The sequence below is a fragment of the Vigna unguiculata genome, chromosome 8 (assembly GCF_037176805.1).
Source record: "Vigna unguiculata cultivar grain cowpea cultivar isolate G323 ecotype 2 chromosome 8, ASM3717680v1, whole genome shotgun sequence".
NCBI classification, from domain to species: domain Eukaryota; kingdom Viridiplantae; phylum Streptophyta; class Magnoliopsida; order Fabales; family Fabaceae; genus Vigna; species Vigna unguiculata.
This window is the reverse complement of record NC_140799.1, coordinates 30,338,168-30,410,256: the sequence shown is the minus strand read 5'-3', so window position 1 is coordinate 30,410,256 and position 72,089 is coordinate 30,338,168. Positions and strand designations below refer to the sequence as shown.

The 72,089-nt window shown below is 33.4% G+C and overlaps 6 protein-coding genes across 6 annotated transcripts; 1 reads left to right on the top strand and 5 right to left on the bottom strand.

Annotated features, from left to right (window-relative positions):
* Positions 1–7,470: 7,470 nt before the first annotated feature.
* Positions 7,471–9,284, bottom strand: LOC114193861 (purine permease 1-like). Its single transcript, XM_028083823.2, has 2 exons — positions 8,484–9,284; positions 7,471–7,940 (listed from the first exon to the last, which is right to left on the bottom strand). The coding sequence occupies exons 1-2, from the start codon at positions 9,165–9,167 to the stop codon at positions 7,590–7,592; spliced, it is 1,035 nt and encodes a 344-aa protein (XP_027939624.1). The 5' UTR covers positions 9,168–9,284; the 3' UTR covers positions 7,471–7,589.
* A 14,957-nt stretch (positions 9,285–24,241) lies between these two features.
* On the bottom strand, positions 24,242–25,760 carry LOC114193770 (putative clathrin assembly protein At4g40080). Its single transcript, XM_028083702.2, has one exon. The coding sequence runs from the start codon at positions 25,650–25,652 to the stop codon at positions 24,609–24,611; it is 1,044 nt and encodes a 347-aa protein (XP_027939503.1). The 5' UTR covers positions 25,653–25,760; the 3' UTR covers positions 24,242–24,608.
* Positions 25,761–29,578: 3,818 nt separating this feature from the next.
* LOC146884384 (uncharacterized) lies at positions 29,579–30,547 on the bottom strand. Its single transcript, XM_085665963.1, has one exon. It carries the CDS (start codon positions 30,530–30,532, stop codon positions 29,579–29,581), a length of 954 nt encoding a protein of 317 aa, XP_085522089.1. The 5' UTR covers positions 30,533–30,547.
* Positions 30,548–40,555: 10,008 nt separating this feature from the next.
* On the bottom strand, positions 40,556–43,769 carry LOC114193656 (2-oxoglutarate-dependent dioxygenase 19-like). The gene is made up of 4 exons (XM_028083540.2): positions 43,466–43,769; positions 43,095–43,330; positions 42,075–42,402; positions 40,556–41,079 (listed from the first exon to the last, which is right to left on the bottom strand). The coding sequence occupies exons 1-4, from the start codon at positions 43,676–43,678 to the stop codon at positions 40,837–40,839; spliced, it is 1,020 nt and encodes a 339-aa protein (XP_027939341.2). The 5' UTR covers positions 43,679–43,769; the 3' UTR covers positions 40,556–40,836.
* A 15,403-nt stretch (positions 43,770–59,172) lies between these two features.
* Positions 59,173–62,748, top strand: LOC146884383 (uncharacterized). The gene is made up of 2 exons (XM_085665962.1): positions 59,173–59,522; positions 62,553–62,748. Exons 1-2 carry the CDS (start codon positions 59,173–59,175, stop codon positions 62,746–62,748), a joined length of 546 nt encoding a protein of 181 aa, XP_085522088.1.
* Positions 62,749–66,450: 3,702 nt separating this feature from the next.
* Positions 66,451–71,512, bottom strand: LOC114193483 (2-oxoglutarate-dependent dioxygenase 19-like). The gene is made up of 4 exons (XM_028083308.2): positions 71,184–71,512; positions 70,258–70,493; positions 67,131–67,458; positions 66,451–66,888 (listed from the first exon to the last, which is right to left on the bottom strand). The coding sequence occupies exons 1-4, from the start codon at positions 71,397–71,399 to the stop codon at positions 66,646–66,648; spliced, it is 1,023 nt and encodes a 340-aa protein (XP_027939109.1). The 5' UTR covers positions 71,400–71,512; the 3' UTR covers positions 66,451–66,645.
* Positions 71,513–72,089: the final 577 nt, after the last annotated feature.

Below are 72,089 nucleotides of genomic sequence, written 5' to 3'. Positions count from 1 at the left end.
CGGAGAAAGAGGCGGCCTATGTAATGAATGAGGTCCACAACGACGTCTGCGGGATGCATACTGGCCGTAGGACGATGAAGGCTCGGATACTCCGAGCGGGGTACTATTGGCCGACCATGGAGCAAGATTGCGAAACGATGATATGCAAATGCGAGGATTGTCAAGCACACGGGAATGACGTCAGAAGAGCCCCCACTGAGCTGCACAACCTAACGGCCCCTTGGCCATTCGCACAATGGGGTATGGATATCGTCGATCCATTCCCTATCGGCAGGGCACAAAAAAAATTTATATTAGTCGTCGTGGACTATTTCACCAAGTGGGTCGAGGTAGAGGCCCTGGCCAACATCACCGCTCGACAGGTCCATACCTTTGTCTGGCAGAACATCGTCTGTTGGTTTGGCCTACCCCATACCATCATCACTGACAACGGTCGATAATTCATCGACAAAAAGCTAAGGGACTTCTACAAGCAGGTAGGAATACGTCACCTCACCAGCTCGATCGAACATCCTCAAACCAACGGCCAAGCCGAAGCCATAAATAAGGTCATAATAGCCGAGCTAAAGAAAAGGCTAGGAGAAGCCAAAGGAGCTTGGGTGGACGAGCTACCACAGATCCTCTAGGCCTATCAGTGCACCCCGCACGGGACGACCAGGGAATCCCCATTTAATCTAACATACGGGATAGACGCTATGCTGCGAGTGGAAGTGTGAGAACCGATGCTACGATGGGAAATGCAAGACCTTGATGTGAACTGCGAACGTATTCGAGAGGAGCTAGATTGGATGACCGAGCGACGAGAGCGAGCGGCCGTACAAGCTGAAGCATGCAAGAGGATGGTGGCGAGGAGGTATAATGCCAAAGTAAAGCCGAGGAGCTTCGTCAAGGGAGACTTGGTTTGGAGGACGACCAACGACGCTCGCAAGAAATCAGCCCAAGGAAAGCTAGCACCGAACTAGGAAGGGCCGTTCCGCGTGACCGAAAGCTTACACAATGGAGCCTATCGGTTGGAGTACTTGAGCGGAAAGGAAATACCAAACACTTGGAACGCTTCGCATTTAAAAATGTATTACAGTTGATTGCATTACCATCAATAAAATGAGTGTTTCAAACAAATGACTGACTAACCGACGGGGCTCCCTACAGGACCCGAGCATAAGCCTGATCGATCAAAGGGCGAGCTTCCAGAAGGAAACCCCGTTCAAACAGCACTGATCCAAGCAATCGAACTAACCCCACGGGTAAAATTAGTGAAACGTGTTGTCGAACATGAACTATCGATCGTAACTAACGCCATCGGTCTCATTAGAACTGGTTAAAAATAAATCCTGGACAAAAAGGATAAAACCTGATCGTCCGGGCCTAAAGTAAGCCGATTAAGTCGAGCATCAAAGTCCGAGAGACCAACGAGAATAAAAAACGGTTAAAACAAGGAGCAAACGATCAAGTAAAGAAACGAATACAAAAAGTAAAGGCCGATCGCCTGAACGCACAACTAAAGCAAAAGTGGGCCGATCGCCCTAACTATTGTCGAAACAAAAATGGGCTGATTGCCCTGCATATCAACACAAGTATAATCAAAGTAAAATAGGCCAATTGGCCTAAATATTCAACGCAAATACTGTCTAAAGGTAAAAAATGGGCCGATCGCCCCGACATTCATAAGAGGCCGATCTCCCTAAAGCAGATAATGATTAAGTATAATCCGATAGAACAGAAGAGAATATACTTTGCCATACAAGTATAATCGTTCACAAAAAAATGGCCTAATAACCGATCGAGTGCGATCAACCTCGAGGCTGATCGGGCCCGATCGGTTATATCAAAATGTACAACTAAAAGAAACTAAAGAAACAAAAAGTTAAAGTCAAGGATCGGCAGCAGGAGGAGCGGGAGCTGATGTAGGAGCAGGAACCGTCACTTCGTCGAGCGGCTCGAAGACTCTCTCTAGTTTACCCTCAACGACCCCTAGGTGGACATCAAATCGGTCGGTAGGGCAGCGATAGTAGTAGACGGCCTGATCAACGACGTTTTAGAAGCCCGTCTCATATTGAGCATAGCCCTGCTCGTCGGTAATGCGCAGCTCGGTTTCGTATTCCTCAGCCTTTTTCTGCCAATCCTCAGCCGATCAAACGGAAGCCATGTGCTCCAAAGACAAATCATCAAAGCGGCATTGGAGCTTACGCAGTTCGTCGGTCGCCTCCTTGGCCTTCAGCTACTCCGCTCGCTTGCTCCGTTTCGTCGAGCGGCCAGCGGAGGAGCCATCTTTCTTTTTTTTCTTCCCCTTTTCCCCCGCGGTAGCAGGAATGGTGGTGATAGGGGGGATAACAAGTACGGGGGTGGCGGCCTATCCCCAACCCCCGACGCCCTAGTCGGTGCGTCTTTTTCAGGCGTGGGGGCCGCTGAAGGGCCGATTTGGCCGCTCGAGCGGGCAGTGACGTTGTCCGCTGAATCCTCCAGCCTGCATCGAGTCTTAGCCCGAGCCATGAATTCAGCGTTGGAGATCATCGTGCGAGCCATGATATCTACGAACAAACAAAAAATTTAGACAAGTTAATAGTGGCCCCTAAGACGATCAGAAAGATCATAACAACTAACCATAAACTACCCCAGGTAAGTCCGGGGAGCGGAGACATTGGATTAACGGCCTCAGTGGGATCTTGTCAGGTAGAGTCTTGAGCACGACGAGATCGGTCCGCTTGGCAGGGGTCAAACAGTCCTCTGCCCAAGGATCGACAAGCGGGGGCATCTGCGTCCAGTAGAGGGGGAACTTCGGTCGATCCTCCTCATCGAAGATAAATTCTTATCCCGAGCAGGGATCGAGACCTTGAAAAAACTGATCTTGAAGCCCTTATACGAGGCAAGATAGAGGTTGAACAAACTCTTGTTTGCCCCTAGAAACAACACCCAATCCTTGGTTAGAGTGGGTCAGGTCTTGTAGAAATGCAGGAACAGTGGCATGGTGGCGGTCAGATCGGCCGCTCGGCAAAGAACGTCGAAGGCCTGCATCGACGCCTAGGCGTTCGGATGTATCTGGGTGGGAGCACACTTAATCTCCCGCAGCATGGCCATCTGCCAATCGGCGAATGGCACGGTCAGGCCCAAGTCTTGGAAGAAGCAAGCGTAGACATAGACAAAATCTAGCTTCGCTTCCCCCTTGCCGTGGCACACTCTCTCGTTGCCCGTGCAGAGTTTCACTCAAAGGAACCCGTCTTCCACCTCGTCTCTAAAAACCTTGGTCCTCTCCACCAAATCTCCAAGGTCGTTCCCCCATCGGAACCTCGTCTCATGGGTCTGTGGCTCATAGGGCGCCAAGTCGTACCCCGGCACGATAGGCAAATCTGCTTGCTCCCCTTCATCGGCGACATCGATGCTAATCACATCCCCACTCTCTACGGGAGCATGAACCTGCTCCACCGCCATGTCAACCGGCTCCTCGGTCGGACTGCCATTATTGCTATGTACAGGAGAGCTTGCTGTAGACGACCCCCCACCGAGCGACGTCCCTACCTCGGACAAACTGAATGGAGAGGAGACTGATCCACCGCCCCTAGAGACTTCGACCACCCCACTGGAGGATCCGTCTGAGCTCGACCAACTAGAGGAAGCCATTATTACCTATAGAAAGAGAAAGACGATCGGTGATTCGGATGAAAAGAGAGAAGAAAGCGTGAAAATAGCGATAGCCACACACCTCTATTTATAGAAAGGTCGCGAGGACAGGTGGCAACACCAAAACCAAACAATTATGCGACGATCAACGGCCTAAGTGTTGCTACGCTTCGTCTCCCACCTGACAGGCACGACCCACGAAGTGGAATAATTGTCAGAAAGTCCCTTCGGTCCCTCGGCACAACGGTTTTTTCCTAAACCTTCTCGCTTCACCTTCGTCATCGCTCAAGGCTGGGAGGGTTTGTGTATTGTATGGCCCACCGGTCCATCGGCACAGGGAATCTCTTCCTGTATGGCCCACCGGTCCATCGGTTCAGGGAACCCCTTCTTGTATGACCCACCAGTCCATCGGCATAGGGAATCCATAAAACCCTTCTCGTTTCACCTTCGTCATCGTCCATGGCTGGGAGGGCTTGTGTACTGTACAACCCATCGGTGCATCGGCTTACCGAAAAAGACTTGAGCGGACACAGGCTGCTAGCAACAGATAGATCGTGTCGCAAAGCCAAGGACGATCGGCCCATCGGCCACATGGGTGAAACACATTTTTTGTTTAAGGCTACTCACCCATAAAAGATAACTCGCCTAGCCAAGCGACCGTCGGTTGATCGACCAAATGGAAAACTTGGATCAATCAGCCGGGTTAATTAAAATTAAACAAGTCAGTAATCATAATTAAGAGATCATTGGGCTGTGATTAAGGAGCCCTAATTATAGGCCCACACCGGAAACTATAAATAGGGCCCAAAGGTAGGTTGGTGAGGATCTTTAATTTGCATTTATTATAGTAGTTACGATTATCGACCGATCGGCCCTAAAAACTGACTTAAGCATCAGAGCCTTTTAGACAGGTATACCGATCGCCCATTCAACCGATTGGACGAGAAAGAAGATTGTGTGGAGTGGAAGTCTCAGCAGATTACTTGGGAAGGAAGCATCGAGGAGAAAGGAGTATAATTTGAGTGGTATCAGTAGGTGCTTGGTCCCTACACCCAAAACACTAACCTTTTATAATTGGTTAACTATGGTATCGTTATCAGATAGTTGTATTTGTATTGTTGGAATTCAAGTGTGAGTTTAAGTCTCACTTTAGTAAAAGTGAAAAAAATTGAGTATCATATAAGGAAGAAGACTTATAAATTTGTTGTCTTAAAGTTGTGGTTGAATGTGGTGTCAATCCCTTGTGTGTGGGTTGAGCTCATGTGTCATTGTTGTTATATTCCTTGGTGACCATATCTCCAAAGATCCATCAGTGAGACCCATGATTCATCTTCCTGAAGGAGGGTCAGGCAAATATGTCCTGCTAAGATGTAGGACGATAGAAGTAAGGGGTATTTGTGGTTAATTTTAGGGAGAAGTGTCAATATAAAAGGACTCGTATACCTGAAGAGAGAGATTATTAGGAATCCAAGTGAGTCTAAGTTGTGTATTATATAAAAATGAGAAAGTCTTAAAGTTTTGTATTGGAAATAGTATCAATCCCTTATGTAAGAATTAGACTCATGTCTCATTAGAGTTGTATCTTCATTATGATTCTCTCTTAAAAATAATAGGTGTATAACACTTGAATCATCAAGAATATGCTAAGAAATTTTGAGTTAATCTCGGGACTTAAAATAAACTTCGGTAAGATTAGATGTGAGAAAATAGTGTTGGGGATGTTAAATCTAGAGTGACTTATATTTAAATTGCAAGATCCTCTAGGTTCCTTTTGGAAATTAACAAAATCGAGAACGACGGATGGAAGAAAAATAAGAATTTAAATGTCTTTTAAAAACTAATAAAGAGCATAATTATTACGTTATAAAAGCTTAACAATGTTAATGTCGGAATTTTTCTTTTTTTTTCACATTTATTTTTTAATGTTATCTTTTATAAATAATAATTTTTTAAATTAAAATGATTATTTTATCAATTTTATTCTTAAAATATCGTTTTTTTTTAATTTAATCATTTTTTATTTAGTTATTCTGTTAATCTTAATCATTTTATAATTTTTTATTATAAAAAAAGGAAAACGCACTCACATATATTTTCACTGGTTATTTCATAAAAAAAAAAATTGAGGAAGATGAAAATCTTTTAAAATCTAATGAGTATATCTATTATTTTATTAAAAACGAGGGTTTGTTTAACATAACCTCAAAAGATATAAATATAATTTAAAAAAATTAAATAAGACAAAAACATCAATTATATATATATATATATATATATATATATATATATATATATATATATATATATATATAAGCATCATTTTAAACAAATTCTGTCTAAGCTAGGTATTTTATGAATTGTGAAATCCTCGAAATCTTCTTTAACTTTTGTATATTTCAAAAAAAAATTAAACATAAATAAAACATGGAACTAATCTTTTACTCCAAACATTTCTACGTAAATATATTTTTTTTTTCATCATTTGTCTTTATTCTGTATTAACCTTCTAAATGTTCATTTTCTTGTCAAAATATCAAAATTTCACCTTTGAAAAAGCTAACATAGCACCTTACATAATTATTAAAATTCATCAAATATTTAAATATTACTTTTAGACTTGTTTCATATAATAAACCCATCATAAATCTAAAAAAAAAAAACTAAAAATTAAATTTGAATGAAAGATAATTTGACGGTCGAAATTATAAAATAAATATTTATAGAACTGAATGTGAAGGAACATTGATATCCAATTCCCTCAAATAAATGTTTCAAACAAAAATTGAAATAATATATGAATGGATATTTTGATTAGATCAGACAACTTTTTACATAATATTACTATCTAAAAGGACAAATGTAATCTATGTAGTTTCTAATAAGTCACATTTACATTTATTTACGCATTATCCATTTCACTTAATTAGTGATTTAGTCATTTAATTTGTTATTTTGGTTTATTTTTATCCTTTTATTATTTTCTGATTTAATTTAAGTTTTTAATTTTTTAAAAATATTCAATTTGGTTCCTTTATTATTTTTTATTCAATTTAATCTTCTCTTTTTTTAAACAATCTAATTTTATCCTCTTCAATTTGAAACCAAATTAATAGTTAACCTCAATTACAACTTATATACATGTTAAAATAATTTCTTTTTTTTTAATTTAGTCATCAAATCACTCCACCTAAATATTCAAATTATTTAATTTTTTACACTCCACCTAAATACTCAAATTTTCTACATTTTGGTGGAGTGATGATGTATAAACTCTAAAAGATTATTTTAACATGTACATATATAAATTGTAATTAAACTTAATTATTAACTTGGTCTCAAAGTGGAGATGACAAAATTAGATCCTTTAAAAAAATGACTAAATTGAATAAAAAATAATAAGAAAAATTTTGTAATTAAACCTTTTAAAATAAAATTGAAGATCTAAATTAAACCAAAAAATAATAAAATAACAAAAATGAATTAAAACAACAAATTGAAGGACTAAATCAATAATTAAAGTTAGATTTTAAGATGAAACCTATATACAGATTTGTAAGTGATATTTCCAATTACCTTTAGAGTTTCACTTACAAAATGTAAAGTATTTAATAAGATAGATATTAATTAAAAGAAACTCTAAATATGATTGTATATTTACATATGGTTGTTTATATTAGTCTATCTAAATTTTTTTCCGAACCTTTTCTATGCTAAAAATATTTGTTACTAAATATTTCTGTTGTACAAATTACATATTTATAACTAATATTCATATAACCAATCGATAATCACTTATTCATTTCAAATGTTATTATTTATAAACGAATTATCAATTCAATGTATACCGAAAAGAGATTGTCAAATCATTGTATTTTTATTTTTTTTCTACACCCATTTAAGCTAGCCTTCAATATTGACAATTGAACACAAACCAAAACAGTGAAATCAACTGAAGACAACAACTTTACTTCTAATCATGCATTGGGAGGAAGACTTTGAGGTAGTTCTGTTTCTGGGCAACCATTCTTGTTCTTTTCCCTCTCTTCTTTAATTTCACCATAGAAATATGACACAAACCCCCAAAGAGACAGCACCAAAGCAACCCCTTTCTCCGCCTCAAATTTTTCTTTGTATACAATAACACCCAAAACTTCAGTCACCGGAAGAAAAGCAGCAATTATAATTCCTGAAAACAAAGACGAGGAGCAGAAGATAACCCCTATTGCTCCCAAGAAGAAGAACTGCCACATTATTGCACTCCCCACCAGCACAACATAGTACTTGCTTTCCCCAAGTTCATAGTCTTTTGCTTCTCGCGAAATCACCTGAAAAAATAACCACACACTTCATTTTTCAACTAATGAACATTATTATAATACCACTAATATTCACAATTTAAATGTAAGATTTCTTAAAAAGAAAGTGAAATTCAATTGGTTTCATGAGTTTTAATAAGTTTTAATTAATTAAAAGACACATGAAAAGAATTTAACTGAAATGTAAAGTTACAATACACAAATATTTGAGTAAACAGTGAGTATGTTTATTTATACTGTAATTGCACTGATATTTAATAATTTTTATAATAAATATCTTAAAGCTTTATATATTATATTGTTTTTTAGTTTAATGACATGCACAATTATTGTAAAAGCTTTTAACGAGATTGGGCAAATTTTCTTTCTTATATGCAATATAGTATAAAAGATTTACATAGGAACAAAAATCAAGCTTTTTGTATACTCTTATCCAATAATCACATGTTATATAGAAAGAATACATAAAATTAAAGTGTCAAAGAAAATAGTGGGAGAGTTGAGTGATGGATATTTTTTCCAAGCAAAAAGAGAGAAAAAGCTTATCCAAACCTTGAAGTCATTATTGATGAGCATGCCAAGGGTGCAGAACAAGGTAGCAAAGAAGCACATCACAAGCTGAATCTCCATCACCAGAGAGTAAGTAACGCGCTGCTTGCTCCGTTTGTACACCAACTCCATCAACGGCAGGACCAATCCGTACAGCGCCGCAGCAGCCAGAATCATAAGGAAACCGATCACGTACTGCCGCGTGGACTCGCCGCTCGGACGGTCTCCACCGGAACGCAGCGCCAGCACCACCGCCGCGACGGTGAGAAGCATAACGGCGTTGACGGAGTACACCGTGAACCTGTGCCTAACGAGGAGGAAGGCGAAGACGGCGGTGAAGGCGAGATGCGAGGCTTGGATGAGGGAGGAAGTGGAGACGGGTAGGCGCGCTATGCCGCAGGCGTAGAGGTAGTCGTCGAGGCCGGTGAGGATTCCGATGACGGCGGAGGCGAGAAAGAGAGGGAGTTTCATGGAGACGAGGTTAGGTTTTGGTGAATGATGAGAAGAAGAATGAAGGTGAGAGATGGTTAAGGGAATGAGAATGAGAGGAAAAGCGGCGGTTTCGAGGAAGCTAGAGAGCCAGATTCGGTTGCCGCCATGGATGAAGTAGAGACGCATCACGAGGGGGCCACCGGAAGTGCCTAGGGCTAGAAGAACTGAGTTTAACAGTAGGAGCACTCTCTTCATGCTTTTTTTTGCTTTTTCTTCTTCTTCTTCTTTTTCTTCTTATTCTAACATATACATTAGTTCCTTTCTTTCTGTTTGGTATGATATTTCTGTAACAATAATGGATATGTTTTCGGACAGTGATAGCTTGACCAGTATCTAAGACAAGGGGAGTTTATTTATAAATTGCTATAATGTATTTTTTTCAGTTATTATTTTTAAATTTATATAAATTAATTTTAGCTTATGAAGAGGGAAGAAAAATAAATTTATTCCCATAGGTATTGTCTAAATTTATTCATGTTTTGACTCGAAATTCTCACATTAATTGAATATGAATATGGGTATGGAGAATTCCGACTTTTTCAATTTGGTATGGGATGGGTACGAGAATGTACATATTCATCATGTTCTCGTCCTTATACATGTCATAATACTTGTTCTCACCGTACCCCTTTTATGTTTAAATTATTAAAATATTCATAGTCAATTAAGCAACCATACATATATTAGTACATCCTTCTTATTTTTTATTTCTTCTACTTGTTTGGTTTGTTATGAAATTTATTCACATCTCCAATATATTTTCATCTTATCATAACTTTTATGCAATTATGTTTAACTGATGTATGTCAATTAAATATTTTGTATCTCTCACATTTGAATATTTCTATTATTTTTTAATATTTTTATTTATTATACATTTTTCTTTTACACAAGAATGTTTAACAATACTCTCAATTTAAGTGTTCAATAACATTAACTTTTCATTTACTAGGTAATATACAAAATTTATCTTCTTTACCCTATTATTATTAACTTTTGTTTAATTTGAAGAACTCATTTGTGTCGTTAAAACAATTTTCATTATTTTTCAACCATTGACTATGTTGATATTTGAAAAGTTTTCTTAGATCTCCGAAGTATTTTTCATCTTATCATATTCTTAATTATACATTTGTTTTCTTTGTGTGATTTCATTCAATAGTCTCTCAAATTTTTTCTAAGACACACATTTGATAATTTTTTAATATTTTTATTTGTTATTTCTTTTTATCATCTAGAATATTATTTTGATATATTTTATGTAATTATTTTTTATTTTCTAATTCATTATCACACTTTAATTTTGTCACTATAATTGTATAAATAAAATTTATTTACTATAATATAAAAATATAATAATTGTCATGATTTTTTTTTATTACCATCCAACATATATTGAAGTTTAAAAGATATAAGATCTATGTTAATTTTTTATTATTAATAGTTTAATCTTTGTTCTTTGTGTGATTTTGATCAGGTGGTGTATTATAACTTTTATTAATATATAAAAAAGATATTCCTTAGAATTTAAAAAATTGAAGTAAATGGACATTTAAAATATATTTTAATTTGAATATTTGTTTTCCTTTTATATATTTCTTTAAATATGTTTAAATTTTATGAACCATGTTTCATTAATGTTTGTAAATTTAATAAATATTTTGATTCTCATGAAATTTTATTTGGTATTCTAATTTCAAATGTATACAATTATAAATTCTTTCTAAATATTTGATATCGAAGAAACAACATTTCACTTAATATTGAATATTTGATAATATTATATTTCATTGGCCGTAATTTTTTATTATTTTATAAGAATTAATTAATTAATATTGAAACAGTAAGAAAACATGTACGGGTGTAGGTACGAGTATATAACCATTACCCGGTGGGATAAGGATGGGTAAAAAGTTTGATACATGTTGGGTTGTTGGGTTTGGATATGAGGATGTGAATGAATTTTTTCTATGAGGATGAGGATGAGTATGAGAAAACAAAACATGTCTTTGCCCCGTCTCGTTATCATCTCTACTTAGATAAATTTTATTTTTTAATATTTGTTTGGAAATTGTTATTTGGAAACTCCTTTAAATGTGTAATGATTGACATTTTATTTCGATATGGAAATATTTTTTTCAGCCTTTTAATCTCAAGAGTTTGATTGGCAACATTCTTTTTAGGGTTAAATATGTTTTTGGTCCTTTTACTTTAAGTGAAATTGGAAATTAGTCCCTCTTCGAAACTTTGGACCAATTTAGTCCTTCATCTTTTGAAATACGTGGATTTAGTTCTTTTAATCAATTTTTTTTAGTTTATTTGACATTTCAAATGTGTTTGATAATAGTATTTGACTTAACATTGAAGCAAAAATGTGTCAAACAGTATAAACAATTCAAATACAATCCTGAAATGTGTTTGAAACATCAAATAAATTTAACAAAATTTGGTTAAAAGGACTAAATCCACGATTTCTAAAGATGAAGGACTAAATTTGTTCAAAGTTTCGAAGAGGGACTAATTCCAAATTTTACTTAAAGTTAAGGGACCAAAAACATATTTAACCCTTCTTTTTATTTAAGGTTTTTTTAGACAAAAGTTAATTTTTATATGAAGTTGAAAATTAAAAATAAGTTGTTTAGTCTTTAAAAAGTAATTGAACTGAAGTAAATTGATACTAAAATTAAATGGTGGTATAAAATAAAGCTAATAATAGAGAGAATAATAGAAGGAAGAATAGAGAATGGAAGAATAAGGAGCAATTTTTCTTTCTGTGTGTATTATTACTAATGGGAATAGATACAATATGTAACCCATAAAGGATACAAATCAAATAGTTAATACACGTATTTACATAAAGAGTAATGAATCATATGAGTATCAATCATATGAGTAATTGTATCAAATCAATGGACGACCATTAATTCATAACATTCCCCTTGGGTATCCATTGATAAGAGAATGTGTCTCGTTAAAACCTTACATGGAAAAACCCTTTGGGATAAAAAACTAATGAAGGAAAAAGAGTACACCATTATGTATTCTTTAATACAATATTGTTCATCACATATTTTATTTCTCCCCATCATGTAAACTTACATCATTAAGATGACAAACTCCAAAGTTGTGAATCATTTGCTCAAAAGTTATTTTTGATAAAGACTTTATAAATAGACCTAAAACATTTTCACATGAATGAATCTTTTAGATATCTATATCTTTCTTTCAAGTGAACAATACATTATAGTCTTCATATATGGTTGTTGGTTCCATCTTTGTCATAGATAGCCACAAGTTTCTTAACCAAACACATTCACAACTTACCTCATGTAATAATAAAAATTTTGTATGATTAAACGATGTTGTTGCTATGGTTTGTTTCTCAAACCTAACTGGAGCAATATCAGTACCTCACTAGTGGAAAATAAGTTTTTTTATACCGATTAAAAAAGGTTTTTTATATCGGTTCTGAAATTGGTATTGTTGCATACAGTATAGAAAGTTTCAACTTTCTATGTCGGTTCCAAGACAGGTATAAAAAAACATGCTTCTATACCATTTCTAAAACCAGTATAGATGATGCACTTGGAAAGGGAAAGTTGTGTAAGAAAAAAATGACTTACTACACTAGTTATAATTTGTAACATCCCGTCAGGATATTACGAATTTAATAAAATAAAATAAAGTAATTAATTACATTATATTTAATAATACCTCATTTCCCAAAAACACGGGAAATTTAAAACTTTATTAATTCATTAATAAGTCCATAAATACAAAATTGCCAGTATAATCAAAATATTCTATAAGCCTTTATAACCCATTTCAAATAAAATAAAGAAAACATAAAGAAAAAGATCCCATGATCATCCCCTCTCCGCAGCTAAGCCTCACCAGCTCCACCTGCATCATCACCTGCTCACGTGTACCGCATACACGATCATCGCCAAACACAAGCAGATAGGGTGAGCTAAAAGATGAAACACACAAAAATATACCAAACATACATATACATGTATAATCGATAAAAATAATACAATAATAAGACAAACTCTTCCCTTATACCGCATGGCCACAACCATATATAATATCCTTTCATTTCCCACAGAACTTACTCCATTTCCATCACATGGCCACTACCATGTACACCGATGCACCTCGTGAAAGACTCGTTACCTTCCCTCCACATGGCCACCACCATGTATATTAAAGAAGTACATCCGGGAAACTCGTTCCAGTCCTTCCACATGGCCACAACCATGTTAGTAGTGTTCTACATCTGCTATTAAGTATCTCAAGGTGCCTTGCTACCACACCTATCGGCCATAACTGATAGAGCACGTGCGGAAACCATGCTACGGATCACACACCGTAATGCCAGGTGGAGTTCCCAATTACGAACATAGTCCGTAACGTCCCAGGACTACCAAACTCGTTAGCGAATCACTGAGGAGGGCAATCCCTCTGGACCCATCTGTACTGGCCACAACCAGCATACTCACACCGGCAACACTCACCAACCCGAGCCACAACTCAAAGGTTCCTTGTGTTCATCCGCTATCTCGAGCCACAACTCAAGGGAAGTCATTCCGGGCCACAACCCATAGAATGCCACATGCTTAACCCCTATCCTGAGTCATAACTCAAGGAAATGTTCCGGGCCACAACCCATGGAACACCAGCAAACTCACCATCGAGATATCTTAGAAGCCTTATAGATCATGCATCACCATTCAAACTTCAATCAACCCAATATTGAAACATTTGTTGCTAATAAACCTATCCTCCATTCATCCCTGGACTTAAACCTTCATCACTCGCCTAAGCATTCCAGTTCATCTCGCTTAGGCTAGGCTAGGTTACACTCGCCTGGGCGAGATCACGTTTCGCCCAAGAACCTCATCTCTCGCTTGGGCTGCAAGTTAAACCACCATCAGAATGTTCTTAGAAATCTCACTTAGGCAAGAGACTCTCGCCTGAGCGAGACGCACTTTCGCCCAAACAACACACTCGAGACACACACGGATTCTCGCTTGGGCGAGTCACACTCGCCTAAGCGAGATGGTCTGTCGCCCGAGACCAAATCACCTCGCCTGAGCGAAATGGTCGAGTAGAAAGAGGTTTATGAGTCCTTGCATATTTCACATAGGCGAGCCTGGCTCGCCTGAGCGAGACATGCAGATTCTGACACTGTTTCACGCACGCAACAGCAACAATCGCACCCAAAACATACTCCAATTTCATACCATTTCATTGTTGGTCTCTTAGCAAGCGTACCAAAAGTCAACTGTAGTATAATGATTTGAAGTAAGAGTGTTGAACCCACGAGGAACGGATTCAGTTAAAATAATTAATTATCTCGATCAGCATATATATACAGAAATTTTAATTTGATAGATCATTGATGTTTAAACTAATTTGCATAAACAAATACAGTAAAAGTAGAAAATTAGATAAAAATCCAATAAAAGAAACTGGGATTGAATTTCATCTATCTCCCTTATTTGTAATCTGGATGAATATAATACATAACATCTGAAAATACCAATATTAATGCACACTCAAAAATCATTTATACCGATCCCTCGCGTATAAAATTCATAAGATTAGTTTCCTGAATATTGATTCCTCATATATTCAACAAACTATCCAGCATTAAGATCGAGTATTAAAAGCAATTGATATATTGAGATCTATTCCTAGCATCACATTATATCAAGTATCATTGTTCAAATCAGATTTTCAGAAATACTTTCCAGTCAGATCTAAAAATCAAAATCAAAACATCTATTGATCAGATAGAAGTAAGTATTAAGAGCAGAACAATAATACCAATATTGAGTAAAACAAAAATGCTATATATAGATATCACCGGATTACATCCAAGTTCGAGTAGATTACATTCAATCCCAAAGGAGAAGATTAGCCACTCATAGTAGCTATCAAATCCTAAGAACTAAAGAAGAAGAAGAAGAAATATGATCTGTGTTATGCTCCTGGTAGTAGCTCTGCAGCACGGATGCACTCCTCTTCCAAAATCTCTAGCTCCTTTTCACTTCTGATTCATGGAGTATATATACTCCACGAAGGTCTCGCTCAAGCCACCTGAGTCTCGCTTGAGCGAGACATCATTCTTCATGCTAAAGAAAGCCTCTCGCTTGGGCGAGACGTGCTGAAGCCAAGATCTCGCTTAGGCGAGCAAGAATACTTCGAGCTGAAGAAAGGATCTCGCTTAGGCGAGATTGGCAGCATCTGATCTCGCTTAGGCGAGAATGGCGGCAAGGGAGGGTCTCCACTACACGAGCGCTTGCTTAAGCGAGGTCCTGCGTCGCTTAGGCGAGAATAGCGGCAATGGCTTTAGCTTAGGCGAGCATGCTTTGGTTTTGAGCGACCCTGCAAAGTTTCTTTCCTGTTTCTTCATTTCTCCTTTCACTCTTCTTTTGTTCTTTCCTCCTTCAATCATAATTTACCTGAAAATTACACAAAAATAAGGATTAAGTGATTTCTTTTCAACAAAAACTTGGAAGTTCATTCTTTTCTAGATTTAGGGAGAATCAATAATGATATAAACCCAAACCCCCAATTCATCACATGACTAACCCGAAAATCCATGGCAGAAAGTCATCAATTTCATACAATCAGATCAGAATATAATATTACGGGTTCAGCTCCCCTAACCTGGAATTTTCCCTTGCTTAGACAAATGCAGAACGTTGGAAATCTCTCCTTGATCACTAGGCAGCCTAACACCCTCCCTTCACTATGCCTTAAAGGTTTAACGCCTAAAACGAAAATTAAGTTTTAATGGTGAGTTTTATTGTTATTTAAGGCCTTTAGTATTAGCGTTCAACCTTCCTAGCTGCCCCATTTCTCTCCCCCTTTTCATATTCATGCCATACCAATTTTTAGCAAAAAGAAGAATTAATTTTTCACCACCAAGGTTTGAACTCATGACCACACCAAAGCCAATTTAATGCTAAACCATCAAGCGAACCCATGTTTCTTGCTAACTCACACAATTCAAGTATGGTAACATACGAAATACGCTCCATCATATTATTAAAACAATAATAATTAAATAACACACAATTGACATACATAGGACTCGAACCCAAGTACTCTCAACCACTTGAGCTAGTACTTTTCCATGTCATATCCATCAAAATTTAATGTCATAAATACACTAATTACCGCATTCAATAATTAATTAATTATTTAATTAATTAAATTCTGCGGATCTTACATAATTCCAATCGAAATATAAAAAAATCCGCCTTTTATACCCATTGTGACCATAGCCGGTCTAAAAAGTGATATTTTTTTTGAACAATTTTTTTATTCTTCATACCTAGGGATGTCAAAAAAATTTGTACCCGTGGGTATCCGCGGATAAAACCCGTAACGAATAGGAAACAAATATTAAAAATGGATACCCGCTACTTGCAGGTACGGATATTTTTTATACCCGCATGTTAACGGGGCGAGTACGAGTATCATAGTATCCATACCCGTGGATACCCGTACCCGCTAAAGTTTAATTCATAAAAATACCTTATATATATATATATATATATATATATATATATATATATATATATATATATATATATATATATATATATATATATTAGTAAAAAACATTATGACCTAATTTTTTCTAAGCTGCACATCTTGTCTTGTCTTCCATCTTCATCCTTCCAGCTTCAAGCATTGGTACATTGTTTTCTTCTAGATATACCCCTTGACATTCTTCTCTTTCTTTTCTTTGAAATTGGGCATATACATCAAACCCTATATAGACAATGACATTTTATGGTATGCTTGTAATCAAATTATGGAATCAAAATAAGAATACTTGACACGTGGCAGTTGAGGTTTATTATTTGTTTATTCTTCTTTCAAGAATCAATCGGAGAAAGTGGGCTTGTTGATCAAAGCACTAATTAAAAAATTTTCATTGTGTTGAACATCATTTTATATTTACTTTTATAATTATTTGGACTTGTATGAACTTGAGTTTATTTGAACTTTATTTAAAATTTATGACAATGATGTATTTTATTTTATTTTATTTGAATTTATAATTAAATATATGTATTTTAAATAATTTTGTAAATATTCGTGGATACCCGTAGATACCCGCGGATATGAACAAAATAAACGGGTACCCGCATAACAGATACCCGACAGATATGGGTATGGGTACGGGGCGAATATTTATTTAGTGGGTAGGGTACGGAGGAGCTACTACCCGTACCATACCCGCCCCGTTGACATCCCTATTCATACCACATACAAAACCTGTATATAAAATCACCTAAAACATCTAGACAACAAATTTCATTCAATCAAATATTTACATGAAATACAATCTAATGTTTATATGAAATATAATACAACTCAAAATCGAATGACTAAACATATAAGATTCATATGAAAACTCATAGAATACCTAACATCATCTTCTATAAATAGTTAAAAGAACAAAAGAATCTCTGAATCAGTTCAACAACAGTTTTTATTGATAGCAGACATCATAATTCCACAACTAAAATTTAATTAAGTTGCAAGAATTTGGAGATACTAATTTATGCAACTGAAATTAATTTATGGATGATGTTTTAATTTTATAGTAGATAAAAATTAACCTCGATCTTAAAAATAAAGATGCTATAGAGGGTTATATGAACAGAAGAAAAGAAAGTGGTGAAAGAGAAGTGACATATGAGATAAGGAAGGACAAAATTCACAAGCTGAATTAGTTTTCTTGCAATCAAATGATAAAATAAGAAAAATTAAGTTAAAATAAAATCAAGTAAATAAATAAAATGGAAAAATGATTTGAGTTACAAATATACTAAAAAAAGATATATATATATATATATATATATATATATATATATATATATATATATATATATATATATATATATATATATATATATATATATATATATATATATATATCGGAGAGGGTTAAAAATAGAATAGTAACTCTAATTTCTGAATAGTTTCATTCATAATTTTTTATTTTATTTTAACACTGTTTAAAATAGTGGTTTAAATTACAAAATTCTATACTTGTATCTTTCATTTAATAAATTACACTCGTATACTTTTTTAGTTACTTACAAATATTAACTAATAAGAAATAGATAATATTGCAATGAAAAGTTTATTTGACAACGTGGTGAAAGGTTAAATCTTGGAACTGACATAAACGGCCTAATTGATGAAAAATTAACTAAGATGAGTTTAGACATATCGAAAAAAGAGAGATCCCACCTTCACCATCATACTGTCCCACCAAATTAAAAAACAAAGGAATAAAGAAAGAACAACCTAAGTTCTGGTAAGTTTCATATACGGAAAACAAGAAGGAATCAATGTAATGGAACTTCCATTTTCAATGCAGATCCAAACTCTACCTATTTGAAGCACTCATAACAGAATAATATGCATTGTCTAAAATTAAAATCTTTTCCCTCAAAAACAAAATAGAGCTTTCCTCAGAACAAAACAGAGAAAGAAATGAGAATTAAACATGATTCAAGAGATGAAAGTTTTAATTAGCAGTTTCATACACTACAATCACACACGTTAATATTATAACAAAAGGTATTTTCAAGTTTTGGAAAAATAAGCTTAAAATGAAACATTTTATCAGTATAACAGTTTTTTGAAAAAAATCTTCCACAATACTTAAGGAGTTTACTATTCACTAAATTACAACAAATAAACGCGAAGATATTCACCGAAAAGTTGTGGATATAGAGGTGATTGAATTGACGAAGTACTACAACTTTTTCAATACATGAAACTTGACTTAAAACAACACATTCTTTTTTTATGAATTAAAAGTTAATCACTGCATTTACTGAACTTGAAAAGGGTTAATAGTGAAATAACTATGTTTCATGATAAACACACTGGCCGATAGTAAAAGTTGATTAATCATATCTTAAATTTTCAACACCTAATCATGCTTAGATTATGGTCCTCACAGAGGCCAACAAGTAGATAACCATTATTTTTAAGATGGATATAGAATCAACGTTTCAAAGTTCTTCAAAAGAAAAAGAATATATTACAAAAAAAGCATTGTTCTTAACTAGTTCGAGTTTTGTGTATAGGCAGCAGGGGCATGTTGGTACTTGTTAAGGTTGCAAAGGCAACAAAGCGTTTGGAAGAACAATGCAAAAACAGAAGGTTGTGGTTTGAGAACACTGTGCTACAAAAAGCCTATATACTATGGAGGAAGTAGCATTGTAAGGGACAAAACGAGATTGGTATGGGCTGAAAACAGGGAAGCAAGGTCTACTTGTTTGGACAATGCTGATAACTACGATTATGGTGCATACGCATGGTCTGTTCATATCTTCTAGGGATTGGAAACGATAGCAGATTGGAAAAGATACTTTTCCATATCTGTGGTACCTACCACCATTTTTTTTGTGGTCCACTCCATAGATGAAATGTGTTGCATACACAACACAGACATAGAGGAAGTAAATTGAAACATAAAAACAGAAGGGCTTTTGGACAATAGAAGAATGAAACAACTAAACCTAGGGAGAATATTAGGTTAGTTTGCTAGCAATGTAGAGCCAATTCATTACAGAGTTTCCACACAGAGACTATGCATTTGTCAACTTCCAATTTGATATAAATGTATGAGTTTAACAGAAAAAATGAGGAAAATAGTAGACAAAAACATACCTTGAGATGATCAATTTTTACAGCTAGAGGATCTCACTAACCTGTAGAACAAACAAGGTTTCAGTTCAAAATAAAACATCAACATACTTTAGCTACATATTACATACCTTGTGATGATCACCAATTACTGATTGGGATCACCTAATCCCTATGGATACTTGAAATTTGTAATTGAAAAGGAGAATAATAAGACATTTTCACTTGCTTTAACTATTGAACCTGAATCAAGATATATCTTTAACATGACAATTTACTTGCACGAGAATTGTGAAATTTTACAACAAATTTTAGGAGAAACTGAACAATTAAGCAATTTATAATAGGAATAAGGAGAACCAAAAACTAACAGTGAGACAATCCTAGGTCTTTTTCACTCCAACATCAATCACACTTAACTCCTGCAAAGGAACCAAATCTACCAATTTCATTCATTCAAGAAAACAATAGTAATGTTTGGTTAGGGTTCAAATGTTGACCTTTTCAAATCCAGAAAGCATATAAGAGATGGACGGTGAGGGCGACAGAGACTACGAGACCAAGTGATTTCAACAATGACGATAACACAATGCGACAGTGATGCTAACAGATGAAGAGCAAGAAACAACACGCGACGGTGACAACGACTTTGTAGCGACTTCGCTCGGTGACAACGACTTCGTAAGCGACTTCGCACGGTGACGATGACGGTTTGGAACGACGACTTCGCAGACTAGGGAAGTGCGAGCGACGAAGCAATGAAGAACTGTGTTGGAGACGAAAGAACCGTGTTAGGGAATGAACAAAAGAAATGGGAAACATTTATACCAGTTACAAGGTCCAACAAGTATAATATCTCTTTTAAAATTAAAATTATATATATATATATATATATATATATAGACACACACGAAATTTATACCAATTCTAGCTATAATCGGTATAAAAAGTCTTTTTCAATATTACAAAAATTCCACTGTATTATATTCTATATCAGTTGAAAGTAGAATTAGCATAAAAGATCTCACATTATTTACAAAATGTAGGTATAAAAAACTTATTTTGCACTAGTGCCTATATTAATCCCATACACTCATTACCACTTGTTTTCTCAAAACTAACCCTTTTTTGTATGGTCTTTCCCACACAAGTGGTGTCTCACAAGGCGTGCCAATTTGTTTCTCAATGATTGACATTCGATACTTGTCAAAGTATTTACAATGAATTCAAACTACTTGACATAGGTTCATTTACAATGGGATAGCAAAGTTGACATTTTTTAATTTGATTTTAATTGCTTAAGTGTTTCATGCATCCATGCAAGAGCAAATCTTATGGATAACTCACTTATATTGTGTACCAAGGCCATGAAAACCTTTAATTCATCAAGTCACTGTGATATGTTGACTCTAATCAACAAATCATACACGTCTTCTTAGAAATCATATTTCTTTGGTTTATGGTGTTTTAGTTTTTCAAAAGTGGAGTGATAGAGGATTAAAAAAGAAAGTGAAATGGAGAAATATAGATGAAGGGAGTGATGGTGCAAGGTTGGTAGAAACGTAAATTACAGAAATAATAGATTATCAAGGATAAAACAAAAATTGGTAGACAAATCTACAAAAGTGATGACCCAAATTGTCATAACTAACGTTGAACTTGCCATTTTCTTGTTCACGACATTTGTCAGTGTGTTTGAATTTGTGTCCACAATTTGTCACCCCTATTTTACTTTTGGTCTATATCTATTTATATTTGTTCTCCTATTCTAACAACTATTTGGCACAATACAATAAAAGAGAAAAGACATTGGTTCGGATCTCGATCTCCTTCTTTTCTATGTTTTTCTCCACTTTGATTGAACTAGCTTGGATATCTTCCGCTTTGATTGAACATCTTTCGACGATTTCCACAATATTCTCTTTTCGAGTTTACTAGCCTTAGCAATCACTCTTCTTCGCCTTTTTTACATGTCAACCTATTGCCTCTTTTAATCTATCTAATGTTTCTTGATGCCCTTAAAATTTATAAAAGAATTATAAAATGCTTTTAAGCGAAATTGTCGTTGATCTTTTTCTTATGAGAAAATTGTCATCATGGTGAATGCTCTCATTAATAAAAATTGGTTGTTGAGGCTATATTTTCAACCAAAACTACAATTTTATAACAGAGAGATGTGAACTGATTTAGTTTGATAATCTGTTACTCAATTTTTAATTAATCTTTAAAGTCAAATTCATTAAGGCCAATTAAGAATTGATGATCTATAAGATGTTGTATGGTAAACATAATGTTAAGAGGATGAAAACCATAACTACTCAGTATTTTGATACACTTATTATATTATTATTTTATCTCGAAATTATATTTATGTTTATCATGATTATGTGAGTGTAACTTTTTATTATTAAAAAATAATCATTATGCGGTTATTTAAAAAATGTCTTTCAAAATATTATTTTATTTTCCTAAAAACAAAAATGAATATGATAACGTTGGTAACCTCTCCCTTTTGTATTACTCTAACTCTCTTCAGTAATACAAATTCTCTCTTCTCTGCTATATTCTTCTTTCTCCTCTACCTGCACTCTGTTGTTTCCCTTTTACATCATGAATCCACATATTCCTGTAGAATAAGTTAAGTGAAAAACTCCATTCTTTGCTATGCCTTACCTCAGATTGCTTCTTCCAAAACTAACGACGAGATTCAAAGGCGAGCTGTGGGCAAATTATTTTTCAAAATTTTAAAAGTATTTGAATGAAAAAAGTAAAAACTTTTTGCTTTTTACACATAACAATTTCTTCATGCAATGCGTAGTTTTTAAAATGATATTTTATCCTTTGTAAAAGTGATTTCTTGATAGCTTAGAAATTTATGGAACAAATTTCACGATATTTCCGGTATAAGATTTTAGAATAACCTTTCTGAAATAAGAGAGATGATACAAGAGAGATTTTATTGGAACGTATGAAATGTATTTTGGAATAAGCTTTGTAGTATAGAACTTCTAGAACAGGATGTGCGAAACAATTTTTTTAGAACGTGTGTAATAACTTTCAAAAATGAGTTTTCTAGAATGAGATTTCCAAAACACATGAAAGGCATTTTGGAAAAAGCTTTCTGAAACAAACTTTTTTCTTTATTTTGTCATCAACTTATCTTATAGTGATATTAGTGCATATATTTATATTAATAACTATTTTTTGTTAAAATCTTAAAGAAATGTTTTTTGAATATATACTTTATGTAAAAATAAACAAACTCAAAAATCTTGAAAATTTCACATCTAATTTTACTTGTTTCGTTTTAACGAACCGAGACATCGTCGGTTTAGTCTTAATATTAACACCGTGAACTCAATTTCATTGAAATGTTTTTAGTTCAATGTTGGTTAAAGTGTCAATTGTTTAATTTCATTATTTTAGCTCAATCTTAATCAGAATAATATTAATCGAATTTATATCAAGTGTTATGAATCAAAACATCATCACTTAAAATATCATTATATTTGCTTAATCTAAAGTTAGGAGTTTTCATTATTTAACCCTATTTTAAATATCATAGGTTGATGAATATTCCATAGTTGATGATGTGATTATTATATGTTTTTGCTTACTCCTTCAATCGATACCTATTGTAATAGAACATCACAAACAATGATGTATGAACATCCATTAGTTCAAACACTTAAATAACACTTGTTATATCTTCAATTCATCTATTTCTACATATCATAATGCTCCATCTCTTCCAAACTACACGTTGTTTAAAGGTTATTGCAGAGATATTTAAAAATGATCAATTTACTAGATTTCATAAAAAAAAAAAAAAAAGAGTGATTTTGTATTATACCCTTATCCCACACTCATTTATTCATAGAGATATGCACAATTCTCATTAATCTTGTAATACTTCCAACGAACAGGCAGCACAACCGTTGAACTTCTTTACTCATCCAAAGAGTATAAAAAGTGGAAGCGACATATATGGTGCTAACTTCATCAGAAAGCAAGTAGGTTTTGGAACTAATCAATGACACCAGAGTTTGAAAAACTCTTGTATGAATGCATAGAGTATTGATTGACGATAAACTCAAAAAGAAAAAATTAATGTAGTCTTAGGTTGATAAACTAATATTTGGGACTTAATTTCTAGAACAAAGGGAGTATTAACTATAAAACTTATATTTTTTACTTTTCATCCCAAGGGTCAAATAGTTTATATATTTATTAAACGGGTACAAATTCTATTCGATTTGATGGAAATGAGTAAATTTAAAAAAAAAAATATTGTGGTATAAATAAGTTATATTCTGGAACACAACTTTAAAATGAAAACTTAGTAATATTCACGTAGCAAGAGGCAAATCTTAATAAAAGGCAAACAAAAGAACACAACACAAGTAGCATATTATAAGTAACTAACTACACTCCACAGACCTAATTTCTCGGAACTAAACCAATATTTTCCTCTTGGACCAGTACAGAGCCAATAATATCTAACAAATAATTAGGTAAATTTAAACTGTTAATCATTGCAACACATGTGACACCATTATGCAATGGACCAAAAATTCTTCCTCAATTGTTCAATCAAGTTTAATCATGAAAAATATTCTTTACAAAAAAGAAGAAACTGTAACGAAATTTCTTTCTCTTTTCCTAACGTTGGACCCGCCGATAAAGCGTCCACATATGACATCCCAACGGATTACAACTCAGACTAACTCCAACCAACAAGACTTAAAGTCAAAATTATACAAAATCTTTCTTCTATCTACAGATATCTCTGTGATATGTCGAAAACTATACATTGTAAAAATCAAAATCCCCTCAAAAAAAAAAATCAAAAGTAAAAAAATGAACAGAGAGACAATGAAAAAGGGAAAAAGACAAACGACAAATGACGCACCTTATTGACAATAAGACCGTTGGAAATTGTCATCCCAACGATGGAACAGTTAGCTGACATGTGGCCACGCGCCACCCGGTGGGACCAGAATATAAAATTTCGCCGGGCTCTAGAAACGGGTTGGTAAACCGAGTCGACTCAGTCAAATCGTTCCGACCCTTCACCACCACCGTCAACCACTTCCCCTCCATTTCCTCCATCACCACCACACCCTCATTCTTAACCCTACCAATCAAATCCCAAAACGAATCGTTTTTCTTTCTATTCACAAACAAAACCACCAACCTTTCCCTACACTCTTCCAACCTCTTCAAACACCGTACCAACTCTCTCAACTCGTCCACACCCAAATCCCCCACCCTCCTCTCACTCTCCTCCACGCGCAGTGATATCTCGCGCTGCACGCGCCCGTAATCATCGCACACCAATCTCACAACGCCATACACCAAGTCGATCCTCTGAAGGTGCAGCGACTCAGGCGCGTGGCTCACCTGCTCCACGAAATCGACTAAACCTCGTATTTCACACAGCAACTCAACACTAGACACTCCCGAAAACTTTCTTTCAGCGCCGTTGTTTGTCAGATAATAACCCAAAACGCGCGAAACCGTCAAGACATGTTCAAGAACATTCGCGTACCATCGAACCCACGAGCTGAGCTCCAGAGATTGCACGTCCGTATCATCGCGGAAGGTAGCGAGGTTAAGGGCGTTGTGTCCTCCGCGCGAAGGGTAGTGCGATAGGTTGTCCTTTAGCGTTAAGGGTCCCTCCGATACGATGTTGTGGAGAGTGAAGAGGCATTTCAGTGCCACTGTGGCGCTTTGGGTTCTGTGAAGGCGGTCCATGATTGCCTCTATGCAGGTGCGTGGCAGGAGATAAGAGCTGCGGCCGGCGGAGAGAACGGCGGCGATTTGGGACTCGGACGGAGGAGCGGCGAGGCGGTGAGTGGTGGCGCGAAGGACATGAACGCGAACGGAGGACACGCGGCGTTTGAGTGAGAGTGATGCTGCGATCACTGCGGTTTTGTCGTTGAAAGTGTGTAGGAGATTTGTGAGTGTCTTGCGGAGGGACATAGCTTTGGAGAGTGTTCAAATGCTCTGTTTTTGGTAGTTTCTTTTGGCACAAATATGCATGGCTCAATTTTCTGGTTTTCACAGAGCATATTTCTCACATTTCTCTTCGTTTATTTATGAAAAGTAAAAGTATATAAAAATTAATTTGACTCAGCAAGAAAGTGAAAGCTACACTGCCATCTAAGTATTAACAATAACTTTATTCATATACTTTCTGTCTTCGAAAGCTAACATTCTTTTTAAAATTTCATTGTGTCACAACTTTTTTTTATAATTAAATGTGTTATTTTTTTAAGTGATTTCTTATTTTTTTTATTTTTAAATTAATTAGTAAATGATACCTCAAATTATAAAAAAAATTATTAAAATTTGATCGTCAACATATCACTTAGCTATAATTTAACTTTCCAAGCCCTTTCAGTAAATGCTTACAAGAATTTCTATTTTATTATTTTTATTTCTACATGAGAATAAATACGTGTATGTATTAATCAATGATTACAGTATAGTTTTCTAAATTTACTTTTATATATTGAATATACAAAGGGAAAATATTGATTATGAAGTCTTTCTAATTAAACATTTTTGTTTTCTTATCTTCCTAAAATATACAATTTATTACATTTACGGTATATAAACTAAAATCATTATGCTATTTTAATGAAAAATAATTATTGCAACAACGAGAAAGTATTATAAAAATATTAAAAAATGTTTTAAACGATATCTTAAAATTAGGGTGAAGAAAATAGTAATTAATTTCTCTTCTATCTCATTTTTTTCTGTCACATTATTTAATTAATTTATTATTCTTTCAAACTAACAGTGTATGTTAAATTTTATGTAAATTAAAAATATAATTAATAATTTTATTTATATTAAAATAGTTACAAACTTATTTATGAGTTTCGTTATGTTCTTTATTTAAGATATAGTATGTAAATTATTTAATATTTTGAACAAATAAAGATGTAATTAGAAAAAAATAAAACTATGGTTGGAGTAAAATCTTACTCATTTATTTGTCCATTTTTAATTAGCTCTCTTGCATTTATTTTCCAACCATATATGTTAATGTGTAAGGTACGAGTTATTTATGTATAATATTTATTACGTTTAATGATATTTTATTTATTGATTTTATTCGCTGAGCTTTTATTTATTCGCTTTATATATCGAATTTATTTAATTTAAATTAATTTTGTATAATACAGAAGAATATTAAATACTTGAAAGAAACTATGTATGTAAAAAAATATTATATTCTTCTTTCATTGAACATATATAAAGTACCTTTTCATTGTATATTAGTTTTAGTAATTTGATATAATTAAATAATTTCAACCTTTTGTCTTAAAAAAACAAGCGTTCAAACTATTTAACTCAATCATAATATTAGTTACATTAAAAAGTATATAAGGTAAATAGTTAAATAATAAATTTTAATTACTATGTAATTTAATTACCTTTTTCGTCTATGAAAATATATTTGTTTTTAATATACTTAATTTGTTTTAAACTAGTCCAATCATAGGAAAGATTTAGTCTCTATTTCTTTTGTTTTTTTCTAATTTGGTCTTTACTTTTGTGTTGTGTTCAATTAGGTCATCATTTTTTTCAAATTTTGGTTAATTTAGTCATTTTTACTAGTGGTGTTTAAATAGTTAACGTTTTTTAATAGTATATGTCACATGCCAGCTTCTGTTTTTTTAATTATATTTTAAATAATTATATTCTATTTAACAATTGAATCTAAGAATTATATTCAATTAATAATTAAATATAATAATTTATAATTGAATTTCAAAAATAATTAATAATAATGTCAATTTAAAAAAACATAATATTTATAAAAAAATTAAATTTGATCTCAAGTTGGATGAGAGAAAAAGTGTTTCATTTTAAAGAAAACTAAGACTAAATTGAACAAAAATAATGAATATAAGAACTGAATTGAACAAAAATAATGAATATCAAGACTAAATTGAACAAAAAATAATAATATAATCACAAACTAACACAAGTTACTGACATTGACACATGACACAATTGTGACTTGATATGTGGACAATTTTTTTGAAATTAAAAAATATAAAAAAAAATTAAAAAATTAAAAGAAAAAAAAAACAGAATTGACACGTGACATTTATTGTTCAAAAATGTTAAATATTTAAATACTCCTAGTAAAAAGGACCAAATTGACCAAAATTTAACAAAAATGAGGATCAAATTGAATAAATACAACGAAAATAGAAATTAAATGTATTTAAGCATTTTAGGAAATATAAAATAAGTTCAATATAGATATTTAAAAAGAAACATTTTAACATGAATTTATCGGAATAACAGTATTACTAGAAGGAAAAATAGGATACATATAAATGCATATATATATATATATATATATATATTTATTTGCTTTACGTAAAAACAAAAAAAGTTAAAAAATTATACAATTTACAAAAATGAGGACCTAATTGAAACTAATAAAAATACGAGGAACAAATTGAAATTTTGCAACAAAAACAAAGATCAACGGAGTATTTTAAGAGTATTTTAACCTTTAGTTATTTTAAAACATAACATTAATAAAGAATTATACAATAGAAAATTTTAGTTTTTGGATGATAAATACTATATTACAACAGGGGACGGACAGGTATTGTTTGCAATGGAAGGAAAATATTATTTTATTTATATGAATAACATGTTATCGAATTAATTTGACCATTTAGAAAATTGACAAATTCATAGCGTAAATTATTTTACTTTTCAGAGTTTCGTTTATTTAATTCAAATATAGATAATGAATAATTTTACTAACAATATTGGGCCTTAATTCAAAGGCTGGTGCATGAATTAATACCGGAACCTTTTCGGTCATTTAATAATTTTTTTCTGTCGCTAAGATATCGATGGTTATGATCTCTCTCAAGGAATAACACTTTTCAAAATTTCTTGTTTTACTCTCTCAATTTTTTCCTAATTAAATGCGAACGTGCGTATTCTATTTTTTTTAATAGCTGTCGGCTTCGCAGTCCGATTATAAAATCTGTTAGGAAGTAAAATTGACAGTAAGATTATAATATTTAGATAAAATTAATCTTGATTCTTGAAGAAGTCATGCATTCACGATGCAAAGACCAGGAATTATTCTTCTCAATTCTCCTAACGAGTAATTTTTGACAAATCAGAACAAGAACTTAGGATATACATCATAATGATCTAATATGGTTGATAATAAATGGAATCAATTAAAGTCAGCTATACATATAAATCTCATTATTTAATTGATGACATTGAACTAAACGTTTGAATAAAATATTTCAATAAAAAAAATTAAGACACATATAGCAATACATAAAATAAATTACTATATTATTACAAAGAATTAGACCGAAAGAAATAAAAGTATTGGTGAGATAAGCAAAAGTAAATTAGAATGGAAATAAATATAAACAAGTAAAAAGATAAAAGGTTAAAAGGGTTTTGGAGTTTGAAGAGAGATATAGTTACTTAAAAAATGAAATGTTTAGAGAGATGAGGGGAGAAAGAGGAATAGGCAATGAAAATAATTAGTATGAACATTATGACTTCAACACCGTAAGAAAGCTAAATGAGAGGAAGGATCTCAATGGATTTACTTGATGTGCTCGTAATAGGAGCAAAGTATACGTGGTATAGACCGAATTAGTGGCGGAACTTAACCAAAAATTGTAGGGGTGTCAAATTATATTTGTTATATATAATTTTTTTTAATTAAAAAATAATAATTTTTTTTAATTAAAAAATAATAATTTTTTTACATCATTTTTTTATTCAAAATAAGCATTCATGACAATAGAATTTAAACAATATAACAATAATATATATGAAAGAGTAACATAAAGTTTATCATCAACAATAATATAAAACAAAAGTTACCTTTATTTAGAGTGCTCCTTTACGCTCAATGACTTAAAATCTTTAATAATTGAATCAGAGCTGAAGCTAGTTGCAATATCCCTTTCAATATAGATTATCATAGTGCTTGCTAAAAATTCAGCCTCCATCTTATTTCTCAACTTGTTCTTGATTATTTTCATTGCAGAAAAAGATCTTTCAGTTGTAGCTGTAGAAACTGGAAGAGTCATGATAAGACGAAGTAATCTATCTATCAAGTAGTAAACTTCAGACTTTTTTGTTGTTGCCAAACATGTACATAACTCTTGCATTGTTGATAAATTCTTCAAATTTGAATCTTGACAAGCATCAATAATGAAATGTTGAAGTTGAAAATTCAAATTAATCTTCTCTTGCTCATTGAAATCCATGGGATAATATTTTTCCACAAGAGTGCAAATTTTATCAATATTAAAAGCTTTATAAGCATCCTTAGGATCCAAAGCAGAGCTTAGAATTAATAACTCCATTGCTTGGTCATTAAATCTACTATTTAACTCTTGTAATTGCTTATCAATGGTAACAAAGAATATTTCAACTTTGAAATAATGCTCCACTATAATATGATCCTTTTGGTGACGAGAGCGTCCTTGCCTTGCTACATAAGAAGCCCCAAAATTAGGCACCTCAATATCATGTTTTTCACAAAAAGAAGTCACATTTTTTAATAACTTATCCCAACCATTTTCTCTCAAGTTTTGAATAAGTCCTTTTGTAGAACAAACTAGATGCATAGCATTAACTATATCCTGAGATTGTTGTTGTAATGCTTGACAAAGAACATCTGTTATCCCCATAATTTCTCTCATCAAATACAAGATCAGTATAAACTCAAATGAGGTCAAGCTTTTGTAAGCATTATCAGCATCACCATGTTGTGAATAAGTAGATCCATCAACAGTAATTTTTTCTAGAACTAAACAAGTTGCATCATACATATTGATCAATCTACAAATAGAAGAGAAATGGGAGCTCCAACGGGTATCCCCAGCTCGTTTTAAAGTAACAATTTGATTTGCCCCTTTACCCTTTTCAAGCTCATCAATTTCTAACAAATATGCAATTTCATCTAACTTCGCAGCCCGTAACTCATCATGACGTTTACTAGAAGAGCAAAAAATATTGACAATGAAAGTCAATTTTGAAAAGAATTGGTGAATTGTAATAACTTCTCTTGATGCAGCAACCAAGGCAAGTTGTAACCGATGAGCAAAACAATGAACATAATATGCATAAGGACAATCAGTCAAAAATAATGCTTGTAATCCATTCCATTCTCCTCTCATATTGCTAGCACCATCATACCCTTGACCACGAATATTAGAAACATTAAGATTATGTCGAGATAGTACAACACACAATTCATTCTTCAAAGTTATTGCTGTAGTGTCTTTAACATGCACAATATCAAAAAATCGCTCTTGAATAAAACCATTTTTATCAACAAATCTCAAAACAAGAGCCATTTGCTCTTTTTTTTATTCATCACGAGCTTTATCGACAACTATACAAAACTTGGAATCCCCAATTTCCTCACGAATATGATTTTTCACTTTACTAGAGAGAATATTCAATAACTCCTTTTGAATTTTGGGTGAAGTATATTTGGAATTGAATGGAGCATTTTCCAACACAACTTTTGCAACTTCATCATTGTATGATGCTATGAGTTTTATCATCTCAAGAAAATTACCTTGGTTCCTCGATTCAGTACTTTCATCATGACCTCTAAAAGCACAAGCTTGAAGCGATAAAAAACGAACCGTGTCAATTGAAGTCTTGAGACGTAACTGTGTCTTTAGATGACGTAGATGCATTTTTTTCATCTTCATCACAAGTCTTCCTCTTGAAAAAAGAATCAATTCTTTTACTCTTTATCATAATTTTTCTAATATAAATTTTTCACCTCTCATTTATTTACAAAAAGATAAAATTATGAATACCCAAAATTAAATCTTAAAAGCAAGACTCAATATTTTAAGAAAACTAATAACTTCTAAATGATTAGCTTCCCTTACCTTAGAGTAGATTGCTAATCTTGTTCTTCCCTTACACAACTTCAGAGCTTAAAATAGCTCTATCTACACAAAGAAGAGTTTGATCAATAATTAAAGCATGATTTTATGATCTCTAACAGATAAATATATGCCTAGAGCGTAGAAAATCCATATACAAGAGGAAAACATATTGCTTCAAAAATAAAAAGGAAAAGATGAACTTACTCAAAAGAAGAAATTGTTCGGTCCAAAATGTTCCTTAACTCTTCAATTTTGTCGTAGTGCAATTTGATTTTGAAAATAATAAGGAATTGATGGTGAAAATTGATATGGAAATAAAAGGGGAGAAAGAGTTGGAGGCACGGAAGAGAGAAACCAAATAGAAAAGTATAAGAAATTATAATAGAGAACAAAACGTGATTTTTAAATTTTAAAACAGATTTTTCAAACTAAATTAATATAAATAAGGTAATAATATATAAATAAAGTAATAATATATAAATAAAGTAATAATATATAAATAAAGTAGTAATATATAAATATATTTTTTTAAATATATAGAAAATAATAAAATAAAAATAATTAAAATAAATAGAGTAATAATTTTTAAATATTATTTTTTAAATATATAGAAAAAAAACTGAAAACAAAAACGGTTGGGGGAGCCGTGGCTCCCCCTGTCCCTTAATACTTCCGCCCTTGGACCGAATGACACATCTAAGAATAAAATTGATAGAATTTTGGTATTATCTGAATGGTTTGAACAATATCCTGATTGTAAACAATATATACATTTGGGTAAGACACACTATTCGTTGATATTACAACCCTCAATCATAGAATAGTGTCTGAAACCATTTAGGGCGTTGAATGTTTGGAATACAACTAATGGTTTTCATGAAATAATGAGAAGATGGTGGAATTCATATACAGTACCAGGAAATAGTATGGTATTAATGAAAGGAAAATTGAGAAGCCTGAAAAATAATTTAGGTTAAAATATCTTTTTTGTCATAATTTTCGTCAAGTTTTGACGAATCAGTTCTAATTTTGTTTTTGTACTCAAATATGTCATAATTTTCATCAATTTTGTTCAATTTGACCATTTTTTGTCAACACCGTTTAAATCATTAACAAGTCATGAGCAGTGATCGTTACGTGTCACTTTGTGTTTTTTTAAATTTTTTAAAATTTTTTAAAATGTCCACGTGTCAACCTAGTAGCATACCACGTCTTAGAGTCAATGTTTTATATTTAATTTGTTCTCTATATTCATTATTTTTGTTCAATTTAATCTCAATTTTTGTTAAGATGAACCAATTTTGTCACTCTCCAAATTGAAACTAAATTTAATTTTTATATTAAAATTCACATTTTTTATTAAATATTTTTATATAATATATTAAAATTCACATCATTATAACTTTTATATAAAAATTAAATTTGGTCTCATCTTCGATAGAGACATAATTGGTCAATTTTAAACAAAATTTGGACTAAATTGAATAAATATATCAAATATAGGGACCAAATTAAATATAAAACATTGACTCTAACATGTGACACGTTGCTGGTTAACACATGCATATTTAAAAAAAATAAAAAAATTTTAAAAAACCATGAAGTGACATGTGGTAGTCATTGTTCATGATCGTTAATGATTTAAACGGTGTTAGCAAAAAAAGACCAAATTGCACAAAATTAACAAAAATTGAGACCTATTTGAGCACAAAAATAAAATTATGACTAATTTGACAAAAACTTGACAAAAATTGGGACCAAAAAAGAATTTTAACCAATAATTTAATGTTATGGAACAAAGAAGTTTTTAAGCTTACAAATTGTTCTAGCCAACAAGTATTTAGGACTATTCTACCAAAAGTATTCAATATTTAGGCTTACAAATTGTTCTAGTCAACAAGTATTTAAGACTAGTTTGCCAAAAACATTTAGTACTTTTGTCCTTTGCTCATGTCTCATCCCCCCTTTTAGCCACCTCTTTTTCTATCCTTTTCTCCCCCTTGAAACTGCCTTATTATATACTTTTACTCTCCTTCCTTTACTATTATTAGTCATAAACAAGACTTAAATCCCTTGGGACCTATTTTCCTGTAACCACATGGAAATGGCCTTTGTCCTATGAGTGATCAGATCGACCATTGGGCCTATGGGTGATCAGATTGGACATTGGGCATATCACATCACAGCCCGTAATTCTTAGCTTTAAGAAGTATGAGGCTTGATGGTTGAGCCATTAGGCCTATGGGTTATCATATAAGATATTAGGCCTATCACATCACAACCTCCCAATCCCGTAGTTTTAAGAAGTGTGAGGCTTAATGATTTGACCATTTGGCCTATGGATGATTAGATCGGACACTAGGCTTACCACATCAAAGCCCCCCAATCCATAGCTTTAAGAAGCGTGAGGCTTGATGGTTCGACCATTGGGCCTATAGCCATAGCTTTCTTGGCAAATTTCGTGCCCTGACCAAGCCCATTTGTAAAGTGGTCTGTAGTCACTTAACTTAACCCCATGCCTTGCAATCATTACATGCAACCATGTCATTAGGTAAGTTTATTGAAAAAGGAAAGCGTAATGTTGTTGGTTTCCCTCACCCTTTCACTTGTCTTATATCAAATGCCACAAAGTACCTTGATGCATTAATTACCATTAAAGGAACTACCTTTTAAACTCCCCTCTATCTTCTTGCTCGAAATTTCCCTTTGGCTCTTCCTACTCACATTTTTGCGATCTTTCTATTTCCTCCATGAAAACAAGTACCGCTCCTTTCTTCCCTTCTTTCCTTTGCCTCTTATTGCATTGGTTTATGTTGTTGTTGGTTGATTTATCCTGTTAAACGATGGATTCCTTGGTTGATAACGTCCATTTTTACCCATTTTTTGTGTGTTTATTGTCATTAATAAATCAACTCTTTCCTAGCTTTTGTCTTGTTATATTCTCAAGTTTAATGTGTTTTGTATTGTTTGGTGTTTTAGTTATTTTATGCTTGTTTTACCTCTAATATCTATTTTAAGTGTGTTAAATAAGTTAACAAGAAACATTTGTGGTGGAGGAAAACAAGCAAGAACTCAAGTGAGCATGTTTTGGACAACAAAAGTTTGATTTTGAGTCAAATACCCATGCCAGGCACCAAGGAATATCACCCACCGCTACAAAGTTAGAGATGAAAATTAGCTGCAGAGTATCAAAGTGCCTAGCGATGGAGGAGTGCCGTCAGGCGATGGCTAGCGGCGCCTGGTAGTAGAGGAGTGCTGCTAGGCGGTGACACTCTAGAGTTGCCAGTTTCATAGTTTTACTAATAATGCTCGACGGTGCTAAGATGTCGCCAAGCGGTGATGATGTTGACATGTCGAAAATGGGTATTTAAACATGTTTCTCGCGAGGCAAAGGGGGATTCTCTTCCTCCTACGATTTCTCTCCACCTAAAGTGATTGAGAGAGGTCCTTGGAGGTTGTTTGGGGTGTTGGTGTAACACCCTAATTTTTTGGATGTCATAGAAAGATATAAAATGAGCATTTTTAGCGGAAACGATTATCGATAAAATGAACTTAAGTAAAAAATTTATAATTTAATGTATTAAAAATCATAGTTCAAACATCCATTGTCTAAAATAAAGAAAAGGATTAGGGCAATGAAAACCCAACAGAAAACAGTGAAGGCACCAAATGAACCTCTACTTCAGTGGCAACTAAAAAAAATAGCATGTAACACCCACAACCACACGTATCCCCTTGCAGCCTAACTAACACTCACAATTCATACATCTAACGCACCTAGCCACCACACTCACTCTCTCTTCCCACAATTAAACATTTGATAGTCAAATTTGAAAGAGCACAATACTACATGCATAAATGAAACATGGATGCAACAAAAAGAAGCAACCGCAAGGCTACCTGAAAGAGAAATTGTAAGACTACCGACATGGTACCATTTCCCATCAAAACTATAGGGTGTCAACACAAACAGGAAACAAACCAAATGGTTGGTTACACATTACTCCATGATGACACAAATAAGATTGAAACCTTTGCTTGAATCCAATGATTGAAAAACAGGACTGCACTAAAACAAATAACCCACTTTTCCTTGGGTCCTTAATATTCATCCATGGTGTTTTCCCCCTTTTAGGGTCTATGAGGGAGAGATCTACGAATTGGAGGTGTTGATGCGAAGGAGAGTCGCAATTGAAGCATGAAGCAATAGCTAAGAACCTTAGGAGAGGCCTTGCATCTTCTCTTTAGTTTCCATTTCTTCCCTATCTCTTTGGTTCCTTCTATTATATTGTTAGCAATTACAAGTGCCCTTTTAGATGGTTTGCTATGCACAATAATCTTGTGACCCCTTTTGGAGATATATGAAATAAAATATCTAGTTTTATATGGTGTCATTTTGTACAACTTTTTTTTAAAGAAGTTCTCTTTTGTTGAGTAAGAGCAACTTGTCGTGATATATTTCTCGATTATTCAAGAATTAGTGTTTTCTTTCATTTTCTTATATATATATATATATATATATATATATATATATATATATATATATATATATATATAATTCATGCACTTATCATTATCCCATTTTTGGAGAGAATTTGTCCATATATTAATAAAATCTACATAAAAAGGATTAACATTACTTACATAAAAGAATGAATTCGCAATATAATCATGTGATAAATTTAGCACTAAGACCTTGGAAAGTCCATCACCCCATGGTTGTAATTTGGACTTTATTTGAATAGAAAATCTTCCATTTCTCATATGATGCAAAATTCAATCTTTAGGCTTAAGGATTTCTTTCTTTCTTGATTTGTGTTGGAAGTCCCACATGGACTAGATATAAGACAAATTTAAAATATATAAATGAGTGCAAATCTCTTCTTACAAGCCGATTGTTTAAGGTTGAGTTAGGTTTAAAGTTCATTTCTTAACCTCACTTAGTAAAATATGTTGTTTGTTGGGTCTAGTGTTTCACTCGCTAAAAAGCCGTTATTGGACCACTCATTAATGTTTAATCCATGCTCAAGATGTATATACCTCAGCGTAAGAAGGAGTGTGTTGGAAGTCCCACATCGACTAGAGAAAAGACCCATATTCAATCAATGAATATTATTAGAAACCATGGATTCATGACTTAAATGGTTTGATTTATGAGATAAGAATAAGAATGCTTAGAAAAAATCTAGAGCAACAAAAAGAAAAAAAAATGAAAGAGACAAGAGAAGAAGATACAACTCCTTTTTAGAAGAAAGATAATTATAAAAAGAAAGTCACCTCTTGAATTTTGGAAAACTGAAGATAACATATATGGAAAAAAGGTGCATATTGATAACACATACTTTATGCACATATTTATAGAAAAAATTGAGATTGAAAACACTTTCTATATTCTTTATTTTCGGTTTCTAAATAATTTTCTTACAGTAGTAATAAATTAGATTCAATGTACATGTATGTTTTAATTTTTTTTTTTATTTTTAGTTAATATGACTTTTTCTTTTAGATTTGGTCACAACTTTTTATGCAAATATTAGTTTTGGCTATTTCTAGTTGCATTGTATTTTAAATTTTCAAGACTTCAAAATGCACTATGATTTTTGGAAGTTGAGTCATATATTACTTCAAAAGGAAGCAATGCAAACCACTACATGAAAATTTGTTATTACATAAAGTAAAAATTTGAATACGACAATGATCAGTCATATATTGCTTCAAAAGGAAGCAATGCAAACCACTATAGGAAAATTTGTTATTACCTACAACAAAAATATGTAGTTAATACACGAAATCCGAAGGTAAAATCTAATTACCTACAAATTATCTACAAAATAAAAGAAAGTTGTAGGTAAATCAAGCATAGGTAACTGTTACCAAAGATTTTTAAAATTTATATGTAAATTTATAAGTTGACCGTAGATAATATCTTTATGTAATTACCTACGTATTTTTTCGTTTATAGTTACCTATACATTTATTCGTATGTAATTAGATATGGATTTTCCTATATGTAATTTACCTATAAATTTATCCGTAGGTAATTACATATGGAAATATCCGAATGTGATTGTGCACAGACAAATTTGTTGATAATTACATATTTTGATATGTAGCTCCCATGTTCGACCATAGGATAAGCCCTAATTCATGATATGATGTACACCTTCTCTTATAAACTCTATCTAGGATTTATCACAAAATTACCCTTAGTCACCCACCTATATTCTACTACCACCATTAAATACCATCCCTTTAACAATTCCCCCAAAAATCACCACCAACCCTCCAAGAATCCCTCTAATGCCATTTGACCAACTCAAAGAGAACCTCCAAGATTCTTTCCCTAATTCAAGCCATGTTTAAGTCAACCTCTCACACATAAATTGCACCAAAAATCAACCTTACTTTATCCAATCCGAACTAAATTCCATTAAAAACCATGTTTTCTTAAAAGCCCAGTTTTTGTGCCCCAATTAGAAAAGGTCTTACCAGAAATTAAATTATATTCATCCCAAAACCACAAGAATACTATAAACATAACCTAGAGTTAACACCATATTCATCCAAGCCATAAATCCTATCTAAAATACCAAGAACTTGAATAAGAAACCACCCAAGAGCACAATAGTATTTTGGAAGCTTCTAGTTGATGCTCCAAACATAAAAATATCCCATGGAGGATCTTCAACAAAATCATAAAGTTTCCTAGTTATTGTATTATGTACTTTTATACCAATGTATATCCGTTTACATACTTGAATATGTTAAGTATGTTTCTTTAGAAAAGAATTTCATTAACATAGGTTAGAAAAGATATATTAATACAACAAGTAATTGATTTATATCTTAAAATCATCACCTATATATATTATTTTAATATATTTTTTTAACTAGATTATTATAAAGTGATTAATTTTTTTCTAACATATGTTTAGAATATCGTTATCGAGATAATACTTTAATAAATTTATTTCTATGTAAACCTACATATTCCAAGATTTGGTTGTATCCTTTGGTCTATAACAACATGATTATATATGGTGTAGGGTAGCTCACCCTGTAGGCCTACAAGGAAATGTGAGGAGCGGGTTGAGATTTTGAGTCCCCTGACCTGCTTATGCTCGCCCCATCTAACCTACAGCCTGCATAGGCTTAGAATGAGATAGGGTGGGCCAACCTACACACCTTTTTTTTTTCTTTTACCCAACCTTAAATTAATCAAGTTCATAGGCTCTCCCCCATCCCCAACGTGTGTGTACCTTCTTTTTTCTCTCAACTCAACACAATCACTAATTCGATCTAGTTAGTGGCGCTATGCGTCTGCGCTACCCTCCCCAACTAGCAATCATGTGCATCTTCTCTTTCTCTTCACCGACAAAGAAGTGATCCCCTTCCTAGCCAACGATGGTGTATATATTCTCTTTCTCTTCAAAAATAAAACAAGGTATACCATCATCTTCTTTTCCCCCTATCTTTTAATTTTTGCTTTGATTATGTTAGATGCAATTTTGGAGATTTCTAATTGAAGAGAAAAACTTAGTTGTTCTATAGATATTGATACTTTTTTTTTATGTTTTTCAAATAATAACTCAAGTAATGATTATTACACAACTTTGTCTTGTGTTGTGTTTGTGTCCAAGGTTTGTTTGTGAGAGATGAAAATTGGTGTGTGTGAAGTTTCTATTGCTTTGATATGATTTATTAGATCTAAGATTCAAAAACAAGGAAATGAAAAGTTTTGTATTGTTATAATGTTCATTTACAAAAACTAATGATTATTAAGCTTTCCATTTGAAATTGGCAATGTATCAAGTCTTTGGTTGATAACTCCATAAATAAGTGGGCATAAGAATTCCTTTTGATAAGTAGGTTCCCGCAATTGTTTCTTTATATACTTTATTGTTAGCCTTTTTCTGATAAGTGATAATGATAATTTTTTAAATTAAATTTTGCAAGCTTTCTTATTCATCCTGATTAGGATGTTTATTAATAAATTTATTTTTAAATTGTAGTAAGGATCTTAATTTAACAATTAGAATGGATGAGGAGATATTAATATGCCCCTTTGTGAAAATGAGGTTGAGGAAGATGATATTGAAAAACAATTTGAAGTTGTTGAACTTGAAAAAAAGAAAAAGGTATAAGGTTACCACATCTGATTATTTGAGGTATTTTAATAAGATTGGGGTGGGTAAGGATGGAAAAGAAATGACAAAGTGCAATAGTTGCAACAAAATATTCGTGTGTGGTGGAAGAAAATATGGTACTTATTTGAATCGTCATGATATGAAATGTAATAAAAACAAAGCTGGAGATATTGGTTAAATGATTTTAGATATGCATGAAAAGTTGAAAGGAGAAAAAATTGATCAAGTAGTACACTGTGAAATTTAAGTATCTTGAACTAGCGATTGGATAAGCTATATGTGTTCTAGTGCAATTATGACTTCTAGAAACACTATTATTAATTAAGGTTGATATTTACATAATATATATGAAATAAAAGATAATATTTAAGGATCTACTTCTTTTCATTTTTAGTAGGACTCGCTTAACTTTTGATTTATGAATATCTATTAATACTAAAGGTTTCATATTAATTGTTCTTTCAAATATATACTTCAAAATTTTAATATTTGGCCTTAATAATTCTATTACCCAATCTTGCCTATATCCTTTGGGACACTTGGTCATATTTTAGCAACCAATGACTATGACATGAGCATATCATAAGAAATAAACAAAATAATTATCAATTAAGCTTATCGACCTACATAATGATAATTGAATTTTGTAATAAAATGAAACTTGTTTGGAAGCTAGGAGCTATGCAGAGTAGGCTTGAATATCAAATCCGCATTTCAAAAATGGGTTAGCTTGGTTTGTATTTTGCAGGTCAAATACAAAACAAACTGTTGACTGCATTGTCATTCCTCATGCATGTAAATTAACAAATTTTCGATTCATACTTATCCAACTCGTGTTCAAGCTGCAGAATACAGAACAGGACAATAAACCAAAGGAAAACCATGACCACACAAACCAATCATTCTCTTAAAGACGATCAGGTCCAGGGACACGTTGGTGCATGCATTTTCACCTACACATATCTAAATCATATCCAAGTACATAAATTTTAAAATAGAACTAAATGTTGAAAGACAAGTACAAATAGTTGAGATAACCGACAAGAAAACCATGCATGCTACCAAACAATTTTTTATTCAAATCCGAATATGATCCAAGCAGGACCTTCTATCGAGTTCATGACTTTGCTGAAACTGCATATAATGTCCATATTTGATCGCAAGGTATGCTTCCGGATTATGATAGTCAATAAACTCCGGTGCAGGACCCACAATAGTCTCAAGCGGAGCTCCGTGTGCCGTGGCAATGGAAATTCTGGTGCCTGTTGTGTTCACTACTGCACGGTGAAGAACACTCTTGAATTTTCCATTCGTCAGTATCTGATCACAAAAGATCACCCATTCAATTTTTTTCCAATGCTGATTCATGTTTACCAAAATTCCTTTTTCATGTATATATGTGTGTACTAAGTAATTTTTTTATAATTAAAAGTTATAATTATATTTTGAAGTATACATTTTTCAATTTACATAGTTTAGAGTTTTATGTGTTCTCCGAATCATAATTTCCGCTCTATTTCCTCTGAATACATTAGTGCAAACAATTAATTTTGCACCCAACTTAACTGAGTTTAATTTTATGGATCTCAATTCAATATTAACTTTTCTTCCTGAATAACTGAAAGTTAAACAACCTATGAGAGGAACAGTTGGAAAATAAGTATCATTAAAATAATTTTCTTAAAGAATGATATTACTAAATAAGATCAATTTTGTTACAATTATATATAACAATTTCAATTGTGTAATTACAGATGTGAAAGTGGCGGGATCGAGTTGTCTACCTAGCTTATATATATTTTGTTTTTAAATCTTACAAAACTCATGTAAAATATTTTTCATAAGTAGATCGTTTCTCACGTGACAAAGAGAATTACCATTAGTTTAGAATAAAGACAAAAAATTAAATACACAGTTTAATTTATATTTTTTTGAAAATAATGTAAGAAAAAAACATATTTAGTCTTAAAATTAAATATTAAAATATAAATTCAGAAAAAAAAATTTAAAGTATAATTCAAATAAAATTGTATAATAAAATATTAGAAAAAATAAATTTAATTTTATATAATGAAATAAAAAAATATAAAATAATTGATCAAAAATTAATATTTCTCAATTCAGTAATTTTAATTTTGATCATACATGTTTTAAAAGATATTTAAATTTATTAACCACTATTAGCTAGTAGCAATGTCCACACATTTATCATGATATTTGTATTTATTCAAAACAAATAGATAGTTAAAATATCATATTTATTAAATATATTTAGTTTATTTTTTCTTAGAGGGAATTGTGAACTTTTGTTTTACCTCAAGGTGATCTCCGGTGTTAACGAGAAAGGAGTTGGGTAAGGGGTTGACAGGAATCCACTTGCCCTTGTGTTGAATTTGAAGCCCGGAAAACTGGTTTTGCAGCAAGAGAGTCAGAAGCCCATGATCTGTATGTGCAGGAAGACCCATTGTAAGTTCAGGCTTAGGACATGGTGGGTAAAAGTTGGCAATCAGCATCTGGGCCCCCAACTCCACGTTCAACCGTTTATGTATGTAATTTTCTTCAAGGCCCAAGCTTCCACATATCCCCTTCAGCAACTCTCCAACAACTTCCCTGCTCTTTCTTATGTACTCATCCACAGTTTCCCTGAAAACAACATTTAAACCTATTATTTCTTAGGGTTAAATATGTTTTTTTTTCTTTGTCAATTTTTGAAATTTCGATCCAATATAGTTTTCTAACTTTAGAAATGCATGAATTTAGTTCTTTTAATTAAATTTGATTAAGTTTATTTGATGTTCAAATCTGTTTCATGATAATATTTGAGTTGTTTACACCATTTGAAACGTCAAAATAAACTTAAAAGAATTTGGTTAAAATGACTAAATCTATATATTTCTAAAGATGAATGATTAAATTGGTCTAAAATTTTGAAAAAATACTATTTTCAATTTTCAATGAAAATGAAAAACATATTTAACCCTTATTTTCTGGTACTTTACCCATTCCACCGAGAAGTTTAGAAGGTCTGTAATAAACTTAATAATCTTATTTTTCTAGTACTTAACCCTTATTTTCTTTAAAATGTATTTTTCAAATTTTTTTAGATCTTTTATCTTAGGGACATAAAATAATTAATACTACAAAAAAATTCAGACATTTTTTCTTGAAGTCCTAAAGTGATTTTAGAAAATAATTTTTGAGACATTTTTTTTCTTGGAAACCTAACTATTTTTGACCTTGAGTTAGCCTGTATCCATTTTTTCTTAATTGGGAAAATCTGTTCAAATTTTGAAGAAAAAAAAAAGTGTAGAAAATGTAAAATTTGTTTTGTATACCTAAAACCAGGGGGTTTGGAAGGAACATTAAGGTGAGGGTGAACATGGCATTTGAGAAAATCTCTCCAGAAAAGTGACTTGTCCACCATCACATTGAAACTTGTCCCATATCTTATTGGATCAAGCACCTTCTCTCCTGCGTATTCCTTTTTTTCTTCCTCACTCAGATCAAAGAACCTCTGCGTTGCTCTGAGCATCTTCTCCCTTAGTGTCTCCGAAACACCGTGATTGATTAGCTATATAAAGAAGTTCAAAGTTAACACTACAACAAAAGTTACAATATATGCATGTATGAGAAAAGAAACTCCAACAACATGCACGTGTGGATAAGTTAAAACACGCAGTGTTTAAGGTTAAATATGTACTAATACCATAAAGAAACCCCAATTGCGGCATGCATCGCCAAGTTGTTGGATTTCCTTGGAGCGTTCGAAGGCATTGGAAGAGGTGAGTCGAGAAAAATCAATGGTAGGAATGTTCTCTGTTTCATACAATATGGAATCTTCGGGGCTTTTAAGGCTGATGTAGTTGGAGGGAACAGACCTCACGCTGTTGGATTCAACCAACTCCTTAACACTTAACATTTTTAATTCCTTCTGGTACTGGAAGTGGTTTTGCTCTGTGAGGGAATGAGTAAGGATTTCAAAGACCTAGAGTTACATTTTTATTTTGATACGTTTTCAAGATTTTTGGGATATGGCAGAACCCAACTTGGCATATGGGGTGTTAATAACTTGTCGTACATGCAGCAACAAGCCAAAACTTGTGTCGGCTTAAACGTAGAACAAGCAGATCCCTTTGCACAAAAAAACGAAAAATGGGTTGCAGCATCATGCAGAATGAGGAATTTGCATGGAACACGATTTGCAACACATTATTAGTTTAGGAAGAACTATACCTGTAAAAAAAAAAAATCAGAGAATTAGAGTGACAATTTTATAATTTTATAATTTAAGTAAGATATGACACTAGTTATAAGGAAAAATATTATTTTTGACACTCCCTGCTTTCACTTCACAATCGGGTTCTATAATAAAATATTATAGATTTAATTATGTCTTTGCTCCCTATTTTCATAACAAAATTTTAATGTGATTCCTTTATTTATTCTTATCTCAATTTAGTCATTGTTTTGGAAAATTTGATTTTAATTTAGTCCTTTCCGTTAGTGGTACAGTAATAACATTAAATGGGGTGTCACGTGTCAGTTTCTGAATTTAAAAAAAAATAACAAATTTGCCACGGAGCAATGACATAGTAATGTGGTAGGGATAATGTCACCTGTCAGTCTTATATCAAGTGTCATTTTCTCATTCTCAATTTGGTTCGTATTTTAATTTTTGTCTCAATTATTCTCAATTTTTGTAAAAATAGTGCAATTTTGTCCCTATCAAAATTGAAACAAAAATTAATTTTTATATAAATGTTATACAAATATTTTTATTAAATTTGATATTTTTATTCAAATTGATATTTTTCTTATATATTTTTAACATAACTAAGTTTGTTTAAATTTGTGTTTCACATTCAACTTTACTTAAAATTGTTTTCAAATTTTAAATTTATATGTTTTTGATTATTACATGAACTAGTTAAAATTATTTTTAAAATTTTTATAATTGTTATTTTTACACCAATTCAAATATTTGTATAGAAATTATTTAACTTTACACATTTTAAAAATATACAATTATTTGGAATATAAATTCAAATAAAAAAACCAATATTAAAGTACAATGTAATAAAATATCAATATAATTTATGAATTTTTTTCTATTAACAATTTTAAATAAAGTTCAATGTAAAATATAAATTAAATAAACTTTATTTTGTTAAAAATATTTACTTGAAATATCAATTTTGAAAGAAATATTTGCGTATATTTATATAGAAATTAAATTTGATTTCAATTTAGAGAGAGACAAAATTGTTCAATTTTTACAAAAATTTGGACTAAATTGAGACACAAATTAAAATAAAGGAACCAAATTGAGAATGCGGAAATGACACCTGACATATAAGTGACACGTGGCATTATCACTACCACATCACTTTGTCACTGCCACGTGGCACGACGACAGTTTGACACGTGACAAATTATTTATTTTTTTAAAAAAATTCAAAAAAATAAATAAAAATTAAAAAAAAGAAAATAAAGAAAATAAAGTTAAAAAATATAGGAACTAACACGTGACACCTCTTTTAATGGTGTTACTATACCACTAACAGAAAGTACCAAATTGAGATAAAAAAAGGTTTAATTATGCCTTTGGTCCCCATTTTGGAGTCAAAATCTCAAAATGGTACCCAAATTTTTAAAAGTCTCAAAATGGTCCATTTTTTTGTTGAAACGTCTCACGTTTGCCCTTTCCGTTAAGTCAAGGTTGACGCCGTTAGAGGGAGTGCCACGTGTCAGTTCCTCGATTTTTTGAATTTTTTATTTTATAGTTTTGATTTTTTTTTTATTTTTAATTTGTTTTTGAATTTTTTTAAAAAAAATCAAAAAATTGCCATGTGTCAAGCTATCATCGTGCCACGTGGCAGTGACACGTGTCAGTATTACGCCACGTGTCATTTCCTTAGTCTCAATTTGGTCCCTTTATTTTAATTTGTCTCAATTTAGTCCAAATTTTTGTAAAAATGAGCAATTTTGTCCCTCTTCAAATTGAAACAAAAATTAATTTTATATAAATGTTATACAAATATTTTTATTAAATTTGATATTTCTATTCAAATTGATATTTTTATTATATATTTTTAACCTAGCTAAGTTTATTTAAAATTATGTTTTACATTCAACTTTACTTAAAATTGTTTTCAAATTTTAAATTTATATGTGTTCCTGCAGAGAACAAACAAGATAAGTTAGGCACAAGCGTCACCTTACCAGTGTAGTCCGCTATCTCCTCAGCTGGTCTCTTCCCGGTTGGCATATGTCGGCTTGGACTCAGAGGGGGTTACTTGCAGAAGGGACTCCGAAGCTCTAATGAATCAAAACTCTCAAAAAGGTCAAATATGTGATTAATGAATGCGTACCTTTAATTACTAGGGTCCACGTCTATTTATAGACCATGTCTGGTTATTCTATGGGTCGGGCCTTGGCTTGGGCTTTGGCTGTAAGTGGGTCTAGGCCCTAGCCCAGGCCCTTAGGACTTATTGACCGCTGGGGGGTTTTCATTATACTGAGTTTATTGGAGTGGTCAGCCTAGGCTTTAATCTTACCGAGTCTGTTGGAGTAGTCGGTCTGGGCCGGCTACTTACCTTGACGGCTTATGTTGGTTATATGAGGTGCAGGTTGTTCCCCTAGATGTTTTAGGTTAGAATTGGTAAAACTTAGGCTAACTCGGCCTAGGCTGAGTACTTGACTGCCTTGGTATATGTATTGTTTACTTATTTGGTCGAGTTTGGCTAGGTGTGGTACACCAGTCCCCCAACCTTGTCCGATATGAGTTGTCGGTCAAGGGTGATATGTATTGGTATGCTAGCGGAACTGGCTAGGTGTGATACACCAGTCCCCTAGCCTTTAAGTGTGATGAACAGTGTTAAGGCTAAAAAGTGGTAATCGTCTGAAGGTAGGTGAAGGGGTGTCAGGAGTCAAATCAGGAAGTTTTGGCGCCGTCGTTTTTAAGAGTCATGTCTCTTGCAATGATGGTGTCGATTGGTATGGGTTGTTGTTTTCGCGAGAAGGGGTTTTCGTCGTTTGGAATTCTGGCCTATAAATATAGGTTTCAAAACGAGTGAGGGGTTACTTGGTTCATTTGCGAGAGTTTTTAATTCAGAGGTCTTGTGTGCGTTATACTGTCCGACTAGTTCCCAATTTCAACCGACATCTTCCCGTAAACACGAAAACAGGTATGTCCAGTAGCGATAGTATATCGTTATCCACATCTAGTAGTGAGAGTACAGAGTTGGAGAGAAGTAAGGGTAGGTAATTTGACGAAGAGGGTACATGTTCTGGAGGCATGGTAAGTGGGATTCCAATGGAGACGGTGAGGGAGGTTCGAGAAGATCCCCTTGAGGAGTTGGCCGAAAGTAACTGGCCGGCTAAAGGCGGTTATGGGTGGGTGGCTGCCGACGTCCGCAACCAATCATCTTTGTTCCGGTGGTCTCGCCTATTGAACTCCTGGTTAAACTGCACGCCTGTCATCTCAAAGGGTGTAAGTAGGGACATCGTTTCCCTGGAGAGAGTTAGCGCTATCGACCGAGTATGTCATGGGCAAGAGGGGGCTATAGAGAAGTTTTTCTACATGTACATGTGTCATTTTTCTCAACTACATGTGCGACTACCGTTAGACGGTTTTACTATGGGTGTATTGCGCGACACCTACACAGTTGCATCCGAATAGTTGGGCCTACTTGCAAGCCTTTCGCATCTTGTGCCAATCTTTATACTTGGAGCCTTCTCCTTATACTTTTTTGTACTTCTACGACACCAGACCCCGCCGGCCGACTACTTGACTGTCTTTGATAAGTCGTTCTAGTATCAACAGACTGGACGCGTTTTCCCAGTCTTTCAAGCATTTCAAGGACGAGTACTTCAAGGTTGTTGTTAAAGAAGAAGGCCGAGCTCATTTTTTGACCGCAGATGGGAGTACAAAATTCCCATTTAGTTGGACGGGTAGCCCTTCTTGGTATAAGGATATGGGGATGGATGAGTTATCGGCGGGTGATAAAGAGGTGGTAGAGATCTTGTTGAAGTTTGTTGATAAGTTGCCCACTAAGGGCTTAGTTAGAGTTTATAATTCGGTACATCCGATAATAGATATTGAAGGTATCTGTTTATTACTTAAACTGTGTTAATGATTCTAAGTTGTTTTAATCCGAGTTAATATATTATTGTAGGGCACAATAAGGAAAGAAAAACTTAGCACTTTTCCAATCGCTGAGGAAGGAGATGGCCGTTAAGGCCAAGGCAGCTGGGAAGACTGATGTTCCCAACCTACAGGAGTCTGTGGTGGAAGTGCATGTACACGATGGGACGAAGAGGAAGGCTGAGTTGCCGCCTCGACACGGCAAGGGGAAATATGTGAAGAGAGTGAGGGCGGCCTTGCTCGGGACGAGGTCGGCCAGTGGAGTAGGGTCGGCTAGTGGGGAGAAGGGACCAGAATCTGGTTTAATCGAATTGCCAAAAATATCTGTGAGGAAGGATATTGCGATCACCCTCCCAGATACCATTGTAAATTCCATTGACGGTATGGATGTGAACCATATTGTGAGGACGATGGTGGAGTTTGGAAGCAAGGCCTTAACATTGAGTCGTTGTGTGGGGTCTTTATATAAGAGGGAGCTGAAGGAGGGGGTCGGGAAAGGGTGGAGGAGTTGTAGGGGAAGGTTGACAAGCTTGAGGAGGAGAAGGCTGCGTTGGAGAAGGCGAAGGAGAGTTGGGAGGTAGAGAGAAAAAGGTTGATAACGTGAAAGGTTCGCTGTTTGGACTCAGAGGAAAGATTGAACAAGAAAATAGGGGAGTGGGAGGAAGATTATGAAGAATTGAAAGAGAAGTATGACGGTGCCGTGGGAGAGCTTGACGACTTGAAGAATAGTATTATACAAGAACATATCAATGGTTTTGAGAAGGAACTACGTCAAGCGGCTTTTTTCCATCAGGATATGGACGTAACAGATTCAAAGTTCGATGTGAATAAGGACGTTGTTGACGGGAAGCTGATCCAAGAGGACGAGGACAATACGAATGAGGAGGTGGAGGAGAAGGCGACAGAGGAGGAGAAGAAGGCGGGCGATTCCGAGGAGGTGGCACCTGTCGCAGCAGAATAGGATTTTGGTCTTAATTGATTCGAGAATATTATTTGAGCATATATCTGTAATATTTGGTACATTTAGCTACATTAGTACATTCTTGCACTTATGTTTAAATGCGATTAAGATTCTGTATGTTATTATGTATGTCGTGTTTTGATGATATGTGGTGTATGTGTGATACAATCGATTATATGTTGAGGGTGTCCGACCCAGGCCGCTTACTTGTGATAAGGGTGAGGAACTTAAACGAATTAAGCACAAGTTAAGGGTGTTCGACCCAGACCGCTTACTTGTGGTAAGGGTGGGGAACTTAAACGAATTAAGCACAAGTTAAGGGTGTTCGACCCAGGTCGCTTACTTGTGGTAAGGGTGGGGAACTTAAACAAATTAAGCACAAGTTAAGGGTGTTCGACCCAGACCGCTTACTTGTGGTAAGGGTGGGGAACTTAAACGAATTAAGCACAAGTTAAGGGTGTTCGACCCAGGCCGCTTACTTGTGGTAAGGGTGGGGAATTAAGCACAAGTTAAGGGTGTTCGACCTAGGCCGCTTACTTGTGGTAAGGGTGGGGAACTTAAACGAATATGACAGTAAAAAACGTAGAAAAATTGTATAGTTGAGAACCCTTTATTTTATTTATTGAATAGGGGTGCCTCGTTAAAACCTCCCTGGCCAAAACCCTCCTTAGGGAAAAAAGACCAAGTGAGGAAAAAGAGTACACCCAAGGTTACAAGTGTTCGACTTAGTGTAGCATACATTTAACTGAAATAGAATTTGAGGTGCGATACATTCCAAGTGTTGGGAATCTTTTCCACAGATAAGTGTTCCAGGCGATAAGCTCCTCCTCCTGCATCTTCGCGTATGAGGTATGGGCCGTCCCAATTGGCGGAGAACTTGCCATCCTTCTTTCTAGCACTGCTGGCCATTCTCCATACAAAGTCCCTGATGGCGAATGATCGTGGACATAGGTTTGCATTATATTTTCTAGCAGCTCGTTGTTTGGCAGCTAAATTGCGTATCTGGGCTTTTTCTCTGAGTTCGGGTAGAAGGTCGAGATGTATGACCATGTTTTGGTGGTTGTGGGTTGGGTCGTATAGTTCTCGGCGCAGGGATGGTTCGCCAATTTTAACTGGTATCATGGCGTTTGCACCGTAAGCTAGGCTGAATGGGGATTCGTTTGTTGATGATTGAGGGGTGCACCTGTAAGCCCATAGCACTTCTACTAACTCTTCGGGCCATTGGCCTTTGACGGTATCTAATCTCTTACGTAGCTCCACGAGGATAACTTTATTTGCTGCTTCTGCTTGTCCATTGGTTTGTGATTGTTCTACAGAACTTGTGACGTGCTTGATGCCTAGGCCAGTGTAGAACTTGGCTAGCTCTTTGTCAATAAATTGTCGGCCATTGTCTGGTTTGATGGGGAGGGAGCAGATGGGGTGGGATGGGATGAGTGATCATAGCGGGGAAGGTGGAAGTAAGGTTGTGAGGGGGGATGTGGCTTGTTGGAGGGTATTGTGGGTTGTATGGTGGAACATGTGTGGTGGGTATGTTGTAGGGGATCTAGGTGGTAGGGAGGGTAGCGGTAGGGGTTGAGGCTGCGGTATGGGGATGGGTGGAAGGGATGGGCGTTTGTTGGGTAGTGGTGAAGGTATGAGGAGTGGGGTTGTATTCACTTTCCTCCTCTATGGGCTAGAAGGCCGGGGACCTTACAACTTCAGAGGTTTCCTTGGCTTTTCCCTTCAGGTTGGGATCAGCTTCGATCTTTCGCCTAAGGCGAGAGTTCTCTTGTCACAACGCCTCCATCTCATCATCATTGCGTTTTTTCAGATCTGCCAACTCTTGTTGCATCTTTGCTTGGCCGTCTAGGATGGCGGCCAGGTCAGGGGTGATGCCAGCAGGTCCTAAGGGACCAGCATCCGCCTGCTTGTTCACTCCAGCTTTGCTGTGGGTTGAAACCATCTTCAGAGAAAAACTAGTACTAAAGGTGTTCGTCTCATGCCCCACGGTGGGTGCCAATTGTTCCTGCAGAGAACAAACAAGATAAGTTAGGCACAAACGTCACCTTACCAGTGTAGTACGCTATCTCCTCAGCTGGTCTCTTCCCGGTTGACATATGTCGGCTTGGACCCGGAGGGGGTTACCTGCAGAAGGGACTCCGAAGCTCTAGTGAGTCAAAACTCTCAAAAAGGTTAAATTTGTGATTAATGAATGCGTACCTTTAATTACTGGGGTCCACATCTATTTATAGACCATTAATTATGTCTGGTTATTCTATGGGCCGGACCTTGGCTTGAGCTTTGGCTGTAAGTGGGCCTGGGCCCTAGCCTAGGCCCTTAGGACTTATTGAACGCTGGGGGGTTTTCATTATACTGAGTTTATTGGAGTGGTCAGCCTAGGCTTTAATCTTACCGGGTCTACTGGAGTAGTCGGTTTAGGCCGGCTACTTACCTTGACGGCTTATGTTGGTTATATGAGGTGCAGGTTGTTCCTCTAGATGTTTTAGGTTAGAACTGGTAAAACTTAGGCTAACTCGGCCTAGGCTGAGTACTTGATTGTCTTGGTATATGTATTGTTTACTTATTTGGTCGAGTTTGGCTAGGTGTGGTACAATATGTGTTTTATTGTTACATGAACTAGTTAATTTATGAATTTTTTCTATTAACATTATTTTCTATTAACAACTTTTAAACCATTTTAAATAAAGTTCAATGTAAAATATTAATTAAATGAACTTAATTTGGTTAAAAATATTTACTTGAAATATCAATTTTGATGGAAATATTTGTGTACATTTATATAGAAATTAAAATTGATTTCAATTTGGAGAGGGACAAAATTGCTCATTTTTACAAAAATTGGGACTAAATTGAGACAAATTAAAATAAAGGAACCAAATTGAGACTAAGGAAATGACACGTTATTGACTCGTGTCACTGTCACTGCCACATCACTCTGTCATTGTCACGTGGCACGATGACATATTGACACGTGGCAATTTTTTGAATTTTTTTAAAAAAATTCAAAATAAAAAATTCAAAAAAAAAATAATAAAAAAATTCAAAAAATCGAGGAACTGACACGTGGCACTCCCTCTAACGACGTCAACCTTGACTTATCGGAAAGGGCAAACGTGAGACGTTTCAACAAAAAAATGGACCATTTTGAGATTTTCAAAAATTTGGATACCATTTTGAGATATTGACTCCAAAATGGGGACCAAAGGCATAATTAAACCTAAAAAAAATAGAGGGACCAAATTAAAATTTTGCTAAGAAAAAGGAGACCAAAGGTATAATTAAACCAATATTATTTTAACATAATAAAATTAAATATAAATAAAATATTATAATAAAATAATAATTTATGAAAAATGTATGAGAAAGATGGAAGTGTCAAATTACCATGATCGTAGTTATAATTATAAGTATTTTGTGTTATATATCTTATATAAAAATGTTAAAGATCTCTAATTCATTATCAATTTCATCTTATAAGTCGGTTATGTGAAAATGAATTAGATTTAAAATTCATTTTTTAGCATGGTACTAAAATCATTTAAAAGCTTATCCTAGTTAGAGTATTGTATGAATCTATGACAACATCATTGATAGTATTTGATGTAATATTTCTTGTATAAAAATGTTAGAGATCAATTTCACATTGATTAGAAATAAAGACAAATTTATCGTATATAAGTATATGTAAGCCTTGTCTTACAAGTTGATTTGAGTAGCAAGGAATGTCAACTACAAAGATGAGAAAGAGATATTTCTCACTCTTGAAAATGATATGGATTACTTAACAAGTATCACTACAAGAAAACATAAATTTAGCTTCCAAATATTAACATCAGCCAAACTGTGACATTATTATGTCAACATAGTCGACTTTAATATGACAAAAGATTAAATTTTTAAGAAATAAATATTTATGTTGGCTTAATGGACGCTAACTAAAATAAATATTAAAATATATAAAGTTAGAGTCGACATAGCAAACATTGACCTTATTTATTTTTAATGGTTATATTTATTAAAGTTAGCATCAACTAAACCTTAAACCCTAAACATTAGAAGAAAAAGTGATATTACCTATAAAAAAAAATCCTTAGCTAACACAAAATTCGTAGGTAAGACAAATTTACACAAATAAAAATTCGTAGGTAAAATAGTCGTAACTAAATTACCTACCCATATATTCATAGATAATTATCTACCGATATATCCGTAGGTAATTTACTTACCGATATATCCGTAGATAATTACCTATCGATATATTCGTAGGTAATACCTACTATTACAGGTTAGGTTTTATCATATTGATTTTTTCCTATCTTATCAATCCTGGACATTAGAATTTGTCATAAAATTCAAAATAGCACTGACGCAAATACAGACTATTTATATTATATAATAAAGTTAAAAAAGTTTAGTAATCCAAATATTTATCCAACCATTTTAATGTACATCCAAGTTCCAACCATATATAACAAAAATCCCTAACCAATGCCTATTCCTTATTTCTCCTCCTTAATAGCATATAAAAGAGTGCATTGTGAGACACTACAAACAGTACAAAATCTTGTTATCATAAAATCTAACCATCTTGATAAAATAAAATTCTAAACTACAGTACAAAAGTTTTTATCATTCTTATTCTTCTTCATCACGAGCTTCATCAAACAACCTACAAAATAAAATAAAGTGTCACTTTATAAATTCTAGAACATTTATAAACATTAGTGAATCATTCTACACAGTCACACAATAATAGATGTATTAACAATATTTTTTAGTTCCATAGTTTAGGCATGCATACTTTCTTTAAGGAGGACGTATCCCATGTAAATATAATATGAAAAAAATTAAACGAGAACTAAAAGAATATTTTAAACTACACTGCTACTTTTCAAATGTTCACAATTTTATGTACGTATCATGGGACCTACCACACCATGCATGCTTCCATTCATATAAGTGGATCTTAGATGAAGTGCACATGCCTTTATTTGAAAAATGTGGTCCCTACATACACATACATTCTACAAATAAGAGAAAACATAATACTATCTAAATACACTTGACCAAATAATGTACGGTAAACATTCCCTTAAGTTCGCATCCTATTTAAATCCGTATTTAGAAAGGAAAATTTCTCGGATCAATAATTTTGTGACTACATTAAAAAAATCATGTAGAGTAATTTGACTTATTATTATTATGATACATTTTGTTTATATATGAATAAATAAAATAACAAATTTCTCCTATAACATATCTCTTATATCTATCATATATATCTCATATTTTTGTAATCCCTACAAATCCTCAACACTCATACGATTTCATATTATAATATGACTCTTAAAAATTTCATAAATTTGCATTCCAATTAAGTTTGTATCAAATTTTCGATATCAAAATGTAAACTTAAATGAATTTTTATTATATCGTAATCGAACATTACAATACACATTTATTACAAAACGAGGGCCCACACAAGCATTCCTCTAATATTGATTACTTTCTTTACAAAATAATAGTAATTTATATATATCTATATATATATATATATATATATATAATATAATATAATATAATATAATATAAAAATGGAACTCTAGAATAGGCATACACACAAAAGCTCTCATCAATAAAAATGAACCATTGGATCCTTGAACTCCTATATCAGCTGCTTACTATACTCAAGAAATATGTGTTTGACTTGTCAAAAAAGGACTACAAAAGTGGCTAGCCATTAATCATTTAAATAGTAGAGAGAAATTAGTAAGAAAATCCAAAGGATGAATGCCTAGTGGATTGAGGATAGAGATGAAAGTTAGCTTGTGCATTTTCCAACTAAAAGGCATCTAGAGGCAACCAGCTATATATTGAAATATCCCATGGGAAATCTAGTCAAAGGAATTATTTAAGGGTTTGCAAATTCTAATTGGGCTAGACCTAGATCAACTAATGTTGGTAAACTAATGGGAATAAGCTATAGCACAAGCATGAAGTCATGGGGAAACCTTGTTACATGGATAAGCAAAATAATATCTCCATTGTGGTAGGGAGAAGTACAAATGCTAAGTTTGTGGCAATCATAAAATGTTTATGACCATTTATTTGGATTGAAAAGCTCTAAAAGACCTAAAATTCTCTAGAAAAAGGTCTATGAAGCTATGTAGTAACAGTGAATCAACAAGAAGCATGTTGAAATTGATAGCAATCATATCAGATATGAAACTATTTTTATAGGTATCGAACTATCATTTTCTTCCATATTTCAATAGGGTCGCATGATGCATGAGGACCTACCAAAGTCTTGTCAACATTCAAGTTTGAATTCGTATTTGGTAAGCTAGGAATGATTAACATCTATTCACCAGGTTGAGGGGCAATGTTGGAGAGGATATTAGTCATCATAGGAGGTGGCACTAAATGCCAGTAGTTGTAAATGTTGTATGTTTATGGTAATTTCTGAATTGTATCCTAATTGATGATTGTAACTTCAAAAATAATCTCCTATCCATAATTAGGGTAGCTTTAGCCTATTTAGTGTAAATTAGGTATTCTATTATAATAGCAAATAGATTTCTTTCTAAAGTCTCTTTGTTCACTAACTTTACAAACTCAAATTTAAATCACTAGTTATTTGTAAATTTTCTCGTAAGAGGTGTGTGCTCCAATGCTAGAGCCACTTACCTATAATTTATTTGTTTCTTCATCCATCATTTAAAATTCAAAGTGACAACAAAAATTGCAGAGAAGAGAAGATTCTAACACGTCCACCATTTTCTCTCTCTCCCTAACGGCCTGATATATTACTTATCTTGGGCCTTGAGCCTCTCCTGATACTCATCCCTACGTCTTTCTCACCCCCTTTTTAGGTAATGACTCTTTTGTAGTTTGCAGTTTTGTTACATTCTTTTTATGAACACAACACAAACAAAAAAATATTTCTCAGTCATCTTTATAACGAAATTACCATCCACACAAGCATAGCAGATGAAATGAGGGTTCTCATTGTCTGATGCCTGCATTATAAGCAAAAACTTTATAAGACAAGAAAGGAAAAAATTAGAAAAAAATAATTTCGTCGTTGCAAGGCAGAGAAGGCTATTATCTATATTTACAATGCTATCTGTTTTGTCTCATGCTATGACAACATTCTGATAGTTATATCTCCTAAAACATCAGTAAAAATTGCAAAATCATCCACCGAAAGAGCTATTAGTACTAAGCACTTTATATTGATGGGTCATGTTGTTTAGGATATAATTTCCATACCTTTTGTTCCATCCACACACAAAATTAAATGGAAAGATGATTTAAGCATTTCTTCACACTAAAAACAACAAAAGCAATAATAGCTAAATAAGATTTATTCACTTGACCATTCTTGAACTTACTTTTCTTGAATCCATTAACAAGTTATAAGCGATGATCAAACTCTATTTCTTATCAGCTTCCTCGTGCATAAACTCAAGATACTCGTCTCCTCTAAAATCCTATTTTTAAGTCTTATTGTCTTCAAAATGAAAAATAAAAGTAGCATTAACATTGTACTTGACTTCAACTCAACCATTAAAATATCATTAAACCTTATACTTCTCCAAGAATGAAGGGGCATAACTTTTTTAGAACCCAAGAACTTAGCTAGAGTAATCTTGCAGGTCAATAATTTTAGCCTGAACACAAACCAAATAAGAAAAATAACTATTGAAATAACTTTACACACATTTACAAATAATTTGTAAACCAATACAAAAAAAAAACAATTTACTTCACTATAATGAGTGAAGTATTTGAAATTTACTTACTATAGTGAGTGAATCATTTGAAATCAATAGACTAAATGGTAAATAGCCAAACAATGATGTGAAGCGCAAGGAGCACAATTAAACTATCGTTGCATCCAAAAAATTTAGGCTAGAAAGAACAATCGAAAGCCACACACTATAAAGAATGGCAAAAGGCCAAACGTCAAGATGCCAAAATAATTGCTTCTTCCTAAGCAAAGTGATGCAGTCCATCACCTTTCCGCCAGAGTAGTTAGGGTTTGGAATTAGATTGGCTAGGTTTTGATTCTTAGATGTTGATGTCACACATGGATCTGCACCAAACTAGGCATGAGGAAGTTTGGTTCTTGGATTCAGGATGTAGCAACCACATGATAGGAAACAAAGGTTGGTTTCTAGTCCAGAAGAAGGTTTCTACCAAAACTGTGAAATTGGGAAATGACATGACAATGAAAGTGGTAGCAAAAGGAAGTGTAAGGATGCAAGTTGACGGGGTTACTCAAATAATTTCAAATGTTTACTTTGTTCCTGAGCTTAAGAATAATCTTCTTAACTTAGGACAACTTCAAGAAATAGGATTGACAATCTTGATTCAGAATAGGACATGTAAAGTATTTCACTATGGGAAGGGTATAATCATGCAAACTAATATGAGTAGAAATAGAATGTTTTATGTATTAGTTATTGCAACACCAAAGAAGACCATGTGTCTACAAACAGAGATAGAGATAGAGAAGGAAACTCATTTGTGGAATTGCCGATTTGGGCACCTTAATCACAAGGGACTCAACACACTTTCAAAAAACCAGTCGGCTCATCAAATATGAAGCTACCAAAGAAGATTTACACCACTTACTTGATTGGAAAACAACATAGAAGATCAATCCCAAAAAGGAGCACGTGGAGAGCCTCAAAGAAACTACAACTAGTGCATGCTGACATATGCGGTCCTCTCAAGCCTTCCTCAAACAGCAACAAAAGGTATATCTTAACCTTCATAGATGACCTTTCACGTAAAGCTTGGATTTATTTTTTACGTGAGAAATCTGAAGCATTCCAAAACTTCAAGAACTACAAAATTAGCGTTGAAAAAGAAGTTGACGGGCACATTGCTTGCTTGAGAATGGATAGAGGTGGTGAATTCACTTCACATGAGTTTGAAGAATTCTGCAAAATCCACGACATCAGAAGGCATTAATAACTGCTTATACCCCGCAGCAAAATAGAGTTGCTGAGAGGAAAAATAGAATGATCATGAATGGTGTGAGGGTTGTATTAAACGAAAGGCAAGTTCGAAAGGTATTTTGGCTAGAGGCGGTGAAATGGTGTGTGCATGTCCAAAATCGAAGTCCAACTTCAGCGGTAGAAAATACAATTCCTGAAGAAGCATGGAGCAATGTGAGGCCTACGGTAGTATATTTTTGAGTCTTTGGTTGTGTGGCTCATGTTCATATACCAGATCAAAGAAGAACCAAGCTTGAAGATAAGAGTAAGATATATGTTTTCTTTGGAATTAGTGATGAATGAAAAGCCTATAGATTATTTGACCCTGTTTCCAAGAAAATCATTGTAAGCAAAGATGTGGTGTTCGAAGAAGCAAGAAGTTGTTAATATGTGAAAATGAAAGAGACATTCTTGAAGAAGAAGAAGAAGTTGAACAAGAAGAAGTTGAGCAAGAAGAAAATGAAGATAGTGATAGTGGCTCAAGATCACCTACAAGTGAGGAAAGCAACACTGATCAAGAAAGTTTAGTTCAAGGGAGGCCCATAAGAATTAGAAGAGAACCAATATGCATGACATATTATGTGATAGGGGCTGATTTGGTTGATTTAGCTATAGAAGAAGAAAATCTCATGATGTTCATAACTGAAAATGATCCATTCCCTTTCGAAGAAGCACATACAAGTATAAAAGGGCAAGAGGCAATGAAAGTTGAGATGAAAGTTATAGAGAAGAACAACACATGGGAGCTGAGAGGCCTACCAAAAGGTGTCAAACCAATTGGAGTCAAGTGGGTTTTTAGAACCAAGCTCAACGAATATGCAGAAGTAGAGAAGCATAAAGCAAGATTGGTGGCAAAAGGATATGCACAAATATTCGGACTAGACTACACTGAAGTTTTTGCACCAGTAGCTAAACTTGATACGGTACGTCTAATTCTTGCACTTGCAGCTCAACATGAGTGGGAAATATTTCAACATGTTGTAAAAAGTGCATTCCTTCATGGAGAACTTGAAGAAGAAGTTTTTATTGAACAACTGGAAGGATTTATCATAAGGGGAAATGAAGACAAGGTGTACAGATTGAAAAAGGCATTATATGGCCTTAAACAGGCACCAAGGGCGTGGTATAGCAAGATATAAGCATATTTTATGCATGAATGATTTGAAAAATGTTTTAGCGAGCACCCACTACTTACGAAGAAAGAAGGAGGTAACATACTTATTGTTAGTCTTTATGTAGATGATCTCATCTTTACTTGAGATAATAGGAATATGTGTGATAAATTCAAAAGCTCAAGGATGAGAGAATTTGATATGTCTGACTTGAGAAGGATGAAATATTTTCTGGGAATTAAGGTTATACAAAATGAAGCTGGAATTTTTATCTGCCAAAGAAGATATGCTCGAGAAGTCCTTAAAAGATTTGGCATGGAAAACAGCAACTATGTGAAAAATCCCATTGTTCCTAGAACACGGTTATCAAAAGATGAGACAAGAGATGAAGTAGAAGCCACCATGTTTAAACAAGCAGTTGGAAGTCTTATGTATCTCACAACATATACATATATCACAAACACACCAAAGGAAATCCATCCTTTGAGTCCATACCACATGGTCACTACCATGTCAACTGTGTTCTACGTCTTCTGGTGAGTATCTCAAGTTGTCTTGCAACCACAACTGGTAAAGCACGTGGGGGAAACCATGCTACTGACCACACTCCGTAATGCCAAGTGGAGTTCCTAATATGAATAGCATTTTTAAAGTCCCAAGACTACCAAACTCGTTAGTTTAATACTAAGGAGGGCAATCTAACTAGACCATCCGTACACGCCACGACGTGCACACTCATACTGGCAACACTCGCCAACCCGAGCCATAACTCAAGAGTTCCTTGTGTTCATCCGTCATCTTGAGTCACAACTTAAGAGATGTCATTCCGAGCCACAACTCAAGGAATGCCACATGCTTAACCCCTATCCAAAGTCACAACTCAAGGGATACGTTCTGAGCCACAACTCAAGGAACACCAGCAAGCCGACCTTTGAGGTATCACCAAAGCTTTGTAGATCACGCACATCAACATAATCAAAGTTGCTATCACTGGGTTATCACCTAGCGCTGCTCTAGAGCCGCCAAGCGAAACCTACTTCCAAACCGCTTGGCGGTGGACACGTATCGCCAAACGCCAAGCGCCTCTACACTCACTACCCCTACAACTTTCACTTGGTGGAACGATCTCTGCCACTAGGTGCCACGCGTGCCCAAAGCTACTGTAAGTGTAGCTATCGCCTGGCGGTCCAAACTCCACTGCCAGGCGCCTGTACAACAAATTGTACTAGTTTGGCCTCTCAGATGTGATCCCAGTCCATTCTCAACCCCTCCAAGATGCATCACCTAATTACCAGTCACATAATTTCCATTTGTTGGTCATAAATTCTGATTTCTTATGTCTTGCTGTCATAAACATACTCATGGGTAAATTTATTCTTTTGACCATACCAATTACTTAGAACCCATTAAGTGCAACCCATATTATTCAACTTTAGGCCACAATCACAACCTAAGGACCTATCACAGTGTCCAATAACAACATTTCCCACTCTCTTAAGACCAACCTACCAATTATACCTTATCTTAGTATTACAACAATTCTTTCACTTATGCAATCCCACCTTGCAACCTAACTCGTGCATCTTCATTGACATTCAAGTTCGTAATTGTATTATGCATTACAATTCAACAAGACCTTAATTTAATGATGCCTTACTACAGAGTTGGTATTTCAATGTTTCTTTTATTCCCAATTAACCCTCAAATTGGTTCTTGCTACTAAATCATTAAGGACCTATGGCAGGCCTCTATCCAATGACCCCAAGTTGGTGTTCTAGGTACATTTTACTACCACAAAACTCCAAATTCACTACTGCACTCAAGAGCCACGCAAAATGCCTTATCCCTACGTTGGCGCCTGGCAGCACCTAGCCTGCCGCTAGGCGGTGCATCAGTTCTGGGAAGCCTAGAATTCTACACTGTACTTGCGAGAATTCCAACTTCCTCTTTTCGCACCGTTCTCTCAAATTTTACATCTAATGCACTTTTATTTAACTCTTATGGGTACTATTAATACATTATGCTTCCAATATCCTAAATTACATTACCTTTACTCACAAAATTTCCTCCAAAACCTAAAATCCCCAAAATATTCAACCCTAGAACGAGAATATGTCGTGATCATCCAAATTTTTCATTATCAGCTCATGTTTTCATAATTATTCACTTTCATTTATTCAAATAATGGTCTAACCACCTTTTTTTTCCTTTGATTAAAAAATCACCCAGAACACAGAAAATCCAAGAATCGAGCCAAAACAGCTCGCGTAGCCTGACGGTAGTTAATCACCACTAGGCAGTTCAAACAAAAACTCAGAAAACTAGGTTGTGGACATGCGTCACTTGGCGGTCAGGGTCATGCCGCCAGGCGGTACCTCTTCAGGAACCCAAAATTTCACACAGACAATATGAGTCGCCTAGCGGCAGTTCATCGCCCATTAGGCGATTTCTGGAAATTTTCAGAAACACAAAATTTAAACATAACATAAGGAGTTCATGTATAATCATAATATATTTGTCATGCAATTCATCCTTAAACGTAAAAATTAACGAGTAAAGCTTTTCTAACCTGGTTGACTTTGCTTAAAAATGGACTTTTTTAAGTTTCTTCTTGATCACCAATGACTTCCCTTGGCTCTATCCCAATTTAGCTCCTTGCTTCACTTAATCCTCACAACACACTCTCCAATTTCGTACTCCTCCCAATATGCAACAATGACAACCACAAAAGCACTCTCTCTTCCTCAATTAAGTTCTTAATTACGTGTTAATGACGATAAAACGAAAATTGGCATTAAAAATTGTTGTAATTATTATTCAAGGTCCATTATGGGTTGTTTTTCCAGCCCCTCTTGGCTGCCCATGGTCAACTAGGGTTTTCCTTGCCTTTTCACATTCATGCTAAAACTAATTTGGCAAAAGGAAAGTAAATTCGTATCTACCAAGGTTCGAACCTATAACTATATCAATGTTAATTCAATGCACAACCATTCAACCCATTCATGTTTTGTGATAATTCCTATAACTATAGGATTATATTATCACTCATCATGATCTAGCACATTATTAAAATAATAAATTAAATAACACACAATTAGCATACATAGGACTTGAACCCAAGTCCCCTCACAATAACAAGTACTCTCAACCATTTGAGCTAGTACTTTTCCACATCATACATGTTAGAATTAAATGCCATAAAGGCTTTTACGGGTCTTACAGGCCAGATTTTATGTATGGAGTAAGCTTAATTAGTAGGTTCATGGGAAATCCAAAGTCATCTCATTGTCTTGCAGCAAAAAGGATTTTCAAGTATATAAAAGGCACCATTGATTTTGGTATACTATACAAAAAAGATAGCAGAAATGCAGGTCTTGTATCTTATACAAATAACAACTATGTTGGAGATTGAGATGATCGGAAGAGCACTTCAGGTTTTGTTTTTATTATGGGATCTAGAACAATTTCATGGATTTCAAAAAAAAAAAAATAGTAGTGAGTCTCTCAACCATAGAAGCTGAATATATTGTTGTTGCACTTTGTGTTTGTCATTGTGTTTGGTTTAGGAGAATCTTGGAACAACTTGGAGCTGTAGAAAGAGGATGTTCGGAGATTCATTATGACAACAACTCCACAATTCAGTTGTCCAAAAATTCTTTTTTCCATGGACAATGCAAGCATATTGGAGTAAGATTTCATTTTCTCAAGGACTTGGTCAATGATGGAACTATGAAGCTGAGGTTTTGTAGCTCTGAGAAATAGATTGCTGACATAATGACAAAGCCTCTCAAATTGGAGAAATTTATGAAATTCCGTAGGATGCTTGGAGTAATTAACGGAGCTGAAGTTTAAGCTCAATGCCAAATCAGATGCATTAGCTTAAGGGAGGGATTGATAGTCAATTAGTTATTATTTGTTATTTTGTTATTCACGTTCTTAATAAACTTGATTCTTTAGAGTCAGTTTCTATTTCTCGTATATGCGTGCCATGAAATGTGGCTTTTCTGTTTTGCTTCATTACGTGTAAAAGGCTATAAAAGCCACCTGCTACTACTCATTTTAAATAATAAGAGTTATCCATTCCTCTTCAATTCACGTTTTCTCTTTAGTTCTTAAATTAGATTTGACAAAAAAGGTTTGATTCAACACCTCACTTTCACGACGATTTCGTCTCCATTTGTGAGCGACCGACTATTCTCAGGTGCTTGAAATATGAGAAAGCTTCCCTTCAGGTACTTGGGGAAATCCAACAATACAATACCCAATTACAAGGAATGCAAAAATTTAAGGAAAATAATCAAATCCAAAATGGAAGTGTTAGAGGGAATGAAAATGGAAATGGAGAAGAAACCTAACCTTTTTTTATGAAAGCAAAGTTAATTGGAGTCTAATTCGTAGTGATCCGATAAGGCGGGGTTGACATGCAGCAGTGTAGGTAGAGTGGTATAGCAAGGCCAAAGTGCAAGTGGAGCAAGTGTAGCAAGAGTGATGTGCGAGTTAAGCATAGGGTTTAGAAAAACGAAAGGAGGGAAATACTAGAAAGATGCGAGTTAATTATAGGTAACGTTCAATTTACCTACTAATTATAATCAATAGATAATATTCGTATGTAATTTTTATATTGCCTACGAATTATAATTAATAGATAATTTTTGTATGTAATGTTTAATTTATCTACGAATTTCTATCTATAAGTAATAATCGGTAGGTGAATTGTGATTTTTTTGTACCAATCATATAAAAACTAAAATAAATATTAAAAATAAATAAGGTTAGTGTCACCTTAGATGCTTGGCTGACACTAAACTTATTTATTTTCCATGTTTATATTTATTTTAGTGTTAGTTAAATGATTTAATCATAAAAGATTAAAAAAAGGATTACTTGGCTTAATTGGCGCTAATCTCATTTATTTTTAATATTTATGCGTTCCTCGCATTGAATATGGACCATTTTTAATCTAAAGGATTACTTCTCACTCATAATTTTCTTCTATATCTTCCTATATAAATCTCATAACACCCATCTTTTTCATTAATAAATGTCCTCACACTCATATCTTTCATGCACACACATCTCTTTCACCCCCACATTCATTTCCTTTATCCACTCTTATCTTTGTCATCCACAATCATCTTTTTTTCATCTGTACACATCTCCTTCATCTACATTTTTTTTCTCATTCTCTCCATTAACATTTTTCTCTTCATCTCCTTCATTCATTTATACTCATCTCCTTAATCCATTTTTATTAATTGTTTATTTTTTTTCTTTACATTATTTGAAAATGGAGGTAATGTATGATTTTTTTTAAGTTACTGTCATTACCATTGTCTTAACCGATGCTAAATTAAATAAACCTTAGGGTTAAATATGTTTTTAATCCCTTAATTTTAGCAAAAATAGGATATAGTCCCTCTTCAAAAATTTGGCCCAATTTAGTCTCTCAACTTCAGAAAATGCGTGGATTTAGTCTTTTTAACCAAATTTTGTTAAGTTTATTTAACGTTTTAAATGTTTTTCATGATAACATTTTAGTTGTTTACACAATTGACATATTTTTGCTTCAATGTTAGCTAAGAAACAACTAAAATGCTATCATGAAGTGTGTTTGATAGTTGAGAAACCCTAAAGGGAATGAGGGGGAGTGTGATCATTAGGTGAATTACTCCTAAGAGTGACTCTTGGTGATACTTTGAAAGGGGACTTGACATGTTTTTATTTGTCTTTTCCCTTCAAAAAATGACTATACTAGTTATTGTGTGAGTAACTTTTTGCCCCATCTTTTCTTTACAATCAGGCTTCAATTTTTTCAAGATGCAAAACATTTCCTAAAGAGGAGTACTCATACAACTCTACTATGTCTTGAATATCCTTCCTTAAGTCACTCATAAACCTAGCTACCTTAACCTCATTTGTTCCATCATGCAAACCAGTCTTCATTAAGAAAGACTTTAGCAATTTAAAGTATTCATTCACACACATGCCTCCTTGTTGGAGAATTTGAAGCTTTAAAAGGATTTCACTCCTATAGTAGGAAAGAACAAGTCTAGTGTACATGTAATATTTAATGTCCATCCAAGAAGATGTGGGTGGCTCTAAGTGATTATCCATACAAACTTTATGTAACTAAGTTTTGGCATATCCCTCAAACTCAACCACAACTAAATCTAATTGTTTTTTATCCTCTAATGTATTAATGCTAAAAATTTGGGATACTTTGGCCTCCCACTCCAAGTAGACATCTGGATCATTATACCCATGAAACTTAGGGATCTTGATAAAAATTTGGTTTCCTTGGAGGTGTGTTGTGCCTAGTTTCTCTCCTTCCATAATATCTCCAATCTACTTGAGAGTTATATGGTGAATGTGAGGTCCTTTTTCTTTTTGCTTCTTTTGCTTCTCTCTCGACTTTATCCTTCCAATCCATGAATGGTTTCCCTCAAGCGTCTTTCACACTCCTTCCCTGACAGTTCAATTTCTTTGAGAAACTCCATTAGTGATGACTCTTGATTGAGTTGATTCATCAAGGATTTTCCCATGTTGGATGATGAAGAGTTTGACATTTTTACCTACACACACAAAAACCAAGACCACCAAGAAGTAAAATCAAGGTTAAGGTTAGCAAAAATAAAATAAAACAAATAAACTCTCAAAGTGTTTGGTTAGCTCACCAACTTCCAAGGGTAGGATGCACTCAAATTCTCAAGTCAAAGTTCAATCGTGTTCAAATACCTCAATTTCAAATTTTTGAAAAAGGGCAATCAAATGGAAATGTGCAAACCAAACATTCACACAAAAAGAAGTTGAAGGAAAAAAAACCACTAAGACAAAACTTAAATATCCTAAGACAAATAAGAAAAGTACAAAATAAGAATGTACACACTAAGGAAAGGAGATGTTGTAGATAAAACTTTAACAAGACCAAGAAAAGAAAAGCTCGAGTAAGGCTCAATAAAAATACTCAAACATGCAATAAGTATGTCAAAAAAAATTATAAAATTGCAACCAATTTTACAATTTTAATTATTGATCTTTTTGTCACTAAAGAGCTTTTTTTAGTGCCTTTTCCACTTCCAAGGTTAGCAAAATTAGGGTTATGGTGAGAACACTTCCTTGGACTTGGCTCCTCTTAAACCCTTTATTCTTCTAGAACGTGACAACCTTAAAAAGAGAGGTGCAACTAGAAACCCTACAAAACACAAGAACAATGTGTGTCTAGAATTTATTTGAAAGCTGAATAAAGTAAAAGAAGAAAGGTGAAGAAACTTTCCTTCTAAACATATTTATTTTTCTTAATTATTTTTACGGGTTAGTAGCTCATCATGTTTTATATGTATATATATATATATATAATATGTTCGTATGTGAGAACCGTGTCATGCACAAGACACGTTAGTTACTGCATTAATTTAACAACATGATCATTTTGAACCTTCAATCCAATACTCCAACCCGTTCGGCTAAAACAACACTTGCTTCCATCAAGTGAATTTATTAATCTTTTTGTCGTGTCCATTTTCAGCGACACATTCTTACACTAATTCCAAGCACATCAATCACAACAAAAACTAAAGGATGAAACAGAAGCAGGATTCAGATACAAGAACTGCATCATGGATGCTGCATAACTGATGGTAGGAGTTTGCTACGTTGATTTCAAATCCGAATACGCTCCAAGCAAGTATTTTTATCTAGCTCGTTGTTTTGCTGAAGCAGTATGTACTCTCTGTAAGTGATGGCACGATATAGCGCTGGATTATCATCTCCTACAAGCTCTGGTGCAGGACCCACTACGGTGTCAAGATTGGGTCCATGTGCAGTACCAACAGAAATTCTAGTGCCTTTTGTGTTCACCACAGCACGATGAATAATGCTCTTGTATTTCCCATTCGTCAGTATCTGCCACAAAAATTGCACACTCATTTATCAGGAAAACATTTTTATACCAGTTAAAAAAAAATTATACCAGTTCTCGAATCGAAATAAATACAAACAGACAGTATAAAAATTGTTGACTTTCTATACAGGTTTGAGAATCTATATAAAAAGTCAATCACTTTTTATACCAATTCTAGAACCACCACTTAAGAAGGAAAAAGTAATTCTGATAGCTGAAGAAGAAGGAATGGAATTTGTTTTACCTCCATGTGATCTCCAGTGTTGATGAGAAAGGAGTTGGGTATGGGGTTGATGGGAATCCACTTGCCCTTGTGTTGAATTTGAAGCCCTCCAAGGTGGTTTTGCTGCAGAAGAGTGAGAAGGCCATGGTCTGTGTGTGCAGGAAGACCCATTACAAGTTCAGGCTTAGGGCATGGTGGGTAATAGTTTATAACAAGCACTTGGCACCCCAATTCTACATTCATCCTTTTGTGTATGTAGTTTTCTTCAAGCCCTAAGCTCAGAGATATTCCTTTCAGCAACTCTTTAACCACTTCCTTACCCTTTCTGCTGTATTCCTCAAAAGCTTCCCTGCAAAATTCAAAGCCAAAATCAATTATTAGACACTAAAAAAAATATCAACAGTTAATATAAATCTAGATAAAAGTAAAAATATAGATTTATAGGTTATATAATGTATTAAATCAGGTGAATAGAATGAAAAAAATATATAATAAAAATGTGGACAACGTGAAGATGTATATTTATTCATTCAAATCCAAAAACGATGATTGAAAAGTAAAGTTTTCTTGTACAATCTGGTATGTGATCAAACCAAACAAATAAAAAGAAAAACAATTAACGCTAGAAATGTCTTAGGCACAAAAGATAAATGCTGACGAAACTGAAGTTTGCTAATTTCAATTTATTTTTCATAAACTTATTCAATAATTATTTCCCAAAAAGTTAACTTGTTTAGGTAATCCTTTTAAACTATTAACTTCTTTTTTTATATTTTTGAAAATACTTATTTCAAAATCTTAAAGCATTACATCTACCACGTGTATTACAAATTATAGAGCACGATTTAAAGGGTGAGACTCCCTTTCTTTTCATCTTTTGAATAAGAATCCCATTCTCTTCGTCTTCTTTCTATTGAGGTGTACATCTTTCACAACCACTTTATTTTTTTTGTTTTTTCCTTTACTTGTTTGAATCTATACGTGGAAAATGTTGACCATATAATAGTTAATAAGTAATATATCTATCAATAACGTAAAACTATTCTACAACAATTTCAATTACGAATAGTTATGCGTAATAAATTTATTAATTTTATAATATATATCTTTAAAAATGTACTAATGATTATTTCTAATTGATTTTCTATATAAAAAGCTATTAGAGGTAGAAACAAATGATTAGTAAAGTGATATTTATCACTAATATATGATACCTCGATTTGATCCTATAATAATGACTACTTTAAATATCACATCAATAATTAGAATTTGTTTGTTTGTTCTTAAAGTCCAAAATAGAAAATATATGGAATGATGTGGGTTGGTCCATGGCACAATTGTTTGTCTCCCATTAGGTTTTAGAATTTCTCTTGGTCCATGCGCTGTACTATGTGGTAACAATTGAGAGAGGTTTCATTAGTTTATTAAGTCCGAATTCCAATATACTTCTTTTTCTTTTCTTAAATTAAGATTTTCCAACGCAGAAACGCAATATGGCACCAAACTTTTAAAATTTGTTGTTTTTTACTGTTGGCATTACACTGGGTGGGGTTTGTTATGATGTTGGTTCTGCTTCATTTTCATAACTTTTTCTATCAAAAGGAGAGAGTATGTGTCTTCATGCAGAACAGGGCAGAACAGGGAAAGAAGTTTGTGATTACGACATATAGACGTGTGTGTACCGCGCAAAAGCTCGTCAACTACTTCAAAACTTTCTCATGAATGTGTTTTTTTCCTCTCATTTTTTATATTATAAAATTTTTTTATTTTTTTTAATTTGTAAATTTTTAATTAAATTTCTCTTAGAATTTTTTTGGTTTTATAAGTATTTAAAACTTTTATATTTTTTATTTAATTTATTTTCATTTAAATTTTTTTGTAAATTAGACGGTGTTAGTGTTATTTGTTTTTATGTGTTGAGATTATGTTATTAATATTTGTGATTAGTTTTTTTTAGTGTGTTGGATAACAATTTATTAGTAATGACGTGGATAGTTATCGTAATATGTATAAGTAATGACATAAGAATTATGAAACTTTTTAATGAAAACTATAAATGTTCGATGTCATATTTTATATTAACCACAATATAATTTTTATATTAACCTTACAACCTAACAAATTTTAACCTGTCGAGACAAATAAATAAAATGATAAATAAAATTGTTTCACTTAATCAATGAACAAAATAAACAATAAAAAATTAGTTGAAAATTATAAAAACTTTATATCCTCAAACAAAAAAATATTAACAAAAATTTAATTATAAATACTTAAATTGATATATATATATATATATATATATATATATATATATATATATATATTACTAGAATTAAGTCACAACTTATAAATACCCGATCTTCCTTCTATATCCATTTTCAATATTTAATAAAAATATTAAAACCAAAGACATTCGCATTAAAAAGAAAATAAGTGTATCCACTCACAAAGGACCGGATAATATTTTTGACTTTACCCAATCTTCGACAACCCACCAAAGAAGATAAACCTCGTAAACATTACATTTAACTAACAAAAAGTGTTACAAACTTTAGAGAAATACTTTTTGAGATAATTGATAAATATCATTTTATATAACTATTATATAATTAAATATCTTATTATTATTATTATTATTATTATTATTTGAATATAATATTTTATTATTAAAATGAGCTATTGGATAGACAGCTGTTTAAGAAAAAAAAAAGTGAGTTATCAACTAATTATTTTCTTCATTTAAACCAGTTGATAATGTGAGACTTATCTCATCTATTTGTATATTTATTGACTTAAAACAATAAAAGTTGTGGCTAAATGTTGTAATAATATGTTTATAGTCAAGGTTTTAATATGCAGTTATATTCACTGTCAATTTTCTTACATTATATAAATATGAAACAGAAATTTGCAACCAGATGCGATTAAAATTATATAATAAAATAAATATAATTTTTTTTTCTAATTCAATCATATAAAATCTGTAAGATAAGATTTGGGTCCATTTGTGATCTCAACATAGATTTTCTAACAAAATTATGTAAGATAAGATTTGGGTCCATTTGTCTCTGAAATGATTCTTAAAGTGTAGTTGCAGTTTTATACGACTTTAGGTAATAAGAAAAAAGAGTGGAGAGAAAGGTACCTAAGACCGGGAGGTTTAGAAGGAGCGTTCAAGTGAGGATGAACAAGACATTTGAGATAATCTCTCCAGAAAAGTGCCTTATCCACCATCAGATTGAAGCTTGTTCCATATCTTATTGGATCAAGTATCTTCTCTCCTGCGAACTCCATTTTTTCTTCCTTGCTCAGATCAAAGAACTTCTCACCCACCCTAACCATCTTCTCACTTAGTGTCTCCGGCACACCGTGATTCATCAGCTATATCAACCAGTTCAATGTTAACACAACAATAAAAGTTATATAGTGCATGCATGTCAAAGGAACAGGAAACTCCACTATGCACGTCCACAAGTTCAAATCTCAATCAAGGTTCTTTATATTGAGTTTTTTTTGTTGTTGTTCTCTACCGATTGATTGTGTTACTACTTTAAAAATCTTTTAATATATTTTAGAATTAAATATGTTTTTAGTTCCTAAAATTTTTATTGAAATTCATTTTTGTCCGAAATTTTGATATATTTTGGTCTTCAAACTTTAAACCTAAATAAATATACTTTTTTTAATCCAATCACGTTAAATTTTTTTTACATGTCAAATGCATTTTCCTTCACTGAAACAGAAATGTATTAAAAAAGGTAAACAACTCAAATGTTAACATGAAACGTTCAACATGTTAAAATGTTTAAATAATTGTGATAAAAGAAATATATACAAAAAGAAATATTTAAATTTGAGGACTAAAATATAAAAATTTTAAATAAAGACAAATTTTAATTTTAAATCAAAATTTAAGTATTAAAAACATATTTAATCCTATATTTTAAAATTTTAAAATCAGTGTCCATTATATATTTTACATAGACAATAAAGAAATAAGACAGAAAAATCTAACAAAAAATCTAAACTATGCATGTATGATGTAAAGTTTGAGATTAAATATATGAATACCATGAAGAAACCCCAATCACGACATGCATCTCCAAGTTGCTGGATTGCCTTGGAGCGTTCAATGGGATTGGAAGAGGTGAGTTGGAGAAAATCAATGGTTGGAATGCTCTCTGTCTCATAATTCAACAAGTTATCTTCAGGGGTTTTATGGCAAACGTAGTTGGAGGGAACAGACTTCATAGAACTCGATTCAACCAATTCCTTAACACTAAACATCTTTAATTTCCCCTCCAAGTGATTCTGCTCTTTCTGGATTTAGGTGACAGAATGCAGTGCTTTGAGTAAAACCTGCAACTTTGTGTGCTGTGTAGTTATATCAATTTTCGTATATGCAGGGCTTTATATATAGCCAACGAAAAGGAATTTTATATTTTTTATATAAATAGATTCATGATTATGGATTAGAATAACTTTAGTGCTAAATTATTCATTCCTAAGTGGCATGGACCATATAAATTTTTCAAGACCAGTAATAATTTCATGGATTGAATTTATGTGAAATAGTGATAGGTCAAGGCACGAAAAATGTGACCTATCATGTTTTTCTTTTGGTTGGCATGCGAGGTATCCATGTGGGAAGAAGCAAACATGAAAAGAAAACATCGTTAGCCAAGCAAAAACCAAAGACATTGAGCAATAAATTTCAAGTGATAGAAACAAATGCTTTTCCTTTCCTTAAGGGAACAAAAAAACGTGGAATAAGTCTTTATGCACGTGACATAGTCTATCAACTAACAAAATTGACATTTGACATTTACAAATAAAAAACCAACCAATTAAAAACTGAATAGATTAATTAAAACCTTAATATGTATTATTAAAATAGGTTGTTAATTGAGTACTTTCTTTTGTTTTAGAACGTGTCAAATTTATTTTTATAAAAAGGAAAACGTGTGTTGAGTCTGG

Coding starts and splice junctions, on each gene's coding strand:
- LOC114193861 (XM_028083823.2), bottom strand. CDS start 9,167: ATGAAGAGAGTGCTCCTACTGTTAAACTCAGTTCTTCTAGCCCTAGGC. Junction 7,941..8,483: donor TCATCAATAATGACTTCAAG/GTTTGGATAAGC, acceptor TTATTTTTTCAG/GTGATTTCGCGAGAAGCAAA.
- LOC114193770 (XM_028083702.2), bottom strand. CDS start 25,652: ATGTCCCTCCGCAAGACACTCACAAATCTCCTACACACTTTCAACGAC.
- LOC146884384 (XM_085665963.1), bottom strand. CDS start 30,532: ATGTATGATGCAACTTGTTTAGTTCTAGAAAAAATTACTGTTGATGGA.
- LOC114193656 (XM_028083540.2), bottom strand. CDS start 43,678: ATGTTAAGTGTTAAGGAGTTGGTTGAATCCAACAGCGTGAGGTCTGTT. Junction 42,403..43,094: donor TCCAAACCCCCTGGTTTTAG/GTATACAAAACA, acceptor TGTTGTTTTCAG/GGAAACTGTGGATGAGTACA. Junction 41,080..42,074: donor ACACCGGAGATCACCTTGAG/GTAAAACAAAAG, acceptor TTTTGTGATCAG/ATACTGACGAATGGAAAATT.
- LOC146884383 (XM_085665962.1), top strand. CDS start 59,173: ATGAGAGAATTTGATATGTCTGACTTGAGAAGGATGAAATATTTTCTG. Junction 59,523..62,552: donor ACTGTGTTCTACGTCTTCTG/GTGAGTATCTCA, acceptor TGTTTGGTTTAG/GAGAATCTTGGAACAACTTG.
- LOC114193483 (XM_028083308.2), bottom strand. CDS start 71,399: ATGTTTAGTGTTAAGGAATTGGTTGAATCGAGTTCTATGAAGTCTGTT. Junction 70,494..71,183: donor GTGATTGGGGTTTCTTCATG/GTATTCATATAT, acceptor TGGTTGATATAG/CTGATGAATCACGGTGTGCC. Junction 66,889..67,130: donor ACACTGGAGATCACATGGAG/GTAAAACAAATT, acceptor TTTTTGTGGCAG/ATACTGACGAATGGGAAATA.